The following is a 72089-nucleotide window of genomic DNA, read 5'->3' as shown; positions in this document are numbered from 1 at the left end:
TCATAAAAGATCCTGCATCCTTATGCAGATTACGGGCAGACTACAAACCCCCTGAGGTCTCAGTTGCTATTGAATACTAACGAACACATAGCCAGACAGCAGCCGCGTGCGTACAGGACCTGTGATGATGTTACCGGCATGTGATCAGGAGCAGAGCATGTAACTTCTTCACTGATGTGATCAGGGGTGAAGCATGTAAGTCACTTACAAAACCACTCACTCACGCACGGACAGACAGGAAATTGTTAGTAGATTGATGAAATATGGTCTGTACATTGGGAGAGAGTATATTTCTGCAGCTTTCAATGTATATAGCAGCAAAGCAGACAGACAAAATGAGCTTTGGTGTGGGGAATATTGCAATTCTTTATTTGTGACCTCAGACGTCTACAAAGTCGCCAGTCTGGTCACTATGAATTATTTGCAGGCCCCTCGTAACTAGCAGTGATTGTCTTCAAACTACAAAAGTTAGCTGATAAGTTACATAAAACTACACTAAAAAGTGGGGGGAAAAACACAACTAAATAAAAATGAAACACAAAGAAAGCAAGAGAAAGGAGACATGTTGGGGATAGTGATGGAGATGGCAGAGGATGGACCAAGTTGGCACTTCAAGTGGTTCCCACTGAAGCAACAGCTCCACATTCTGCAACGAGCCGAGCCCACTGCCATTCCTTAGAAGTGTTCCTGCCCATACATTATATCTAGAGATGAGCGAGCGTACTCGGAAAAGCACTACTCGCTCGAGTAATTTGCTTTATCCAAGTATTGCTGTGCTCGTCCCTGAAGATTCGGGTGCCGGCACGGAGCGGGGAGCTGCAGGGGAGAGCGGGGAGGAACGGAGGGGAGATCTTTCTCTCCCTCTCTCCCGCCCGCTCTGCCCCGCTCCCCGCTGCGACTCACCTGTGAGCCGCAGCGGCACCCGAATCTTCAGGGACGAGCACAGCGATACTCGGATAAAGCAAATTACTCGAGCGAGTAGTGCTTTTCCGAGTACGCTCGCTCATCTCTAATTATATCCACAGCATGCACACCCAGCATGCCTCAAGTACCACCACCTCCTCTTTCTCACAGTCACAGGCACACAACAGTCAGTCTGCACCAGTCACCCACAAGCATCCCCCCTCTACTTAATACCATGCCAAATCCCCTGCAACGTCTGAAGCAGTCCACATGGATCAGTCTGAGGAGCTGTTTTATCATTCAGTGTCATGGATGTAAACCGGGCAGTCCAAACAAAAAGACCAAGACATTGAATGTACTGATGCTCAACCATTTTTTTCCTCCAAAGCAGAAGATGATGGTGGGTCAGTGCATGTGGTCAGACCTCCACAGGCAATGTGTACTCATGGGGATGTGGAAAGAGGATGGTAGCTCCCAGTGCTTACTGTGACATAGAGTCTACTCAAGAGGAGAAGGAAGATGAAGAGGATGAGGAGGTGGAAGATGATGAGTTGCTTGACATAACATGGACAGACGGAGAGTCATGACTGCAGGAGAATAGGAAGAGGTGGACATTGTGGAGCAGCACCATGCTAAGACAAGCTATGACTGCTCTTTTGTAGTGACAGAATAGCAGTCATCTGTAAGATCTGCAGTAGGCGTTTAAAATGGGGCAAGACTGTGAACAATCTGAGCACAATGTGTATAAAACAGCCACATGAACTCCCTCCACCCGCTGCTTTTGACACTTTTCCCACCCTTTTTCCTCCATATTCATCTATATATTCTATTGTGGCTTTTATTCTAGTGCTTGTAAGATGTGTGACCAATTACATTTTACTACAAAAGCTGAATTCCAGAAAATGAGTAATAAGTGTTAAAAAGATGATTTTATTCTATATTTTGCTGCTGCTATCCAATTACACTTTTAGAAAAGATCAGGAATTTTCCTTTTTAAGCAGTGCCAACAAAAAGAGGTTTTCGGTTGACAATCCTCAATTCACAGAATTTCATTTTCCTGAAGACTGTTCCAATTTCTTGGAATTTTTTGTGTTTGCCTAAAAGCTCAAACATGTTCCTAGAATTTCTACTAACACTCCTATTTTCTTGGAAAGAACCTATTGGTGTAATTGTAAGAGTGCAGTCATACACTGAGTGTCTGTACTTGGAAATTCTTCGTATTACACTAGTCTCGCTCATCACGGCAAGCTTCTTGTCATTTTATTAACACGCAGTTCAAAAAGGAAAGGTTCTCATTCCCATTCTCATTCCATTTGTACTCTTTTACATTTGCTGTTCTAAAATGGTGATATTGGGATTTCAGTTTACCAGTCTATAATGTATTTTTTGATATTTTTTAAATTAGATAATTGTTTACCAGGGTTCACACTCTTTATTAATATACACCATTAACCCCCTGAGTGGCACGCCCGGAAATTTTCCGGGACGAGCTCCACTGCCCATAGCGATATAGCCCGGAAGATTTCCAGGCTATGTTACACTATGGGAGCTACAGAGCACACTGCCATAAGCTTTGCCAGTGTGCTCTGCCTGCACAGACCCACACAGAGCAGTGCCGATCTGCCGGCAATCTCCCACTTCTATTTTCAAAGTCCTGCGCTGCTTTGTTTACAGGTTGTCAGAAGCCAGCCGATGGTCTCTGTGGCAGGGAGAGCTGGTGCTTGGCTGTCAGAGGATAGCCAGGCACCAGCTCTTACAGCATAGATGGGAGAAAACCTTCGATCTCTGCTCTGTTAACCCTTTACATGCAGTGGTCTATATGACCACAGCACATAAAGGGCTGACAGAGGGAGGGGGCTCCCTCTGTCAGAGGATAGCCGGGCACCAGCTCTTACACAGCAGAGAATGGAGAAAACCTCCCATCTCTGCTGTGTTAACCCTTTAAATGCTGTGGTCTATGCGACTGCAGCATGTAAAGGCCTATCACCATCGGACCCCCGGAATGTGATCAGGGGGTCCTGATGGGTCTCTGTGGAAGTTTTCCTCCCCGTGTTTAAAAAAACATAACTCCTTTATTTATCCATCGACGTCGCTGGATGAGGGCTTGTTTTTTGCAGGACGAGTTGTATTTTTCAATGGTGCTATTTAAAGTACCATATAATGTACTGAAAAACCTTTATAAAATTCTAAGTGGAGTAAAATGAAAAACAAAATGACATTCCGCCATCTTTCAGTGCATTTTCTTTCTACAGTAAACAAACTGCAACAAAAATGACATGATAACTTTATTCTATGGGTCAGTACGATTGCTACGATACCAAACAATAGTTTTTTTTTTTGCTGTAGTACTTGTATTTTTTTTAAAGACATTTAATTTTTAAAAATTATTTTCTGCTGCATCTTCTGCGCGCAATAACTTTTTTTATTTTTCCATCGAAGTACTTGAGCAAGGGCTCATTTTTTGCAAGATGTCCTGTAGTTTACATTAGTGCTAATTCAGAATACATACAACTTTTTGATCGCTTTTTATTGCATTTTTTCTGGGAGACAGGGTCACTACATTCACCGTGCAGGGTAAATAATGCACTACTTTGATAGATCGGACTTTTACGGACGCAGCAATACCAAATATGTATTTTTCTTTTATGATTTAGATTTTTTTATTATAGATATGGCAAAAGGAGGGTGATTTTAACTTTTATAACTTTTTTTTTTTTTTTTTTTTTTAAACTGTGAAAAAGTTGCGAAAAGGAAAAAACTATTTCAATTTGGTATTGGCATAATCGTACCGGCCTGTAGAATTAATTTAATATATTATTTATCCTGCTAAGAGAATGCAGTGAAAAATAAAAATAAAAAACTTGCAAGAATTACAGATTTTGTTAATCTTGCCACTAGAAAAAATGGAATAAAAAGCGATCAAAATTTTACATGTTCAAAAAATTAGATAAATGAACACTAGAATTCATCCCGCAAAAAACAAGGCCTTCTAGACCTCTGGCAATGGGAAAAAATTAATACGGCTCTTGGAATGTGGCGACACAAAAGCAAACCTTTAAGAAAAAAAAAGTTTTAAATGTACAAAAATAGCAAAACATTAAAAAAGTATAAACTTGGTATCGCCAGAATCGTGCCGACTCAGAGAATAATGTTATCACATTATTTATTCTGCACACTGAATGTCGTAAAAATGAAATCAAAAAAACAAATGGCAGAATTTCTTTTTTTTTCCCCAATCTCTTTACAATTTTTTTTACAAAAGTTATGCAATACATTATATATACCCAAAAATGATGCCATCAAAAAGTACAACTTGTCCCACAAAAAACAAGCCCTCATATGGCCATGTCAATGGAAAAATAAAAAAGTTATGACTCTTGGAATGCGACTGCAAAATTAGTTGAAATTAAATGATTAGACCATTTAAAAAACCTGCCCTGGTAGGTCTGACAGGGTGGTAAGAAACCCGCCACTCAAGAGGTTAATCCATAAAAATAAAATATGTATTCAAAATTCTATAAATGTGCATAAATCTTTGTTAACATATAAAATCTCAAACCACTGAAGGGGTATTCCACAATTGACTTTTAACACCTATCCACAAGGGGAGTGAGGAGGAGCTTTATCCGCACGTAGTACATTTTCATTGACCCACTTACGCTAGCGATTTTTTATTAATACGCTCGTAAAAAAGAACACAGCATGTTCTATTTTACCGCGTGATAGAGCCCTATTGTTTTCTATGGCTATGTAATAAACACTGTATATACACAATTACACTGCGTATGGGTGACATTCATACGCAATGTCGCGAAGTTACAGAGTGGGAAATTAAAAGAGAAAAAAGAAATGAGTCAGATTGTGCATGACAGCGCGCGTGAGATACCCTGTCATGTGCAGTTCAAAATCTCTGCCCCACTAGCTCATACCGCGGTAAAATGCCGCATTATACACGTAGCATTTTACACATATGTTTACTGCGTATCACGTGCGATACGTTTTAATTCACAAGTATTAATTGCATTGCCTTATGCAATTCGGACCACATTAGTGCGTCGGTATTGCGTAATACGCAAGCGCAAACAAATAATGTGGCATGTTCTATTTCGCTGCGTATATACATTGTTCTCTATAGAAGCGTATATACATTGCGGATGAGCTGTGTGCATACCCACCATTAGAGATGAGTGAGCGTACTCGTTAAGGCACATTACTTGAGCGAGTATCACCATTTTCGAGTACATGCCTGCTCGTCCGAAAAGATTCGGGGCCGACGGGGGTGAGCGGTGAGTTGCAGGAGTGAGCAGGGGATAGCAGGGGGGAGAGAGAGAGATCTTCCCCTGTTCCTCCCCGCTCTCTCCCACCGGTCCCCGAATCTTTTCGAGCAAGCAGGCATGTACTCGAAAATGGCGATACTCGCTCGAGTAATTTGCCTTAGCAAGTACGCTCACTTATCTCTACCCGCCATCACTAAGTGACGGTGTGGGAAATATAAGCATACAACAATGAAAAAAACAGGTGTATGGTAGTATGCAGTCATGCGCAGTACAATTTCGCCTCCATACACGGCAGTACGCAAGGTCATGGCTGGCAAGCAGGACGCCGGCAGCATTTTACGTCTATGGCTGTGTGTGCCCTGCATTATAGTAATCATATTCCCAGAGAGCGGTCAGCAGCATATAATTCTTTATGTACTAACAAGAAGGGACTTTAACTATAAAGCAGGTTGCTCACCATACAAAAGAAGGTTTGGACCATAACCCACTATAATATACCTTCAAATAAAAGAGAAGTATGGCAGCAGGCAAGATGCATCAAAAATAAAACTTTATTCTTCCATAGTAAAAAAAAAAAGGGCAAGTGACGTTTCGACCAAGATTTGGTCTTCCTCAAGACCAAATCTTGGTCGAAACGTCGCTTACCCTTTTTTTTTTACTATGGAGGAATAAAGCTTTATTTCTCATGCATCTTGCCTGCTGCCATACTGCATTATAGTAATGCCAGACTATTTTTGAAGAAGTTTTGACTCTTTTTAGATGTTTCAGTTCCTCTTTTATACAAACATTCCAAAAGTAAATAAACCTCTTGTACATACATCCTGCAAATCAAGTTGAATGAAACATTAGATCAAATATTAAATTGCAGTTTAAATATTGGAATGCCTGTGAAATTAAAGCTAGAAGGTCATTGTAATGTTACTTCCTGCTGGCTGACATTTTTTGTAATGTCCTTAGTTTAGTCTCTTGGACGGAGGCCAGATATTCCGGGTCACAGTAGGGCTTTCCTGACTCTGTGTGTGACATGTCGTTATTTTGAGACTGAATTCTAGTAGAAATGAATAAAGCAGAAAGAGGGGGCACTCTGTGGCCAGAGATGAGAAGTAGAGCCGTGCCTTCTCTCCTCTGTGCCATTTTGACACAATTGACTTATCTCCCTGGCGCTGCTCTGTGTTTTGCCTGAAGCGTCACTTTTAAAGTTCCAAAGTAACAACCAAATATATTTCATATCCAAGTCTAACCGGACATTTGGAAGCACATTGTTTACACAATGTGACCAAAACACATATTCATCCATGTAAAGTGTAAAATGTAGTCAACTGCATGGTATGTTTTTTTTACAACTGAAAATCAATTGGTGATGCATGCAACTATATGGCATCCAATTGTCTATATGTGAGCTATATACTCAACGTATAAATCGGGAGATTTTCACATGTCTGGTGTGAACAGAGCCTTAAGGCTCTTTTACACAAGGCGATTATCGTTCTCCCAGGGGGTTTTAAGCAGCTTAAAATCCAAACGATACATTGTTCGGTGTAAACAGCAGCCGTTCAGTACTGAGCAATTGCTGCTTGCAGTGAATGGTGAGGGGCAGGGGGGAGAGAAGTCTCCTCCAGCCGCTGTGCCTCCCTGCTGGCTGCCCTGTCAGCGATCCAGCGATACTTGCTCCTGTGCAGAGCAAACATCACAGGGATAAGTGTCGGGCATGGTTTGCCTGACACTCAGTATGTGTAAAAGGACCCTTAAACTCGAAGGGACCTTTCACACAGGACAGAATATTTTACAACAGCATTGAGGAATATGCCACCCCTGAATTCCGTACTAAAATCTGTAAGGATACTTTCAAATCTGCATGTTAGCCGTGTGGATTTTAGTGCTGAATGTACCGCTGGAGGGCATATTCTGCACCGCTTTGGTGGAACATTCTGTTCTATGTGAAAGATCCCTATCACAGGACAGAGAAACCTATTGATGTTGTACCATTTTCATTCGGTGTGCATTGCATTGCTTAATATAGAGCATGCTGTTTAGAAAATGAATACTGATCCACCTCTTTGCAGTATTAGTAAATTCGTGTCATTGTGTTATTGTGTCATTCCATCATCTACATAGTAAAAGATATACAGTAGAGCCTTAAGGCCCTTTTAGACAGGACGAATGTCAGGCAAACGATGGCTGACACTCGTCCACGAACATGCTAGCTCCCGTGCAGTTGCACAGGAGCTAGTATCGTGGGTTCTCAGTGGGGAGCCTGCAGGAGATTTCTCTCCTCGCGGTCGCCCGCCCCTCTCCATTGACTTAAAGGGGTGGTCTCGCGAAAGCAAGTGGGTCTATACACTTCTGTATGGCCATATTAATGCACTTTGTAATATACATCGTGCATTAAATATGAGCCATACAGAAGTTATTCACTTACCTGCTCCGTTGCTAGCGTCCCCGTCGCCATGGTTCCGTCTAATTTCGGTGTCTTCTTGCCTTTTTAGACGCGCTTGCGCAGATCCGTCTTCTCCCTTCTCCCTTCGGCTCCGCTCGGCAGTATCGGCATTTTGGCTCCGCCCCCTTGTACGCATCATCGCGTAGCTCCGCCCCATGACGTGTGCCGGTTCCAGCCTCCTGATTGGCTGGAATCGGCACATGACGGGGGCGGAGCTACGCGATGACGCGAAAAAGGGGCGGAGCCAAAACGCCGATGCTTCCAAGACCAGCCGAAGGGAGAAGATGCATCTGCGCAAGCGCGTCTAAAAAAGCAAGAAGACACCGAAGTTAGACGGAACCATGGCAACGGGGACGCTAGCAACGGAGCAGGTAAGTGAATAACTTCTGTATGGCTCATATTTAATGCACGATGTATATTACAAAGTGCATTAATATGGCCATACAGAAGTGTATAGACCCACTTGCTTTCGCGAGACCACCCCTTTAACATAGCTATTACACTGAACCGTCCACAGTTTTATGCAGCACTAGCTTACCCGTCGCGCGTTGCTGCGAAGACAGACATACATACATACATTCGTTTTTATATATCTAGTGTAGTAATGCATAAAGGACAGACAGACAGACAGACATACATTCATTTTTATATATATAGATGACATCAGGAAGTGAGAGAATTAGATTCCGTACGTAAAATTTGGATGCTAATTCTTTGGCGCTTAGAATTGAATAATCAAGTTGGGACCCATTAACCTTTCCGATTTATGACATAATCAATGCTCGTGCTAAATTTCACGTTTCTGTGACATTGGGAAGTGAGAGAATTAGATTCCGTAGGTAAAATTTGGACGCTAATTCTTTGGTGCTTAGAACTGAATAATTGGGTTGGGACTCATTACCTTTTCCTATTTATGATATAATCAATGCTCGTGCTAAATTACATTGGGAAGTGAGAAAATTAGATTCCGTACGTAAAATTTGGACGCTAATTCTTTGGCGCTTAGAATTGAATAATCAAGTTGGGACCCATTATCTTTTCGTATTTATGACATAATCCATGCTTGTGCCAAATTTCAAGTTTCTATGACATTGGGAAGCGAGAAAATTAGATTCCGTACGTAAAATTGGGACGCTAATTCTTTTGCACTTAGAATTGAATAACCGAGTTGGGACCTATTAGCTTTTCCTATTTATGACATAATCAATGCTCGTGCCAAATGGAGAGGGGCAGGGGAGCAGGAAGAGAGAGAAATTTCCTATAGCCCATCAGCCCCCCTGCTGGGCGCTCTGTAACAACACTGCAAATGAGATAACTACTCATGTGAAAACAATTAAATCACAGAAAGGAAATATAAACAGCCAAAAAAAAAAAAAATCACAGAAAATGGCAATATACTTAGGGCTCTTTCACACTGGTAATTGCTATATCGCCGTGAAAAAAGTGCAGCAAAATCGCAACTTTTTTCCCGCAATTTTTGAGCATCAGCGCTGCTTGTTCTCACAAAAACTCCACTAGCACTTGCGATTTACTCGTGATTGTTTAACGCGAAAGTCAATAGGACAATGTTAAAAATGCATCGCACGAAAATCGCAAGTTTGTGCTTTGCGATAAAAAGGAGGCTCCATAGGGAAACATTGGAGATTTAAAAAAAAACCCGCTTAAAGGGGTTGTCTCGCAGCAGCAAGTGGGGTTATACACTTCCGTATGGCCATATTAATGCACTTTGTAATATACATCGTGCATTAAATATGAGCCATACAGAAGTTATTCACTTACCTGCTCCGTTGCTAGCGTCCCCGTCGCCATGGATCCGTCTAATTCTGATGTCTTCTTGCTTTTTTAGACGCCCTTGCGCTGTGCGGTCTTCTCCCCTTCTGCTCGGTCCAGGCACGAGCGACGTTCTGGCTCCCCCCCTTCTACGCGTCATCGCGTAGCTCCGCCCCATCACGTGTGCCGATTCCAGCCAATCAGGAGGCTGGAATCGGCAATGGAACGCACAGAGCCCATGGTGCACCATGGGAGAAGACCCGCGGTGCACCATGGGAGAAAACCGCAGTGCATCCCTGGGAAAGGACCAGCGGCCATCTTGGGAGAAGATTTTTTAAAGTCCTTATTTCGTCGGATCGGTAAGTAGCAAGCGGCTTAAAAACCGCTTTACTTTGCTATTTTATGCCAGGGGGGTGACAGGGGGAATGGGGTAAGGTAAAATTTTGAGGTTTGCCGCGAGACAACCCCCTTTAATGCAGAAAGATAGGGCATGCCGTGATTTTTTACTCTCGCAACATCACATGAGTGAAAACATTGCAAATATGAAGGAAACCATTGAAAATCATTGGCTTCATAATTCTGTGTCTTCACTCACTCTCGCATTGTGTGATTTTAGTGTGAAGACCCCCTTACTGATATGCGGATACAAGAGGGCAGGTATGGGCACCACTCAACATGCAGACAGCCAGACGGCTAAACGGAGGAGCAAGTTACACATGTGAAGGACACTGATGAGCAGCCACTCACAAACCCTTCTTATACCGAGGGGTGGGGTGGGGCTGCTTATTTCTGCACAATAGAGTATATACAGGATGCCTGGCCACATGGTACGTGTTGTGCACCATGCAGGCTTAAGTGCCATTTAGACACAACGATTATTGCTCAAAATTCGCTCAAAGGCAATCTTTTGAGCGATAATCATTGTGTCTAAGCACACAGCCATTGTTCAGTTTTCGTTAACGATTCACTCATCGTTGTCTTTCAGCTAGCACTAAGCAGTCGCTCCGTCCCGGTATAAGCAGGGTGTGAGTGGCTGTCCATCAGTATCCTCCACATGTGTTACTTGCTCCTCCATTTAGCAGTCTGTCTGTCTGCATGTTGAGGGGAAAGTGGTGTATATGCCTGCCCTCTTGTATTAGTAAGTATATGGTCACTTTCTGTGATTTTGTGAAAACAGTTACATTCATATGTGGTGTCATTCATTGCCAGGGAGCTTTGCATCAATGACATATCAATACAACCTACATAATTATAAAGATTCATGGCTTATGTGACCCTTTGTTAGGCCTCATGTCCACGGGGAAATTAAGAATTAAAATCCAGAGCGTTTTTCCCGCATGCGGATCCGTGCCCCATAGGGATGCATTAGACACCCGCAGGTAGTTAAATACCTGCGGATATCATTTTTCCCTGCAGGCGCGGGTCCCGCGTGCAGGAAAAAATCCGGACATGCTCCATTTAGGTGCGGGTCTCCCGCGGGGACGGCTCCCACAGGCTTCTATTGAAGCCTATGGAAGCCGTCCGGATCCGCGGGAGACCCGTACCAGAATTAAACTCAACTGCTCACTTCCCTTCTTTGCGGCCAGATCTTCTTTCTTCGGCCTGGCGGATGTGCCCAGCGCATGCGCGCGGCACGCAGCCAGCGTGCCAAGCACGCGGCGCGCGGCACGCAGCAGGTGAGTTTATTCTTATTTTCAGCCCTCATGTCCGCGGGGCAGGAGGGACCTGCTATGGATTCTACATGAAGAATCCATAGCGGGCCTAAATTTCCCCGTGGACATGAGGCCTTAGATTTCAGGGTAAGGTGGTTCTGATTTCCCACGTAGAACTGAAATAACGTTCAACTTTAAATAAAACAAACAGAAGCGTAAGAAGGTTTAAAGCTCATTTTTTTCTTTTTATTCGTGATAATTGCAAAAGAACGGAAGTAAAATCAATACTCCTGCTCAGTTCCAAGTATTAGAATCCAGTACAAAAGGTTCTATTTATGTTTTCCTTTAAAGATTTACGCAATATTGACCTTGCTAATTCCGTTCAACGTTCTAACGAGTCTAGTGCCAAACACGCATCTGTTAACTCTTTACCAGATACAATCTGATGATATGATGCAAGTGAAGGACACCTGCATAAATATATGAACAGGATACATAATGAACCAGTTAATTGGCCCAAAGCAATGATAGATTTGACTGTGATGTACTCATGTATTTACTGTTTGCAATGCTAAACATCTTTTTGACACTACTATTAGGGTATGTTCCCATGTAAGAGGTACCAGCAGGCGGATGAGTCTCTGCCCAGCTGTGGCTGCCAATAGCCGTACAATCTTGATGACCTTTTTGGCAAGATCGTGCTTTCATCGGCAACCTGGCTGAATGGAATCGAAGCCACAAACCGGTACCTGCTACATGAGAATGTACCCTCAGAAATAGGGAGCCTAGCCCAAATTTCTAGTGATATAATGGAGGATAAGCAATTTTCACACACCACATACTTCAGCACTCAGCGGCCCCAATCTGTGACTTTGCATGGTCTACTGCTTTATGGCTGTTTTTTAAATCGCGGACACTTCCACTTCACAATAAGGGCACTTACAAAGCAGAACTAGAAGATCAGTTTCACAGATTGACTTGGGTCAAGAGAGGAGGCGTCTCTTCTTAAGGAAAGCACCCAAAAAGTGTGTGAAGACACCTAGGGCACTGCCATGAAATGCTAATTTTGCAACATTAATGGCCCATTCACACTGTCATATTTTTAGGCCATGTGCTGTCCCTGCACTCCACGGACAGCACATAACCCAATAATAGCCTATGAGGTTATTCAGACACCAGTGGTCCATGTGGAAAAAAAATCACTGCATGTCCTATTCTCATCTGTTTTCACAGATCCGTGGGTAATACACAACAATTTTTGATTTGTTGCAGATTTCTATTTTCCCATTAAACTCGACTAGTCAACTGCATAAATAAACATGCCACACTTTTAAAACGCTATCTTTGCTCCTTAGGGAGAGCACCTTGACGGTGAGTGAGGAGACTCAAAAGGCCATGCACGCTCCTCTGGGTAATATGCAAATAAGGGAGATGGAATAATACCTTGACAGTGCCACCTATTGGAAGGCAGCATTCCTTCAAGCCAGAGTTAGACTCTTTATACAAGCCTTGTAACAATAACAATGAATTAAAAGCAAAGCCAGACTCCTCGGGGAATTTGCCCTTCATCAGTGAACAGTAGGAATCTGGCTTTGCTGGTGAGAGGCCTGGGATGGGGGTCTGGTTTTGCTTTTAATTCCCAGTAATTGTTACAAGGCTTGTATAAAGAGTTTAACTTTGGCTTGAAGGAATGCTGCCTTTCAATAGGTGGCAGTGTGCAGGTATTATTCCATCTCCTTTATTTGCATATTAGCCAGAGGAGCATGAATGGCCTTTTTAGTCTCCTCACTCACCTAATCTTGGGCGCAACTCGCACACACATGTGTTAATTAGCCCATAAAGTAATTGAGCTTTTCAGTATTACCTATACTACTACCAATGTTTGTCTATGCAGAGTGCATAGCTTTGTTCTTGATTTTATGCACCTGTTTGCAATGGGTGTGGCTGAAACACCTCAATAATTAGGCGGAATGTGTACATACTTTTGGCCAAATGTTGGCAGCCACACTCTTAGCAGCCAGAATTTAGAGGCACTTAAGAATTGCGACTTTAAAAATTAACTAAGGAAGGTGGCAAAAAAAAAAAAATCATATTTAAAGATGTGTCACATTTATCAATATTGTGTGGCATTTGATAAATTTGTTGCCTTTTTTTAGCCTGAAGAAGTTAAAAAGAACTCGGCAGAAATTGGCATAAAAAGTTCCCTTGATAATAAATTGTGTTTGAATCCTAGAATGGTAGAGTTGGAAGGGACCTCCGGGGTTGTCTGGTCCAACACCTTGCTCAATGCAAGATTCACTAAATCATCCCAGGCAGATGTTTGTCCAAGCCTTTGTTTGAAGACTTCCATTGAAGCATAACTCACCATCTCATGTGGCAACCTGTTCCACTGATTGATCATCCTCCCTGTAATATCTAATCTGCAATATGTACAGAGCCATCAGTTTCTGGCTCCATCCACACACAGCAGAGTGGATAACAGCTGAACTGCAGAGATCCTGAGTGGTGGCCCCACTATGGTACTACTGTTGGCCTACCTCAAGCCCAGCTCATCAACAGTAAAATCCTAGACAACCACTTTAAAAATGTTCACAAGTTTTTTGTTTTCTTTTTCGCCAGCCAGAAGTCTTGAACCTGCAAACTGCGTCTTCTGCTCATCTCTCCTACTGAGAATTTACTCCTATCTCATGCCAGACAGCTGCTCACATGCGCATCTGTAACACTAACTATGGCTTTCACCTAAACCCGGTAATAACCGAGAATAAAGCACCCGCCCAGCCCTCACCCACCACTTGTTTCCCGCAGATGAGCCTCCGTTCACAATACCACAGCAGACAAGGCATATTGGCATATTTCATGTTGCTAGTAGTGTGCTGTCACACCATGTATATGTTTGCTATTACACTATAAGGGATTAGGTTTCCTAACATGCTCTTTATGTATTTTTTGTTGCTGTATTATCTAGAAAAGAAGTTTTGAATACTGCAAATCACCGCTAAAGAGCTATGGAGATGGTACCGCTCACCTGAAGAGTCACGAAAAAATCCTGATCCTGAAAAAACATCCTTTGTGATTGATACCTTATATGCCGGGATATTGTACATTATGAAAAGCCAAATCCAGTGGTATTCGGCACATGTGCAGTGAAGCAAGTTGTACTTTCCTGGTGTTACGGGTTTCTCCTGGGACCTGTAGTTCTGCGGGTTACTAGGAGCACACTTCCACAGGTGTGAGATGATTGTGCTGGCTGGGTGTGTGGATTGCTCCAGCCAGCCAATTAACACCACAGAAAATAGGTAGCGGTGTCAGCATAGAAGGTGCAAATAAAACGTTCCTTTATTCCTCCATAGTCTACATGCAACGTTTCGACTCCAAAGGAGTCTTTTTCAAGCATGTAAACTATGGAGGAATAAAGGAACGTTTTATTTGCACCTTCTATGCTGTCACCGCTACCTATTTTCTGTGGATGAAGTGGACCTGGGATCGGATCCTTTGGTGACTGGGCATCATAAACCTGTCCTACAATATTATGGTGAGGAAGCTGTGCTACTGGTAAACCTCTGTTTATTAGCCAATCAACACCAGTCTGTGAATATAAGTTCCAGCCCCTGTTGCAAGAGGGTGCTGGAAATGTATCACTTTACATAATTCCCTCTCAGGACTTTGGTAGTTTGTGTTATGCATGCTGCTTGCTTGGTTTGTTTCCCCCACCTTCCCTGAAGATAGTCTGGACACTTAAGGCCCATTTAGACAAAACGATTATTGCTCAAAATTCGCTAAAAAGCCATCTTTTGAGCGACAATCGCTGTGTGTAAATGTGCCCATCTTTCAGATTTCTGCCGAATGATGGATTTCAGTTCAGCATGAAATCCTGCTGATAAGCAGGGCCGCGTGCTGTGTTCTGCCTGGGGAGAGCTGATAACAGCTGATTACATTGTCGCAGCTGTCAGCCCCGCTGGCAAAACAAAGAGAATTTATTCAAAGAACAATAGGTGGTGTTCTGCATAAATTCAGCTCCCGGCAGCTCACAGGCTACTAATTGGTACTAATAGGGATTAATCCAAGTAGTAGTTTTATGCAAAATGATCGCTCAAAAGCCATCTTTTGAGTGATCATCTGTGTGTCTAAATACACCTTTAATCTCCCTGCCTGCATGTTCTGCAGGACTCTTCTCCCTTCCACATTATCAGGTGCAGCCTCCAGAAATTGGATGTCCTTTGTTCTGTCAGATGGGTAATCTCTGACAAGATGTTCCCTGCTGCCGTTAGATGGGTGATGTCTGTCCCTCTTGTCCCTTTCTTGGTGTGTGAACAATTGAACTAGCTCCTGTTCTATTTATGTATGCATAAGTTTCTCAGTGGTGTTTCCTTCTGTCTGTTCAGTGTATGTCTGAAGGTGTGGACTGCACTCAGTGTGACCAAGGTCCTGTTCAGTGTATGCCTGAAGGTGCGGACCGCACTCATTGTGACCAAGCTCCTGTTCAGTGTATGTCTGAATGTGTGGGCTGTGCTCGGCATGACCAAGGTCCTGTTCAGTGTATGTCCGAAAGTACGGACTACATTCGGTGTGAACTATGACTTGTTCAGTGTGTTAGTAGGTATTCAGTATGATTTATGTTGCATTACCCTAGTGTGGTACTCCTGCTTATTACGATCTAGGTCGAGACAGTTGGCCCCTAAGTTTCAGCATGGGGCCATTCCTATTGGGACGATCACCCTGCTTGTAGGCAGGGTCCCCCTTTCCTATGTTGTAGTGGTCTTATTAGTGTAAGGACTCACAAGACAATGAGGACCCTTGATATTGGTTCGTGAGCTTACATGTTTTGGCCAAAATATGAACCAATACCTCGTACTATTTATAGATATTTCCATCTGCTCGGTTGTTTAGTACATTGATAAGTATGAGGCTGTTCAGTGTGTTGTTGCGTCCAATATCCTTGTCTGGTTTATGTTGGTTTGATGTTTGTGTCCGGTTACGTATGCTTGTCATTATTCTCTTTTCTTCCCTCTAGACATTAAATAGGTTGCGTTTGTATAGATAGTTATTCCCACAACCTGCATGGATGTAACACCTGGGCTTTGCCTGCGCTGCATGCAAATGGCGCAGACCTGTCATGATGTATCCAGAGGACCAGCCAGCATAATTCTTCAAACTAGCAGCACAACCTGTGCACACTGTGTTCAAACCTCACTACTAGTTAATGCAACAACAAAGAATACATATAGGCAGGAGCATAACTATAGAGGATGCAGGGGATGCGGTTGCACCCGAGCCCAGGAGCCTTAGGGGGCCCATAAGGCCTCTCTTCTCCATTTAGGGAGGCCAGTACTATGAATAAAGCATTATAGTTGGGGGCCCTGTTACAGGTAATGCACTGGGGTCCAGGAGCTTCAAGTTACGCCTCTGCATATAGGAACATAATCCTCCTCAATATGAGGCTGTGGTGGCAGTTGTTAAGGTTAGGGCTACATAGTTACTTTGGTCGCAACACACATTGCACGGTCAAAGATCAGTGTTTCTCTATTTTGCTTGGATGTAATGTAAGTGAATGCAGTTGCTGGACTTCTTGCGATTGTTGGATTGTGGCAATCTCCTAGTTGCAGTGCAGTCAAAGTTGCCATGCAGCCCTTACCTTAAGGCTGGGTTCCCACTGAGCGCAAATTCCCCTGGCAATTTTAATCTCGGGACTAAGCAGCAAAGTGGACAAGATTTGAAAAAATCTCATCCACACATTGTGGAGAGGCGATATCAGCCAAGCCGCGCTGAAACTGACATGCCGCGCAAAAATGAAAGCCGTGACATATCAATTTTACTGCCGTCTCTGCTGCAGCCCTCTCTCCTCTCTATGGGGTGAAGCCGCATATCTGCTGCGGCAATCTTGCAGGATTTTTCGTGGAAACCCAGCCTAAGGATGCCAAACAGCATTCACTTGAATGGAGAAAATCTACACTGGAAGATAGTCCTGTAATGAACTTCAAATCCACAGCATGCTCTATTTGTTCCGAAAGTTATGCAGATCTTCACCAAGAAATTCATTAATTTACTCTGCGATGCGTGACTATGCCCTTATATTGTAAATACTGTAAGAAAAATGTCTGTTTGCACCTGTGAACAATGTCATATATTCTTACATATTAGATTGTACTTAGTTATTTTTTTTCTCAGTAGAAGATGGGGATGTCTGTTCTTAATACAAAAACGAGAAAGTACATTCTAATTACAGTAGCTTAGACATTTTACATGGTATAGGAAAAACAGAATTGTTCAGCAAGGACCGCGCTTCCTTGTTGTCATTTTGCTATTTTGGCTTCTTGTTCATAGACGTCTGGTTCTATTTGGTGCCTCCTACTGAGATTCGTTCCTTCTAAATTTCTTCCCGGAACTGATTAATGCAGCATGGATTTCACAGAGTCCACTGTTCTGGGGCTGCTAATGATAGTGGCTTAACGAGGCCAAATACTTCAGTAAAAGAATACATTTGAGCCAATCTTTTCCTAGAAATATAAATGGCATAAGACTCCGTGGAAAAATGAGGTAGTACCAATCTATGCTGATGTATATGAACATCCTATATACACAACTAAACATTACATACAGTCAAAGAAATATGCACAGGAGAATGAAGAAAAGAAATTGTGTATACAATCACACAAGTCTCTGCCTTCAGAAACATAAGCTATACTGGTAATAAAAGGGCAGCATCTGGACAATCAAACAGGCCAACACTCGGACAAACTTTTATAGGAAGTCAACTAACTCATTAGCATGCTTTTGGTTGTGGCTGGAAACGAGATGAGGAATACAAGTGCAGAGAAAAAATACAAATATGTGTGTGTTATATATATATACACACACATATACATATAGATAAAATGTTGTACATACACATACCCACTCTACAGAGAAACAGGTTCCTGCTGCTTCCCTATGGTACATATTGTCAGGACAGTAGACAGTAAAGGGGTTTGTCCTTAACTGTTGTCATGTTTTGGCCCACACTCCAATATAAAGCAAAAGGTCAAATTATGAGAAACATAAGTTATAGAGCCTTTGTCTATACAATGTTTGGTATAGTTTCTATATGCAAACACTTTGCCTTTTGGCTTCCACTATGGAAGGTGTCGCAGCTTGTCGGCCCCCGACAGCATCGTGGCATGGTGGCCTTGATTATGCAGGACAAGGGTTAATGCTCCATGTGCAGAGACTGCTGGTGCTGTTTCTCTTTGCTGCATGATGCATGCTGGATTAGTCATGCCTGGGAAAAGGTTGGAGGTGTCCTTCTCTAATTGTTGTGCTAGTCCTCAGCTGTGGAGTAGCTTTATATTCTCACCCCTCCTTGTGCTCAGTGCTGCTTACTCAGCTTCACAGAGGAGTATTGGAGTTCCTCTGTGTTGGGTGTACTGCTGCGTCCAGATAAGTTGTTTCGGTTTACTTTTCAGTTGTATTTCTGTTTTCATTTCTGATTTGCTTTGCTGTTTGGTTAGTCTCTCCAGGAGTCTCTCTAGGGACAGTCAGGGCCCAGGAAGAAGACCGTGGGGCTGCCTCTATCAAGGCGATTACTCCGCTTCTCGGTCCTATTATGACAGTCATCCCTGTATGATACCGCATACTGAATAGCAACTAATACTAGTAGTAGCACTTACTAGACTGTTAAACCCAGGATAAGTAGAGTTATACTGAATCCTTTTGCACAAAGCTATGTATCATTCAGCACATCTCCTCTACAACATGCTGTCTCTACTACAAAAACAGCGTGACAGGTTCTCTTTCCAGCTACAATTTTCAAAAAGCCTGGATAACCCCTTTAATCCAGACAAGACCTATATTTAGACCCCAGACCAGACTACGTAAATTAATATCGAGACCAGATCCAAAATTTAGATCACTGAGGTCTGAGACAGATATTTGCTGAGATTGCCTTTACAAAAATAGGGACAGCCCTGGCAAATTCAGGGCTACTAACAACTAAGTACAATTTGGCAACTACCCCAACCCCATGGTTATCAATATATCCAGAACTGTTCTCAAGAAGGGTGATAAGTAGAGATGAGCGAGCACCAAAATGATCGGGTGCTCGTTACTCGGGACGAAATTTTCGCGATGCTCGAGGGTTCGTTTCGAGTAGCGACCCGAGCATTTTTGTATATCGCCGATGCTCGCTAAGGTTTCCATTTGTGAAAATCTGGGCAATTCAAGAAAGTGATGGGAACGACATAGCAACGGATAGGGCAGGCGAGGGGGCTACATGTTGGGCTGCATCTCAAGTTCCCAGGTTCCACTATTAAGCCACAATAGCGGCAAGAGTGGGCCCCCCCCTCCCAACAATTTTTACTTCTGAAAAGCCCTCATTAGCAATGCATACCTTAGCTAAGCACCACACTACCTCCAACAAAGCACAATCACCACCTGCATGACACTCCGCTGCCACTTCTCCTGGGTTACATGCTGCCCAACCCCCCCCCCCCCGCACGACCCAGTGTCCACAGCGCACACCAAAGTGTCCCTGCGCAGCCTTAAGCTGCCCTCATGCCACACCATCCTCATGTCTATTTATAAGTGCATCTGCCATGAGGAGGAACAGCAGGCACACACTGCAGAAGGTTGGCACGGCTAGGCAGCGACCCTCTTTAAAAGGGGCGGGGCGATAGCCCACAATGCTGTACAGAAGCAATGAGAAATATAATCCTGTGCCACCGCCATCAGGAGCTGCACACGTGGGCATAGCAATGGGGAACCTATGTGCCACACACTATTCATTCTGTCAAGGTGTCTGCATGCCCCAGTCAGACCGCGTTTTTTTATAAATAGTCACAGGCAGGTACAACTCCGCAATGGGAATTCCATGTGCACCCACAGCATGGGTGGCTCCCTGGAACCCAGCGGCTGTACATAAATGTATCCCATTGCAGTGCCATGGACAGCAGAGCTAACGTCAGATTAAATGCAGGTGGGCTTCGGCCCACACTGCATGCCCCAGTCAGACTGGGGTTCTTTAGAAGTGGACACATGCAGTTAGAACTCTGTGTGGACCCACAGCATGGGTGGGTGCCAGGAAGCCACCGGCGGTACATAAATATATCCCATTGCAGTGCCCAGCACAGCTGATGTAACGTCAGCTTTAATGCAGGTGGGCAAAAAATTAATTGGATTACACTGTAGGCGAGGGCCCCAAAAAATTGGTGTACCAACAGTACTAATGTACGTCAGAAAAATTGCCCATGCCCAACCAAGAGGGCAGGTGAAACCCATTAATCGCTTTGGTTAATGTGGCTTAATTTGTAACTAGGCCTGGAGGCAGCCCAGTTAAAATAAAAATTGGTTCAGGTGCAAGTTTCAACGCTTTAATGAGCATTGAAATGTATAAAAATTGTTTACAAAAATTATATGACTGAGCCTTGTGGGCCTAAGAAAAATTGCCCGTTTGGCGTGATTACGTGAGGTTTCAGGAGGAGGAGGAGGATGAATATTATACACAGATTGATGAAGCTAAAACGTCCACGTTTTTGATGGTGATAGAGAACAATGCTTCCATCCGCGGGTGCAGCCTACGTATTATTTAGGTATCGTTGCTGTCCGCTGGTGGAGAAGAGAAGTCTGGGGAAATCCAGGCTTTGTTCATCTTGATGAGTGTAAGCCTGTCGGCACTGTCGGTTGACAGGCGGGTACGCTTATCTGTGATGATTCCCCCAACCGCACTAAACACCCTGTCTGACAAGACGCTAGCCGCAGGACAAGCAAGCACCTCCAGGGCATACAGCGCGAGTTCAGGCCACGTGTCCAGCTTCGACACCCAGTAGTTGTAGGGGGCAGAGGCGTCACGGAGGACGGTCGTGCGATCGGCTACGTACTCCCTCACCATCCTTTTACAGTGCTCCCGCCGACTCAGCCTTGACTGGGAGCGGTGACACAGTCTTGGTGGGGAGCCAGAAAGCTGTCAAAGGCCTTAGAGAGTGTTCCCCTGCCTGTGCTGTACATGCTGCCTGATCTCTGCGCCTCCCCTGCTACCTGGCCCTCGGAACTGCGCCTTCGGCCACTAGCGCTATCGGATGGGAATTTTACCATCAGTTTGTCCGCCAGGGTCTTGTGGTATAGCATCACTCTCGAACCCCTTTCCTCTTCGGGTATGAGAGTGGAAAGGTTCTCCTTATACCGTGGGTCGAGCAGTGTGTACACCCAGTAATCCATAGTGGCTAGAATGCGTGTAACGCGAGAGTCACGAGAAAGGCATCCTAACATGAAGTCAGCCATGTGTGCCAGGGTACCTGTACGCAACACATGGCTGTCCTCACTAGGAAGATCACTTTCAGGATCCTCCTCCTCCTCCTCAGGCCATACACGCTGAAAGGATAACAGGCAAGCAGCATGGGTACCCTCAGCAGTGGGCCAAGCTGTCTCTTCCCCCTCCTCCTCATCCTCATCATGCTCCTCCTCCTCCTCAATGCGCAGAGATATAGACAGGAGGGTGCTCTGACTAGCCAGCTATATACTGTCTTCCCCCGCCTCTGTTTCCGAGCGCAAAGCGTCTGCCTTTATGCTTTGCAGGGAACTTCTCAAGAGGCATAGCAGAGGAATGGTGACGCTAATGATTGCAGCATCGCCGCTCACCATCTGGGTAGACTCCTCAAAGTTTCCAAGGACCTGGCAGATGTCTGCCAACCAGGCCCACTCTTCTGTAAAGAATTGAGGAGGCTGACTCCCACTGCGCCGCCCATGTTGGAGTTGGTATTCCACTATAGCTCTATGCTGCTCATAGAGCCTGGCCAACATGTGGAACGTAGAGTTCCACCGTGTGGGCACGTCGCACAGCAGTCGGTGCACTGGCAGATGAAACCGATGTTGCAGGGTGCGCAGGGTGGCAGCGTCCGTGTGGGACTTGCGGAAATGTGCGCAGAGCCGGCGCACCTTTCCGAGCAGGTCTGACAAGCATGGGTAGCTTTTCAGAAAGCGCTGAACCACCAAATTAAATACGTGGGCCAGGCATGGCACGTGCGTGAGGCTGCCGAGCTGCAGAGCCGCCACCAGGTTACGGCCGTTGTCACACACGACCGTGCCCGGTTGGAGGCTCAGCGGCGAAAGCCAGCAGTCGGTTTGCTCTGTCAGACCCTGCAGCAGTTCGTGGGCCGTGTACCTCTTCTCTCCTAAGCTGAGTAGTTTCAGCACGGCCTGCTGACGCTTGCCCACCGCTGTGCTGCCGTGCCGCGCGACACCGACTGCTGGCGACGTGCTGCTGCTGACACATCTTGATTGCGAGACAGAGGTTGCGTAGGAGGAGGAGGGTGGTTTAGTGGAGGAAGTATACACCGCCGCAGATACCACCACCGAGCTGGGGCCCGCAATTCTGGGGGTGGGTAGGACGTGAGCGGTCCCAGGCTCTGACTCTGTCCCAGCCTCCACTAAATTCACCCAATGTGCCGTCAGGGAGATATAGTGGCCCTGCCCGCCTGTGCTTGTCCACGTGTCCGTTGTTAAGTGGACCATGACAGTAACCGCGTTGGTGAGGGTGCGTACAATGTTGCGGGAGACGTGGTCGTGCAGGGCTGGGACGGCGCATCGGGAAAAGTAGTGGCGACTGGGAACTGAGTAGCGCGGGGCCGCCGCCGCCATCATACCTTTGAAAGCCTCCGTTTCCACAACCCTATACGGCAGCATTTCCAGGCTGATAAATTTGGCTATTTGCACGTTTAACGCTTGAGCGTGCGGGTGCGTGGCGGCGTACTTGCGCTTGCGCTCCAACACTTGCGCTAGCGACAGCTGGACGGTGCGCTGAGAGACATTGGTGGATGGGGCCGAGGTCAGCGGAGTTGAGGGTGTGGGTACAGGCCAGGAGACGGTAGTGCCTGTGTCCTGAAAGGGGGTTTGGATCTCAGTGGCAGGTTGGGGCACAGGGGGAGAGGCAGCGGTGCAAACCGGAGGCGGTGAACGGCCTTCGTCCCACCTTGTGGGGTGCTTGGCCATCATATGTCTGCGCATGCTGGTGGTGGTGGCTTCCCAGCTGATCTTGGCGCGACAAAGGTTGCACACCACTGTTCGTTGGTCATCTGCACTCTCAGTGACAAACTGCCAGACCTTTGAGCACCTCGGCCTCTACAGGGTGGCATGGCGCGAGGGGGCGCTTTGGGAAACAGTTGGTGGATTATTCGGTCTGGCCCTGCCTCTACCCCTGGCCACCGCACTGCCTCTTCCAACCTGCCCTGCTGCTGCACTTGCCTCCCCCTCTGAAGACCTGTCCTCAGTAGGCGTAGCAAACCAGGTGGGGTCAGTTACCTCATCGTCCTGCTGCTCTTCCTCCGAATCCTCTGTGCGCTCCTCCCTCGGACTTACTCCAATTACTACTACCTGAGTGATTGACAACTGTGTCTCATCGTCATCGTCCTCCTCACCCACTGAAAGCTCTTGAGACAGTTGCCGGAAGTCCCCAGCCTCATCCCCCGGACCCTGGGAACTTTCCAAAGGTTGGGCATCGGTCACGACAAACTCCTCCAGTGGGAGAGGATTCGGAACCATTGCTGCCCATTCTGGGCAGGGGCCCGAGAACAGTTCCTGGGAGTCTGCCTGCTCCTCAGAATGTGTCATTGTAATGGAGTGAGGAGGCTGGGAGGAAGGAGGAGCAGCAGCCAGAGGATTCAGAGTTGCAGCAGTGGACGGCGCAGAATTCTGGGTGGTCGATAGATTGCTGGATGCACTTTCTGCCATCCACGACAGGACCTGCTCACACTGTTCATTTTCTAATAAAGGTCTACCGCGTGGACCCATTAATTGTGAGATGAATGTGGGGACGCCAGAAACGTGCCTCTCTCCTAATCCTGCAGCAGTCGGCTGCGATACACCTGGATCAGGAGCTCGGCCTGTGCACACATCCTGACTTGGGCCTCCGCGTCCTCGCCCGCGTCCACGTCCTCTAGGCCTACCCCTACCCCTCAGCATGCTGTATTACCAGTAGTGCAGAAACAGAACGCTGCAATTAAATGTGCCGCTTATTGGCCTGTGGTTGGAGGCTGACTTCGCTTGCGGAACGCACAGCAGAGGCAGGAAAGAATTTTGCGCAAGCCTGCTGTAACACTTAGCTGGCTGCGTATGAATTAGGACAACTACCCCCAGCAGAGACGCAGTACAGTCAGGATGGTCACAGGCAGCCCAAATAGATTTTTCTTCCCAAATTTTTTTGGAAAAGCCCACTGCCTATATAGACTAGATATGTCTTTCACTGTCCCTGCCTCACCACCACTACTGGCCGTGGACTATGTAAAATTACTGCAGACTGTTTCACTCTGGACAGGTTGACAGCGGTGATGTAAGAGGCAGCGCAGAGGCAGGAAAGAATTTTGCGCAAGCCTGCTGTAACACTTAGCTGGCTGCGTATGAATTAGGACAACTACCCCCAGCAGAGACGCAGTACAGTCAGGACGGTCACAGGCAGTACAGTCAGGACGGTCACAGGCAGCCCAAATAGATTATTTTTCCCAAATTTTCTTGGAAAAGCCCACTGCCTATATAGACTGGATATGTCTTTCACTGTCCCTGCCTCACCACCACTACTGGCCGTGGACTATGTAAAATTACTGCAGACTGTTTCACTCTGGACAGGATGACAGCGGTGATGTAAGAGGCAACGCAGAGGCAGGAAAGAATTTTGCGCAAGCCTGCTGTAACACTTAGCTGGCTGCGTATGAATTAGGACAACTACCCCCAGCAGAGACGCAGTACAGTCAGGACGGTCACAGGCAGCCCAAATAGATTTTTTTTCCCAAATTTTTTGGGAAAAGCCCACTGCCTATATAGACTGGATATGTCTTTCACTGTCCCTGCCTCACCACCACTACTGGCCGTGGACTATGTAAAATTACTGCAGACTGTTTCACTCTGGACAGGATGACAGCGGTGATGTAAGAGGCAACGCAGAGGCAGCAATGCTCTGCACGGCCGATATACCAAAAAAAAATGTGCAACACTGCAAAAAGCAGCCTCAACAGTACTGCACAAGGTCAGATGTGGCCCTAAGAAGGACCGTTGGGGTTCTTGAAGCCTAAAATCAATCCTAACACTCTCCATATAGCAGCTTCGGCATCAGCAGCACTTTCCCTGATCTCTGTCAGAATGCATCTGTGGCGAGCTGCGGGAGGGGCCGATTTGTATACTCGGGTGACACCTGATCTCGCCAGCCACTCACTGCAGGGGGGTGGTATAGGGCTTGAACGTCGCAGGGGGAAGTTGTAATGCCTTCCCTGTCTTTCTATTGGCCAGAAAAGCGCGCTAACGTCTCAGAGATGAAAATGAAAGTAACTCGAACATCGCGTGGTGCTCGCCTCTAGTAACGAGCATCTCGAACACGCTAATACTCGAACGAGTATCAAGCTCGGACGAGTACGTTCGCTCATCTCTAGTGATAAGCATATACAGTAACAGCTGTCCCTGGAAAAGCCACTTCTGAGCAGGATCAGTAGCCTCCCCCTAATCCTTGAGGAAAGAAGAAAAGGGAAGATGGAAAATTTAAAAAAAAAAATCTTCAATTGTATCCTTTTAGTGCAAATTTAAAGAGACATACATTGTCAGAAAGCATAGTTATAGTCATCCAATGTTGACTGGTACTATATAGGATAGGGGAAGGCAATGGAGCATATGTAAGTGGTACAGAAAGTCTGATATATTTGGATTTATTTAAATTTACACATATAATCTAATGTTCACCTATAGATAAAGGACTATGAGCTGGCGTTGATTTCAGTTATAATTCAGGTTTCTGGTGTAAATTATAGTAAATTAGCTGATATACCCGGCTTCGCCCGAGTTAATTTGGTACTGGTGTTTATCTGGTGTTCACACGTAAAATCTTATGAAGTCGTCGTTACTTTAGAGATACCGAGGGAAAAAAATATGTTCACCATTTTGCATGGCTTTTTGCGTTACCCAGGAAACACCATGTGGAGGTAACCATGCGATGTTTCCTTTATATAAAATGACATCAGGAAGTGAGAGAATTAGATTACGTATGTAAAATTTTGACGCTAATTCTTTTGCGCTTAGAATTGAATAATTGAGTTGCAACCCATTAGCTTTTCTTATTTATGACATAATCAATGCTCGTGCCAAATTTCAAGTTTCTATGACATCGGGAAGTGAGAGAATTAGATTCCGTACGTAAAATTTGGACGCTAATTATTTTGCGCTTAGAATTGAATAATTGAGTTGGGACCCATTAACTTTTCTATTTATGACAATCAATGCCCGTGCGAAATTTCAAATTTCTATGACATCGGGAAGTGAGAGAATTAGATTACGTATGTAAAATTTGGACGCTAATTATTTTGCGCTTAGAATTGAATAATTGAGTTGGGACCCATTAACTTTTCTATGTATGACAATCAATGCCCGTGCGAAATTTCAAATTTCTATGACATCGGGAAGTGAGAGAATTAGATTACGTATGTAAAATTTGGACGCTAATTCTTTTGCTCTTAGAATTGAATAATCAAGCCTTATCCACTTTTAAAAAGGACCAGGACCTGCGCAAACTCGCAATTTTGGATATTTGTTCCAAAATAGTGACTTTTTGACACCACGTGTGGTGCAAGCCAGATGATACATGTGTCCCAGCAGCCTGATTATGCTGCTGCTTACTAGCAGAATATGCTTATTACCAACTCAGCTCATATATACCACCTGGATGATTTTGTAAAATGTTTATATAAAATAGCAGAAGATGAATTTTGTATTTCCTGCCTCATTATCCAACATGGAGAAAATGCCATAAGAAGACATAATATACAAGCTGCGTAAGTCTGCCAAATATACAGGCCTTTAGTGATTAAATGAAGCTGGCAATTATCCAGCCTCAGCATAGGAGTAGAAGTGTTTCCAGGAAATAGTCGTCTTCATATTTCTATAAAACTCCTAACAAGGCATATGCTACACTACATGTCATGTAAGCAAAGCATGCTAAAAAATGAGCTCTTCTTATCAAGCGAAAAATGTTTTCTTAATCTATTGTGTCTTAACAATAAGTGAAGCCATACGTTGAACTACACTGCGATCCCAGGAAATTCTGCAAAGGCTCTTCAGAGAAATTTTCAAGACTTTCACTGAAGTCAATCCATTTGTTTTGGTGATGTCAAGGGGTCTTGTCTTCTTTTACCCTAAAATGGATTTTTCAGTTGCTCTGCAGTGTTTCTCAACTTCAAAGGGTTCTCAAAGGATTGTAATCATGTTTAATCCTATTCTGGACACACAAACATTTTTGCAACAATATTAAATTCAATTTTGTGGTTGTTGCCAGGGTCTATGACCAGATGTGGGACAAACTCAACTGGCGCTTCAGGCAGGCATTTTTTGAAAGTGCCTCCCAACACATACATACTCCTCTGTTGCCTGAAAACTACACAGATTGTCTCTGGAAAGTGCTAATTTCTTATAGTGGGTTACCCATCCCGACCCACGTCACGGACCTCTCACTAGCCAAGCCAGGATCCTACTGCACACTGATGATGGGCAAACACCCTGAAACAGCTGTCTGTATCTGGATTCTGGCTTGGTTTTCAATTCCCAGTCATTGCGCTACAGCTCTGTGTAAAGGCTCAAGCATTGATTTAAAGGAATGCTACCATCCAAAAGGTGGCGCTGCAGAGGTATTGTTCCATCTTCCTTGTTTGCATATATTAAAGAGGAGCATGAATGGCCTTATAAGTCTCCTCACTCACCTTCTAAATGCTCTCCTTAAGTAGTGATGATACCCCTCATAAGGCATATTACGCGCGATAGAGCCCTATTGTTCTCTATGCGTGTGTACAAAACGCTGCACTTACGAAATGCCTAGTAATACCCATCATAAAAATCATTTCTTAAAGGAAGTTTCAGAGTGTCTTATGGTATGCATTAAGAATTGCAATAAACTCATCATTACTTATTAGTGCACTTGTAAGTAGCCATATGTTACAGCCAATTACCCAAGGTCTTCAAGACAATCAATTTTGTCCTTCAAAAGATAAGATCCTTAATGCTTTAAATTGCAAATTCTTTTGATTCCCCTCCACAACAGACATCATGCTGTTTAATATAAAGGCAATAGGTATTGTGGGTCTCAATAGTTGTTTAGATTTACAAAAAACATTCAGGCCTCTTTCACACCTGCGTTAGCGCTCAGGTCAGGGGTTTCTCTCTGCCCCATTTTTGAAGGACAGAAACAAATGCAACAAATAAAAAAACATTTGTTTTTTCCTCCATTGATTTAAAAAAAATGGAAAGCAAACAGAAAGGCTTCTGTCTGCTTTAGAGATGAGCGAGCATCGCTCTTCTCAAGTAACTGCATACTTGTCCGAGCAAATGCGGGGGGCGGCGGGGGTGAGAGGGGAGGGAGTGGGGGGGGAGAGAGAGAGAGATCTCTCTCACTCTCCCCCCGATCCCCTCTGCTCCCCCACCCCACCCCCCGGCATTTGCTCGGACGAGTATGCACTTACTCATGAAGAGTGATGCTCGCTCGAGTATCTGCCTTTACCGAGCGTGCTCGCTCATCTCTAGTCTGCTTCCATTAGGTTTATGTTTTTATACATGAATAGCGCAGTCTGCAGCGTTATTTCTCAAACCATTTTGTCAGGTTTCCTTTGTTTTGGAAAGCAGACAAAAGCCTTTCTGCTTGCTTTCCTTTTTTTTAGAAACCCAATTGAAATCAATGGGGGGAAAAAACAGATGCATTTTTTTCTGTTTCATTTCAGTTTCTCTCCTTCAAAAACGTAGCAGAAAGAAGGAAACCCTGAACTGAGCACTGACGCAGGTGTGACAGCAGCCTAAGGCTGTATGTTTACCGCGTGTTACACTTGTATAACACATTAACTCACAGGCAATCAATTACATTGCCGTACACAGCTCTGCTCACATCAGCGTTTCGGAATTGCGTAATCCATGAGCGCAAAATAGAACACAGCATGTTCTATTTTACCACGTATACACGTGAGATAGAACCCATTGCTCTCTATAGGTGCACATATATACGTGCGCCTATACGCAATTACAAGCGCCGGAAATATAAGCAAACAGAAAAAAAATGGTGTACTGCGCACAACAGCGTGCATGAATACACGGTCATGCACAGCACAGTTTCACTGCCAATGCAACAGTACGCAGGGTCACAGCCGGCTCCACAGTTGCGAAAACACTACAGGAACTCCTAAGGCCAGGATCACACGTCCGGGTCAGATTCCAAATACGGTAGGCCCGGCCAGTGACCCTGTGTGCTTTCTATAATTGTATTACTTTTTAGTAGCCTGTCAATGAAAAAATCTTTCGTGGAAATCAATAGAGAATAAATAAAAGAAATTAGGCACCAGAAGCAAATTTCAAGGTGCACGGAATACTTGGTTCTAGAATTTTCCATCTGCAACCTAGACTAACCTCCAGAGATCACTATTTTAATCAGTATAAGAGGCAACTACTGCAATAAATCGCTCCTTCAGAATTTGCAACCACTGTTATCAACTTCCTTCACATCCTTGCATTACATCAGAATTGCTGTGTGAAAGTTTTTAACATCTGGAACAAGCTGGACCTAAGCAGAAAGGAAAGAAGTCTACAATGGTATTATACTCATCCCAGTCTCATGCACCTGTCATGAAACTAAATTACTTGATTTCTATAGTATAAGTGCTTATGAACCTACAAGTTCAGAACTCAGTTGGCTTTCCCTGTGAAGTTGCCCTCTTTTCTATCTTCTCCCACCACTGCAGCCAGGGTGCCCGTCTCTTCACCATCACACTGGCATGATTCTGCATATAGTTCTACAATTTTTTACTAATAGGTTAGCAAAAAGAAGGTGAGAAACTATACAACCATAGGACCAGACTACAACACAGGGTTTGCTTGTAGCCTGCAACCAAGGTGTAGCAGCTGCATTAACCAGATCAACTTTACCTATGGTGGCCATATCTCAGTAATGCTTGCATGCTTTTCTTTGATTCTTGACTTAACCTCTGTTTAAAGGGGTTTTCCAAGATAAGTATTTTCTTTATTATCAAGTCCCCCATGTCTAACAAATAATAAACCAGCTCATACTTATCTCTTCCCACTCCCCGCCTGTCCCCTGCTGGCGGCTTCTGGGTATCTGCTTTGACATATTGCCTACAGAGTGCAGCAGCTAGTGGGGGCTGAGGGGAAATTGGGAGGAGGTGAGTATGTGCTCGTTTATTATTTTTCCACAAAGGAGACCGGATTTTAAAGAAAAAAATTGATCTTGGAAAACCCCTTTAACCCTTTCCAATCTACTGTCTGACGTCTAAAGACATTCTGATTGAAGGCTGTACAGCGGAAGACGTCCAGCAGGGTATTCTTCCTATAGATTACTGTCCGCTCTGTTGTTGGGGGCCTCTCCAGCATGTCCCATACCGCAGTACTTGCTCTAGCAAGCAGGTGGCACCATTGTATAATGGTAGAAAGAGAAAGCCCCCTAGGAAACCCTGAATCCAAAATTGTATTGCAAAGGGTTAATCACTAATCAAATAAAACTTCAAGAAGAAGCTGGTAAAAGCTCAGTATGTTATTTAGGTTGATGGAATCTCCTACTATAAAGATGATTCAGTAAATTCATTACCTAGATTTTTATTCTCAATGTCTGCCCGTTTGTTATTTAAATAAATTTCAATCTTATATTTATACTGTGGCAAGTATTGTTAGTACACCTGACTAAAACAAGAGACTCTTAATCAAACAGGACTATGAATGCGGATGTCATTGCTATGTAATGCATTCATCTGAGCATTCCAACAAGGGACGATCTGCTAATCTCTATCTTGGGCTTCCATAATGGAACAGAACAAGTTCAATCTAAGAACAAAACGTTCTACTGTACTGTTGAAAGTGCCCGCATACGTCATTACCGTTCAGTAAAACATATTATTGATAATCATACATAGCAAATATTTGGTCAGCTCTACACCATTACCCGGGCACGAGCAGGAAGACAGCAATTTTCCTCTAATTTTGAGTACCAAGCACAAATATATTGTTTTATATATAAAAATACTTTAGTATTACATGCAGTGCTCATGATAGTTGTCAACCTTACAGAAGATGGGTCAGCTCTCTTAACATTTCTGCTTTAATAAAATTTTGCATAATGTTGCCCATGAAATAACAATTCAAGAGCATCTTTTCTTAGAACCGTGCATTGTGTTATTCTCCCTTATTTCTCTTGCAAATGTATGTATAAAAAAATGGTGTTACCATAGGGTGAGTCCCTACACACTCTGATACCATCATCGACTGGACAGTGATAGACTGTGTAAGGACATGTCTCATTAACAAGGGAATTAGTAGCGCCCAGTTGTCAATTTATTTATACTAGACTGACCCGATGCCCGTTACGCAAACATAAAATGTTTGGAAAAATGGTTGCAAATGTTTTAAGAACTGTCGAGCTGAGGATTCGGCATGAACTGTTCGCCAACCACGGCTTGGTCTTCCACGTTTTGGGGACATGGCAACAGTCAAACTGGTAAGCACTTGATATGAACGGCGCTCAGCAACGTTTGACTCTCCCGAGCGGCGGTGTTGGAAAAGCATAACAGTGCAGCTAGACTTAACATAGGAACTTTGACCTGGCCTGACAAGTCACTCAATGTATCCAACGCAAATTTATGATTTTATGGCGGTGGTGAAGATGTAAGAAGTCTAATGACACCAAAATCATCCACCAAAGGTCACGCAAAGGGGTCCAAGTGTGGTGCAAGAAAAAGCCTGCAGGTTTTTTTTATATTAGACACTACATTTGCATGAGCTACTTGCTGTAGGGAAGTGTTGTATTACATGATGGTCATTCAGATAAATTGCCACCCTTTTGTATTACAAGTATTGGGAGGGAATCTATGGGTTAGACCTCCTCAACTATATCAGCCCAACTGCTTGGTGAAGGAGATCCACAGGGCTTTCCAAGAGGTAATATGGTGGCATCTCCAGTATAAAGAATCAACGAGCAAACGCTCAGTCACATGACTTACCCGGAGCAGCGCAGTGCTGGTTGGTAGCAGGATGAAAGGAAAACATCTCTGGGTCTATGCTTTAAATGGTAACCTTTAATAACTGCATCAGCGAACAACTCTGCGTAAGTCAGTTCTGGTCTTCCAAAGACTGCAGTTCAGGGAAAGGATGACCAGAGTAGCAGCAGCGGACTTTCCACTTTTCACTGGCTTTGACACATCTCTCGGGCTCACAGGCTGAGATAGCCCAAAATAAGGCCTCCTCCCTGTAAGTGCACAGAAACAGGGCGCACCCTTTTATTATACTCTCTACTGCAATCCTATACTCTTCCCTACAGTCTGAGGAGGCACGCAGTTAAATCAAAGAGCAGAATAAAGTTACAAATGAACAATATAGAAGTGAACACTCTACACCCCTCTACACAAGTCCATCAGAATGAGAGCCACTCTTGTAGAACAACTGTTCATTCGGGCTCACAGGTGGGGGGTCCCAAGTAGAGCACCCTGCTCTATGATATTCATATGCCAGGAAATGTATTCTCGCTACAGCCCCTTTAACTCAGAATTCCCTAACAGGGTATATGAAAATAGGCTTTCTAAACTAAACAACCCCTTTAAGAAGATGGAGCTGTATGGCAGCTCATATAAGTCATAAAATGTACAACAAATGTAAGATGTAAGGCAGCTGAAATGTTCAAGAGTGAAGAATATTCCATCAGACAATTATAAATGCACAAGATTTTGGAAGAGGCAGGCACTTTTTTAATAAACAAGGCACAATTCTAACCAACTATCCTTTCCAATTTCACTGGTATAAGATACCCCATTATATATAAAGTTGAACCACTGTGCATGGGAGGCTGATTGTGAATAAGGAAACCATCTTCCTTTCTTCCAAGCTATATTTATTACTAAAGAGTAGAGATGAGCGAGCACCAAAATGCTCGGGTGCTCGTTACTCGAGAAGAATTTTTCGCGATGCTCAAGGGTTCGTTTCGAGTAACGAACCCCATTGAAGTCAATGGGCGACTCGAGCACTTTTGTATATCGCCGATGCTCGCTAAGGTTTTCATTTGTGAAAATCGGGGCAATTCAAGAAAGTGATGGGAACGACACAGCAACGGATAGGGCAGGCGAGGGGCTACATGTTGGGCTGCATCTCAAGTTCCCAGGTCCCACTATTAAGCCACAATAGCAGCAAGAGTGCCCCCCCCCCCTCCCAACAACTTTTACATCTGAAAAGCCCTCATTAGCAATGCATACCTTAGCTAAGCACCACACTACCTCCAACAAAGCACAATCACTGCCTGCATGACACTCCGCTGCCACTTCTCCTGGGTTAAATGCAGCCACCCCCCCCCCCCCACGACCCAGTGTCCACAGCGCACACCAAACTGTCCCTGCCCAGCCTTCAGCTGCCCTCATGCCACGCCACCCTCATGTCTATTTATAAGTGCGTCTGCCACAGGAAAAGCAGGCATACACTGCAGAGGGTTGGCACGGCTAGGCAGCGACCCTCTTTAAAAGGGGCGGGGCGATAGCCCACAATGCTGTACAGAAGCAATGAGAAATCCAATCCTGTGCCACCTCCATCTGGAGCTGCACACGTGGGCATAGCAATGGGGAACCTATGTGCCACACACTATTCATTCTGTCAAGGTGTCTGCATGCCCCAGTCAGACCGCGTTTTTTTATATATAGTCACAGGCAGGTACAACTCCGCAATGGGAATTCCGTGTGCACAGCATGGGTGGCTCCCTGGAACCCACCGGCGGTACATAAATATATCCCATTGCAGTGCCCATCACAGCTGATGTAATGTCGTGCTTAATGCAGGTGGGCTTCGGCCCACACTGCATGCCCCAGTCAGACTGGGGTTCTTTAGAAGTGGAAACAGATGCATTTATAACTCCCTGTGGACCCACAGCATGGGTGGGTGCCAGGAAGCCACCGGCGGTACATAAATATATCCCATTGCATTGCCCAACACAGCTGAGGTAGTAATGTCATGTTTAATGCAGGTGGCCTCGGCCCACACTGCATACCCCAGTCAGACTGGGGTTCTTTAGAAGTGGAAACAGATGCATTTACAACTCCCTGTGGACCCACAGCATGGGTGGCTCCCTGGAACCCACCGGCGGTACATAAAAATATCCCATTGCATTGCCCATCACAGCTGAGGTAGTATTGTCATGTTTAATGCAGGTGGGCTTCGGCCCACACTGCATGCCCCAGTCAGACTGGGGTTTTTTAGAAGTGGAAACAGATGCATTTACAACTCCCTGTGGACCCACAGCATGGGTGGCTCCCTGGAACCCACCGGAGGTACATACATATATCCCATTGCATTGCCCATCACAGCTGATGTTATGTCAGCTGTAATGCAGGTGGGCCAAAAATTTATTGGATTACACTGTAGGCGAGGGCCCCCCAAAATTGGTGTACCAACAGTACTAATGTACCTGAGAAACATTGCCCATGCCCAACCGAGAGGGCAGGTGAAACCCATTAATGGCTTTGGTTAATGTAGCTTAATTGGTAACTAGGCCTGGAGGCAGCCCAGTTAAAATAAAAATTGGTTGAGGTGAAAGTTTCAACGCTTTAATGAGCATTGAAACGTATAAAAATTGTTTAGAAAAATTATATGACTGAGCCTTGTGGGCCTAAGAAAAATTGCACGTTCGGCGTAATTATGTGAGGTTTCAGGAGGAGGAACAGGAGGAGGAGGAGGAATATTATACACAGATTGATGAAGCAAAAAGGTCCCCGTTTTTGATGGTGATAGAGAACGATGCTTCCATCCGCGGGTGCAGCCTACGTATTGCTTAGGTATCGCTGCTGTCCGCTGGTGGAGAAGAGAAGTCTGGTGAAATCCAGGCTTTGTTCATCTTGATGAGTGTAAGCCTGTCGGCACTGTCGGTTGACAGGTGGGTACGCTTATCCGTGATGATTCCCCCAGCCACACTAAACACACTCTCTGACAAGACGCTAGCCGCAGGACAAGCAAGCACCTCCAGGGCATACAGCGCGAGTTCAGGCCACGTGTCCAGCTTCAACACCCAGTAGTTGTAGGGGGCAGAGGCGTCACCGAGGACGGTGCTGCAATCGGCTACGTACTCCCTCACCATCCTTTTACAGTGCTCCCGCCAACTCAGCCTTGACTGGGGACCGGTGACACAGTCTTGCTGGGGAGCCATAAAGCTGTCAAAGGCCTTAGAGAGTGTTCCCCTGCCTGCGCTGTACATGCTGCCTGATCTCTGCGCCTCCCCTGCTACCTGGGCCGCGGAACTGCGCCTTCGCCCACTAGCGCTGTCGGATGGGAAGTTTACCATCAGTTTGTCCACCAGCGCCCTGTGATATAGCATCATTCTCGAACCCCTTTCCTCTTCGGGAATGAGAGTGCAAAGGCTCTCCTTATAACGTGGATCAAGCAGTGTGTACACCCAGTAATCCGTAGTGGCCAGAATGCGTGTAACGCGAGGGTCACGAGAAAGGCATCCTAACATGAAGTCAGCCATGTGTGCCAGGGTACCTGTACGCAACACATGGCTGTCCTCACTCGGAAGATCACTTTCAGGATCCTCCTCCTCCTCCTCCTCTGGCCATACACGCTGAAAGGATGACAGGCAAGCTGCATCTGTACCCTCAGCAGTGAGCCAAGCTGTCTCTTCCCCCTCCTCCTCATGCTCCTCCCCCTCCTCCTCCTCCTCTGGCCATACACGCTGAAAGGATGACAGGCAAGCAGCATCTGTCCCCTCAGCAGTGGGCCAAGCTGTCTCTTCCCCCTCCTCCTCATGCTCCTCCCCCTCCTCCTCAACGCGCTGAGATATAGACATGAGGTTGCTCTAACTATCCAGCGACATACTGTCTTCCCCCGCCTCCATTTCTGATTCCAAAGCGTCTGCCTTTATGCTTTGCAGGGAACTTCTCGAGGCATACCAGAGGAATGGTGACGCTAATGATTGCAGCATCCCCGCTCACCATCTGGGTAGACTCCTCAAATTTTCCAAGGACCTGGCAGATGGCTGCCAACCAGGCCCACTCTTCTGTAAATAATTGAGGAGGCTGACTCCCACTGCGCCGCGCAAGTTGGAGTTGGTATTCCACTATAGCTCTACGCTGCTCATAGAGTCTGGCCAACATGTGGAGCGTAGAGTTCCACTGTGTGGGCACGTCGCACAGCTGTCGGTGCACTTGCAGATTAAACCGATGTTGCAGGGTCCGCAGGGTGGCAGCGTGCATGTGGGATTTGCGGAAATGTGCGCAGAGCTGGCGCACCTTTCCGAGCAGGTATGACAAGTGGGGGTAGCTTTTCAGAAAGCACTGAACCACCAAATTAAAGACATGGGCCAGGCATGGCACGTGCGTGAGGCTGCCGAGCTGCAGAGCCGCCACCAGGTTACGGCCGTTGTCACACACGACCATGCCCGGTTGGAGGCTCAGCGGCACAAGCCAGCTGTCGGTCTGCTCTGTCAGACCCTACAGCAGTTCGTGGGCCGTGTGGCTCTTCTCTCCTAAGCGGAGTAGTTTCAGCACGGCCTGCTGACGCTTGCCCACCGCTGTGCTGCCACGCCGCGTGACACCGACTGCTGGCGACGTGCTGCTGCTGCTGACACATCTTGATTGCGAGACAGAGGTTGCGTAGGAGGAGGAGGAGGGTGGTTTAGTGGAGGAAGCATACACCCCCGCAGATACCACCACCGAGCTGGGGCACGCAATTCGGGGGGTGGGTAGGACGTGAGCGGTCCCAGGCTCTGACTCTGTCCCAGCCTCCACTAAATTCACCCAATGTGCCGTCAGGGAGATATAGTGGCCCTGCCCGCCTGTGCTTGTCCACGTGTCTGTTGTTAAGTGGACCTTGGCAGTAACCGCGTTGGTGAGGGCGCGTACAATGTTGCGGGAGACGTGGTCGTGCAGGGCTGGGACGGCACATCGGGAAAAGTAGTGGTGACTGGGAACTGAGTAGCGCGGGGCCGCCGCCGCCATCATGCTTTTGAAAGCCTCCGTTTCCACAAGCCTATACGGCAGCATCTCTAGGCTGATCAATTTTGCAATGTGCACGTTTAACGCTTGAGCGTGCAGGTGCGTGGCGTCGTACTTTCGCTTGCGCTCAAACTGTGGCGCTAGCGACGTCTGGACGCTACGCTGAGAGACATTGCTGGATAGGGCCGAGGACAGCGGAGGTGAGGGTGTGGGTGCAGGCCAGGAGACGGTAGTGCCTGTGTCCTGAGAGGGGGGTTGGATCTCAGTGGCAGGTTGGGGCACAGGGGGAGAGGCAGTGGTGCAAACCGGAGGCGGTGAACGGGCATCGTCCCACCTTGTGGGGTGCTTGGCCATCATATGCCTGCGCATGCTGGTGGTGGTGCCTCCCCAGCTGATCTTGGCGCGACAAAGGTTGCACACCACTGTTCGTCGGTCATCAGGCGTCTCTGTGAAAAACTGCCACACCGTAGAGCATCTTGACCTCTGCAGAGTGGCATAGCGCGAGGGGGCGCTTTGGGAACCAGTTGGTGGATTATTCGGTCTGGCCCTGCCTCTACCCCTGGCCACCGCACTGGCTCGGCCTGTGCCCACACCCTGACTTGGGCCTCCGCGTCCTCGCCCGCGTCCACGTCCTATAGGCCTACCCCTACCCCTCAGCATGGTGTATTAGCAGTAGTGCAGAAACAGAACGCTGTAATTAAATGTGCCGCTTATTGGCCTGTGGTTGGAGGCTGACTTCATTTACGGAACCCCAGGAAATAATTTGGCGCAAGCCTGCTGTAACACTTAGCTGGCTGCGTATTTATTTGGAGAAATACTACCCCCAGCAGACACGGACCCAGAACACTGAGCACAGTGACAGGCAGGCCAAAGAGATTTTTTTTCAATATTTTTTTCAAAAGGACCACTGCGAATATTCAATCTATAATATATGTCTTCTGGCCCTGCCTACACAATTCTGTCCCTGATGTGTGTGTCACGGAACTGCAGTGTTGCAGTGTTATTAACTGCAACAGACCGGTGATTTCAGAGCCAGGAAATAATTTGGCGCAAGCCTGCTGTAACACTTAGCTGGCTGCGTATTTATTTGGAGAACTACTACCCCCTGCAGACACGGACCCAGAACACTGAGCACAGTGACAGGCAGGCCAAATAGATTTTTTTTCAATATTTTTTTCAAAAGGACCACTGCGTATATTCAATCTATAATATATGTCTTCTGGCCCTGCCTACACAATTCTATCCCTGGAGTATTACTGCAGGGCGCAATGCTCTGCACGGCCGATATACCAAAAAAAAAAAATGTGCAACACTGCTAAAAGCAGCCTCCACAGTACTGCACACGGTTAGATGTGGCCCTAAGAAGGACCGTTGGGGTTCTTGAAGCCTACAATAACTCCTAACGCTCTCCCTGCCTCCACACTTCTGTCCCTGGACTATTACTGCAGGGCGCAATGCTCTACACGGCCAATATACCAAAAAAAAAAAAAATGTGCAACACTGCAAAAAGCAGCCTCCACACTACTGCACACGGTTAGATGTGGCCCTAAGAAGGACCGTTGGGGTTCTTGAAGCCTAAAATACTCCTAACGCTCTCCCTACAGCAGCTCCAACACGATACCACTGTCCCTCAGCTATCTCACAAGGCATCTGTGGCGAGCCGCGGGAGGGGCCGATTTTTATACTCGGGTGACACCTGATCTCCCCAGCCACTCACTGCAGGGGGGTGGTATAGGGCTTGAACGTCGCAGGGGGAAGTTGTAATGCCTTCCCTGTCTTTCAATTGGCCAGAAAAGCGCGCTAACGTCTCAGAGATGAAAGTGAAAGTAACCCGAACATCGCGTGGTACTCGTTACGAGTAACGAGCATCTCGAACACGCTAATACTCGAACGAGTATCAAGCTCGGATGAGTACGTTCGCTCATCTCTACTAAAGAACCCTTTATATCACAAACAGTGCAAACAGCATGACTGTGCCCGTGCCCACAGACTATAAAATGACCAAAATTAAACCAGCATTCAACTCAATGACACCAGGAGAGACAGATACTATATTTATAAGCAGTAACTCAGTTTGACTCAGAGGTCAGACACAAAGCCAGCAACGCAGTAAAGGAAAGTAGGAAGGATCTGTGATGCACAAGACATAGATAAGAAGGAAGCGCAGGAGTCACCCAAGGAAACATTCGAAAATCTGCATTGCATTAAACCAATAAACAGGCTGACTACATAGTTCTCAGTCAGTCATTCCAGCAGGTCCATGGCAGGTCCACAGCATTTACAGTATTAGTAAAGTCTATGAGAAGTAAACAAATCTCATTCACACACTGGGGAAAATCTGCATGAACTCTACACAGAAACTGACTTGCGGTGCAGATTTTTCAATGCAAAGGATGAAATTGGTGTCAAATCCACAGCATTTCCACAAAATAAATTCACATAATTTTGTGCAGATTTTTGCAGATTTCCAGCAGATATGCTGTGTATTGTGTGGTCATACCCTCAAAGAAGACTTGTCACATCTTCTTTGAGGGAGAGCCTTAAAGGGGTTTTGTCATTAAAAAAAAATTATCTAAACTTACCTATTCCTTCGCTGTCTGTCTCCTTATCACATCTTCTCCTGGTTGAGCTTCTCCAGTGCCCCAGGTCAGCTCACTGCAGGCTGGGCCCAGCTTGTTATGAGGGCTGCTTATCACAAACTCCTTCCTGCTGGGTCAGTGAAGGTCACATTCCTGTGCTGTAGCTTCACTGCCTAGGAAGGAATTGTAATCTATTTCAGAGACAGCTCGCATGAGCAATCTCTGAAGAAGATAGGCAGTCCCCCTGCTGGCCTGTGAGCTGTGACGTAATGTACATTGGCAGACTGCCAACCTAATGTACATAACCTCACAAGAAGGAGAAGAATCAGGCAACTGGAGCTGAAGTGACCCCCTGGACTGCAGGAGACAGGAGAAGATAAGGGAGGTGAAGATCTGGTAAGTAGACTGATGGGGGAGGAATAGATAAGTATAGCATTTTTTTTTTTTAGTGACAGAACCCCTTTAAATCCTTTACAGCTGCGTCCCTGCTGACTTCACTTGCATTTTATTTTTCTTGGTGGGCCTCCCATTCAACCATAATGACTCCCTTTACATACACAGCCCTGTCAAGTAGGCGGTCTCCAGTGCTCTGCATCAAGAGGTGACATCATGCAGGATTGACATGAGGTGGTGGAGACCGCCCATTTGACAAGTAGTGTCAGATCTATATGTAAAGGGCACCACTGCAGTCAAATGGGGAGTCTAGAAGGGATAAAAAGTGGAGTCTGAGTCTTCTTTAATCCTTTGAGGACCAGCTATTTTTTGTTTTTTCATCTCAACATTTCAAGAGCCGTAGCTATTTTTTTTTTACAACAGACCTGGACAAGGGTTTTTTTTGTAAGAAAAGTTGTATTTTTTAATAGTAACATTTTATGTTTTGGAGAATTTATTTAAAATGTTTAAGTAGAGCAAAATGAAAAGAAAGGCAACACCACTGGAAACCAGGGCAAATGGCAGCATAAACACGCGGTTTTCCAGGTACGGTTTTGACCACACCTTAACTACACCGTGTGAATACTGTATCCATGCAGGGCCATATTCTTGCTATGGTCAAAACCACGCCAAAAACCATGCCAGGAAGACATACAGGTTTTCACAACGATCCATCCATGGTTTCCAATGTGGTCATGAGAAAAACCATGACTGATTTGAAAACCCAGGTTGAAATGTATGTGGTTTTCCCAGTGTGGATTTAGGCACAGTTCTGATCACACCTCAACCACACAGTGTTAATACAGCCTAAGGGCCCATTCAGATTAGCTTATTTGTGGTCCATGTGCCAAGGATTTTGCTGCAGATGCAAAATTCACCTTATGAATTGCAAAGGGTAAAATTCACTGTGAAAATTCGCAGCATTGAGATGTTGTGGATTTAAAATTCGGATTGCAGGTCAATTCTGCTCTGGATTCCACAAACTTTTTTATGCAGCATTAAAAAAACAATGAATATGTTGCGTGTGCTGCTGGGATCTGTAGTTCTAAACTTCCTAGCAGCACAGACCTCACAGGGTTAATTGATTGAGCTGGCTGGGTGTGGTACTTCCTGCTAGCCAATCTCCTGGGTCTGTGCTCATATATAAACCCAGCTCCTGGTCAGTCTTTGTATGGTGTTCAGGGTGAGCAATCACTTGTCTGTTGAAGTTTGCTGTGCGATCTGTGCCTTGTGGTTCATGTCCGTTTGTACGTTTAATTTGTGTCAGTTTGGTCTGCTGAGTTTGTTTGCTATGTCTGTGCTAGGTTGGCCCCTAGGGCCCTCTAGTAGATGTGTCTTGCTAGTGTAGGGACTGCAAGATACGAGGGGCCTTGCCGGGGCTTGCAGCTTAAACTCACTCGCCAATGTACGAACTAACACCTCGCATTTATATTCCGCTTATCATATGCTATTAGTGGTTGCATTTTGGCTGTTGTATGCTGTGTATTCTGGCTCTGTGTGTCCTGTTGTTCAGTCCCTGTCATGTGGCATGTGAATGCGTCCTGTTCTGGTGAGTGGCTCAGAGGATCAGCTAGGGCCCAGATCCGAAGACCGCTGGGCTGCCCTTATTGGGGCAACAGAACAGAGTCAGTTTGTATGAAACCCGTGTGCATACCCAGTCCTCTCTTGGTCACGATCGTGTGGACCCTGTGCCTAGTTTGCCCACACGATCGTAACAGAATATCTGTATAGCCCCATTAACTATTATGGGTCAGTGTGCTGTCTGCATGCAATCTGCTGTAAATACAGACTAGTATTTCTCATCGTGATTGGCCAGGTGATAAAACTGGGCCGATTTGTGCTAAACCTGATCAGATTAAGCCAGTGTGTTGGCTTGTAGTATTGGAGATCTGTGTTTGAATCTGAGCTTGATGGGGATTTGATCCATGGACCTCACCACTGCAGGGCAGCAGTGCTAACCACAGGGCCGCCACCTCCTCCTTCACTGAAGGGATTATTGAAGGGATCACTTATTGAAGGGATATCTTGGAGGCTAAATTAGAGAACCCAATTTTTACTCATGTTGATTTTAATGGAAGTCACAATCTGGAATCCCCGGTCACAATTATTATTTTTTTTAAATCGAGTCAGTCACTTCCAACCCAATTATTTCAATAGTCTGCAATTTTGCAACTTTTGTCTGTTGTTTTTAAATAAAGAGGTCTATCGGAATGGATTTTTTCCACAGATTCTGAAAATGACCTTCAAAATTTCGTATCATGTCAGTTTTTTTCACAAATCCCGAAAATGTGAAAATTAAAAAAACAAAAACGTAATTTTCTAATGACATTGATATATGACAACGTTTTTAACGTGTGAAAATATTCTCTGGAGGGATGGAATGAACGTGCAAAGAATAGATAAACATAAACACATAGCTGATTACGAAAATTAAATTGTTTTATCTGTATTGCGTCAAGATTGTCCGCACTCACAAAGGCTAAACATGAGAGAAAGCAATCTTGGCACGCCAGTATGACCCATATCTCACGCCACCTCTCCCTTCTTTCTTTATAGGGACAGTTCGGTGTTTCTTTGTAACGTGTTCAATGGCTTCACGTGGCTGTGTCAATCACCCAGACATATTTTGCTACATATGTGGCTGTTATACGACAGGAAAACAGAGGCAAAACATTACACCTTTCGTGAAAAATGCTTATTTTCAATACTTCGGGATTAAACTAGCAGATGAGAACAAAGCGTGGTCTCCTCACAAAGTGTGCGGTGCATGTGTGGAGGGGTTGCGGAACTGGAAAAGTGGGACAAGTGAATCAATGCCATCTGGTGTACACCTCTTCATTTCAAAACAACAAAACCTTGCGTATCTTATATATAATCACTCAATACTAAGGTCGACTACACATGAACGGATTTGCATTGCAGAATCCGCGGTGGACGGAAGATCAGTTGATGTTCCATCTACTTTCTTAGAGAAAACGGATACAAAATAGGAATTTAAAAGTTCGTCCTTCTCAACATCATTCTTAGCCAATTCACCATTTTCATCTTGTAAGCATCCAATAGCATCTTTGACTTTTCTTTTGCTTTTGACATACCCCCCAAAATCCTTTTTTTATTGCTTTTGACCTGTTGCAAGCCTCAATTCATTATCAGCTTTAGCTTTTCTGACACTTGCCCTACAGTTTTTCCAGACCGCAATATATTCTTCTTTAGATATTCCCCCCTCTTTCCATTCGATAAACATATTTTTCTTCCTTTTTAACATGTGTGCAAGTTCTGTGTTTATCCATCCTGGTCTCTTTAAATGCTTCCCATTCTTCCTTCTCTTAGTGATGAGCGAGCATACTCGCTAAGGGCAATTGCTCGAGTGAGCATTGCCCTTAGCGAGTACCTGCCCGCTCGAGAGAAAAGGTTCGGGTGCCGGCGGCGGGGGAGAGTGGGGAGGAACGGAGGGGAAATCTCTGTCTCCCTCTCTCCCGCTCCCCCTGCTCACTTCCGCAAAGTTCTCAAATGTATTAATTAGCTGTATATTTTTACCTGGCCTTTCACTTCCCTTCCCATATTGTTCAAGTTTAAAGCTCTCCTAACAAGTGAAGCAAGGCGCCCACCAAATATATGCTTAACTGTTTTTGTAAGGTGCAACCCATCTCTAGCAACCAGTCCATCATAAAGATAATTCCCTTCATGGTCTAGAAATCCAAATCTTTGCTGACAACACCATCGATGTAGCCAGTTGTTCACCTCTAGAATCTTGTTCCATCTTCTTATTCAATGGTCATCCACTGGGAGGATGGATGAGAAGACCACCTGTGCTCTTAGTTTCTTCACCTTTTTTTTTCCGAGGTCTTCAAAGTCTCTGCAGATAGTTGCAAGGTCCTCTTTTGCAGTGTCATTTGTCCCTACATGTATTAGTAGGAATGGGTGGTGTTCTGTAGGACTGAAGAGTCTTGACATCCTATCAGACACATCTTTGATTTGTGCACCTAGAAGACAGCGCATCTCTCATAAGGTGTCAGGTCTGCAGACAGCGGCCTCTGTTTCTTTCAATAGGGAATCCCCCACAACCACCACTCTCCTTTTCTTCTTCACAACAGCACTTCTTTTTCTCCATTCAAGAGGACTCTGTGTGCGTACTAAACACTTCTTTGTGGGTAAAGTCATTTCTTGCTGTACCTATTTCTCTTCTGCTCTGTTCTTTGTGGTTAGAGTCATTTCTTGCTGTACCTCTTTCTCCTCTGCTCTGTTCTTTGTGGGTAGAGTCATTTCTTGCAGTACCTCTTTCTGGGGAATACCAAGCTTCACTGCTGCGGAAATTGCGAGAGGCCATCAAAACCAAGAGATGTGGCATGCTTACCAAAGGTGTCGGCCTTCTGCAAGACAATGCCCCAGTTCACAACACACGTTGCCCAGATAGAAGCATGCTGCTGAAGGTATGAAATTCTACTGCATCCCCCTTATTCACCTGACCTCGCACCTTCGGTCTTCCACATCTTTCCAACAATGAAGTCATTTTTGAAGGGCAAGCATTTTCCAGATGATGAGACTGATTTCCAAAGTCACTACGTGCTTTTTGGAGCAACCTGTTGACTTCTACAAGCTGAGCGTTTACAGTTGCATAAATGTACAAGTACATCATAGGAAGGAAGAGGTTGTGGGAAGAGGTCATATATTTATGTAAAGAAGTGCAAAGGGTTTCGCAAAAAACAGAGCTCACCTCTCCTGCAGTGCTTCAATGTTCTGGCTGAAGAAGTAATGAGAGCCAAATCCTCACAGAGCTGTCGGCAAGCAGCTGACGTCCAATAAAGAGCAAAGAAAATAGTGGAGGATAGCTGCAACCAGAAAACTTCTCCTTTATTAGTAAAAGAGCATAGCACGTATGGATGTGAAATATGAGGACGTCCATACGTGCTATGCTCTTTTACCAATAAAGAAGTTTTATGGTTGCAGCTATCCTCCACTTTTTTCTTTGCCATATATTTATGTCATGTAGATGGTGCCACCACACCATCCGTAGAGGGGGCCAGCTGTAACTGACAGCAGGGATGCTGTTTCAATGGCTGGGATTGCTGAGAACAGCATGCTCTATTTTGCTTTGGGCTCCGCGCGGACGACCTCTATTGAAGTCAATGTAGGCTATCCGAACTGCAGCCTATATGCAACTAACATTGCGTATGAGCTGTGCGTACCTATGTCATCACTTAGCAACAGCACGGGAAATACAAATAGTGAAAAAAAATCTGTACTGCGCATGACCAGCACGGGTCACCAGCACGGACAGCAAACCGCTGCGGTCATCCGCAATTCAGAAATCACTGGTACGCAGGGTCGCCCCACATGCGGAATCCGACCTGGTCGTATGAAGTCGGCCTAATCATGAGATTGCAGGTTCAATTCTCTGACAGAGATATATAACCTGTAAAAAAAACAAAAACCTCTTTTACGCTCTTTTTCATATGCTAAAAATAAAGGACTTAAGAAAAAACATTTTTTGTATTGCCGCATCCGTAACAACCCAAAAAATACATTGAATATACTTTTAATCCCACACGCCAAAGCTGTAAAAAAAAGCAAAAAAAAAGTCAAAATGCTTTTCTTTTTATTCAACCTCTCAAAAGCTGCAAAAAAAGTTATCAAAAAAGCCATATACCCCAAAATGGTGCCAATAAAAACTACAGCTCGCCACGCAAAAAATTAGCTCTTACATAGATTCATGAATGGAAAAATTAAAAACTTATGGGTCTTTGAATACTACGATGCAATATATATATATATATATATATATATATATATATATATATATATATATAAATAAAACTGAAAAAAAAATCTAATTTTGGAATTGTAATTGTACTGACCATTAAAAAAGAAGTTGTCATGTCATTTACACTGCATAGTGAACACCAAAAAAAGGCAGAATCAATGTATTTTCCCAAAATGGTACCAATAAAAGCTACAGCTCTCCACACACAAAAATGTCCTCACATGGCCATGTTTATGGAAAAAGAAAAAAAAGTTAGAGCTTTTGAAATGTGAAGAAAATCCTAAAAAGTTGTTCCATGCTTAGGTCCAACATAGGCTGCGTCCTTAGGGCTCCCACACACTTGCGTTTTTTTTTAATGCGAATATCAATGGGACTTTCTAATGGTAAAAACCCATCGCAAGTTGGTGCTTTGCAATTTTTGTGCAAAGTGTTTTTAACATTAAAAACTCCCATTGACATTCGCGTTAAAAAAAAGCAAGTGTGTGGGAACCTTCAGGCTTATTTCACACGGGCGAGTGTGATATCGGGCCGTGAATCACGGCCTGATATCGTACTCGCCAACGTGCGATTTCCCCGTGGATGCAAAGCGTTTTTATATCAAAACCACCTCTCATCACTTCAGGGTAGTCACGACCCTCTGCTGTGGCTGACAGCTGTGGCGGAGAATCGCAGATTGTCTCCTATTAGAGTAAGTGAGTGGTGCGAGGGTACGCACAAAGATAGGGCATTTGTTTTCCTGTAATAAATCGCTTATGTGTATGACCGAATGGGGTTAATATATGTGTGGCGCGCAACGCACAAGTCTCGCACGATTTTCTTGACCATGTGAAAATGGCTTTAGGGTGCTTTTACACACAGCATATCTACTGCGTGCTTTCCAGTGGAAAACCTCCAGCAAATACACTGCAAATCCGCAGTGGTCAAACCAGCGCCTGAATGGTGCTGTGGATTTGCTGTAGGTTTTAAGGTCGCTCTCACACCGGACGCTTCTTACAGCGATTAGTAAAACGCAAAGCTAATCGCGGTACAACGCTCTCATTGATTTCAATGGGCCTCGCAGACCTGCACTTGAATGTAGCATTTTTTTTTTCAATACTTTTTATTGGGTTTTATAATAAACAAAGAACGACAGAAAGTTGACTTATTTGTTGCGTTAGAATCACAGAGGTGAGGGAAAAAACAAAGACATTATTCACAGAAAAAGCCAAAAATACAATACCTGTGTGGCCCACTTTAGAGATACAGGGCAACCCGCTGTCATATCAGCCAGGGTTGATGTCCATCTGTGGCTGGCATCTTTGGTATCGTTCACATGTGCAGGCTATTAGTATATGCAGTCGCTCCTCCCCAATCTGGGCTGGGTTGAGTGGGTGACTGCATATTAGCCTGCCAAGAACAAGCTGCTCCTCCACTTTATTGTCTGGCTGACTGCATATCTTCAGGGCTTACGGCCATTGCGCCTGCCCTACGGCGATTGTGCTGATGGCGATTGTGCCTGCCTTATGGCGATCATGCCTATGGCGACCGTGTCTGCTTTGCAGACCTTCAGGTATTGTATTTTTGGCTTTTTCTGTGAATAATGTATTTGTTGCGTTAGAATACAACTTCTGTACGGTGACATAAATATTTTACACATACAATGCAATGCTAAATAGGAATGAAACTAATGTTCCTTCTTACAATAGAAAAGAGAATAGTTGCCAGGTTAATGCAGTGCGTGACTTGGGTACTAGACATCAACTGTGAACTAGAAACTTGTGTACCACTTGTAGACTTTTACTTTATGGCAAAAGGGTCTATTAGGGAAAGGAGGAGGGTTTTAAAGCGATTTTCAAGCACTGCCTGTTCTATTTTTTTGCATTTCGCATTTTTTAACGCATCCCAGCAAACACCACAATGATTGGGTGTGTCAAAAACGCTGTCGAATGCAAAAACCTCCAGTCTACCATACAGGCCGGAGGCTCTATCTCTTGCTCCTTTCATCTCATTTTTTGTTTTACTCTTCATGCTTTATGTGTTCAACTGACGCTGATAGTATTTGGCTGATAGTTCTAAATCACTGATATTAGACCCTTTAAAATTTGAAGAAAAACATTTTTTTTATTTATTTATTTATTTTTGTGTTTTTTTGTTTCTCCTCTAGTAGTTGTTACCTCATTCAATCATTTTAAGAGTTCAGCTTGCATATAGTTCTTCTCACAAGCCATCAGAGACTATTTGCAATACTCACTCTGGTAGCCTCGCGGCTCATAATTATCTGAGCCAGGAAGCCTCCTGACACTGAGTGCTTATTAGCCCACTAGCTAATCAAGGCTAATTCGCAGCTTCTTTTTGAACTGTAGCCATTAAATATCCAGGATACAACGCAGTGGTATTATGCATCAACGCATTAATGCACATCTCTATGAATATCTTATTTAGTTGGCGATTTCACAATTAGGTTCCTGATGAAGTGCCCCAATGAGACACAGAAACGCGTCAAACCGATTGAATTGAATTAGAACCGATAAAATATCTAAAACTACAAATTCTATAAACCAACTATTATTCTTTGAGCTATTATAATTTAAACAATCAACAAGCTCTATCATATTCTTCTGTAGCAAGAAGTGAGAAAACCCCCTCTCCTATCGCTTTCTGTCATTCTGTCATATATTTATCTTATATATGTCTTCCGATCGTTTAGGCTAGAACTGCACATAAGGGCTTATGTGATCAATTATTGCTCACTTTGGCATATCATAGTAGTCTTCTTGGTGACTCCAATGAAGTACTGTCAAATTACCACCTCTCCCACAAGCCTTTAAATACTAGTCAGTTATGAGAGTGAAGAATTATACATACGTGTGTGTGTTTTTGTTGTTTTCTTGTTGTTATAGTCTGGTCTTGTCAGCCCTTGATTTTAAGAGGATCAATAAATTTTGGTTTTAAAGTGTCTATAACTGTGATGAAATGCAAAAAGCTGCGTTCAAAAACGCAGATCAAAATTATGGTAAAATGCCGCGATTTACCAATGCTGTGTGTGAAAGTGGCCTAACCCTGGTATTTCATGCATAAATTGGGCACGTTGCGGATTCGTTGCAGAAATTTTCCGCCCCACATAAGGATGATTGTTTAACCCCTTCCCCCACGTGCTTTGTACTGTAAATGCTGTAATTTTTTAGCATGAAAGTCAATAGGACTTTCTAATACTAAAAACGCATTGCACAGAAGTTTGTACTTTGCGATACGATAAAAAGGAAGCTCCATAGGGTAACATGGGAGATTTAAAAAAACACAAAAGGCAGAAAGATAGGGCATGCTGCGATTTTTTTATCGCAACATCACAGGAGTGAAAACATCGCAAATGGGAATGAAATCATTGGTTTCATAATTCTGTGTTTTCACTCACTCTCACATTACGCTATTTTAGCACCAGTGTGAAGGCACCCTTATGGCTTATCCAGATGAGCGTATTTTACATCAGTATTTTGTGAGTCAAAACCAGAAGTGGGTCCAAAATACAGAAGACATGCAAATCTTTCCATCATACTTTCTCTCCAGTCTTGGTTTTGGCTCACAAAGTACTGATGTAAAATACGTTCGTCTGAATAAGCCCTTAGGCTGCATTTACATGAATGAGAGAGATGTAGGTCAGAGAAAATCAGACCTATATCACACTTGCTTAAAATGTGACTTTCAGTCTATTTTATGTGCGGGAAAAGAAAAAAAAATCGCATGTAGTTCCAGCAGGTAAAATAGAAAAAAATATCACCTCTGTAAATACATCATTAAGGCCGGCTGTCCATGGGTGATGCGAAGTCCCGCGGCAGATCTCCGCTGCGGGAGCCGCCGCCGATTCTCCGCCAGTCAGCCCTATCTGATAGATAGGCTGGCCGAGGAGAATCGGGACAATTCGCAGCATTGCCGGAAAATCACATGATTTTGTCACCCATGTGGAACCAGCCTAAAGGGTTAAGTTCTGTAGATTTAATGCCAGTTTCTGTGATCTATTTGTAATACTAATTTAGGGACTACCCAGATGATGAAGACCCTTGACGTGGCTTCTGAGCTTGCAAAGTATCTACAAATCCCTCATGTTTAGCACATTTGCACGATGCAGTCTGGTTTTCGGATTTTGGGAGAGCGAAGGATGTATGCATGGTACATCTAACAATAACGCATTGTGTTCAGCGGGTGCATTTACATGCGCGATTCTTCTCTTGATGCTGTGCCAATGGGCGCTGCAAGAAGAAAATTGCAGCATCTCCTAATTTTTGGGTGATTCTGTTGAGGAATCGCCCATTCTTCCACATCTGAGCAGAAAAAAGTGTTTTGTGCTGTTTTTGCTCCTATAGGAAATAATGGGCATTTTTCAAGCACGTAAAATGCAATGCCATTTTCTTGCAAAATGCATCGATCACGCTTGAATAAAAATTGCGGGTTTGTAACTCTGATATCTGTACGAATTCCCCAGCCTGATATTGCACTCGCCCGTGTAAATGCACCTTTTACACTGACATGCCGCAGTTCTTGATGCGGTTTTTACCACGGCCACATTAAAAGCTGTGATACAGTCGTGTAGGGTGTGCGAGGGCTTCGGCATTCTGCACCTATACAATCTCCCCCATAGGATATTTTACCTTTTCTGCATGCTGCTGCGAACTGATGTCTCTGTCCATCCTTGTAGAAGTGGCATTTTTTTAAACCTCCAAAATGATGTAAAAAAAAAAAATTCTACAACTCATTCTGCAACAAAAAAAAGATGCAAAACTTCTGTTTCTCGGTGAATCGGAAATGCTACTGAAAGTAAACGCTGCTGCTGCTCCGGGGGTTGATGATGGTGGGTTTCCCTTATGTTAAATGTCCTCCAGCGCACACGACACCTACAGAGGGGATTCCAGCGTACGGCACATCCAGTACGGGAGAGAAGAGTGCACTGCTGTGAAACGCTCACAGGGGGCAGCAGAGAGCAGTGCTCGAAGACACGGGTCACGTGGGCCGATTCCTGGAAAGTTCCTGGAAAGCGGCCTTTACATTTACCAGATATGGGGAGGGAGAGAGAGAGAGCGGAGGAGATCACAGACGGGGAGGGAGGCTCCGCACGGCCGGCGGACTGGGGAGGTGCGCTCACCGCAAGCATACAAACAAAGCCACGTTATACTGCAGCGAGGAGCGGACGGATGAGCCATGGAGCCGGAGCGCTGACTGACAAGGTGGCCGCATGGGCTGTGTATATAGAGGGCTCTTGTGTGCTGCTGTCCCCGCAGCCGCACCTGTGCCGGGGCTGCAGAGAGGACGGCGGGGAGCTGTGCTGGGCGGCTGTTCCTAGACAGCGGGGTGCGCTGCTGCCGGGGGAGACCCGCTGTACACAGAGGCTCACTGGGGGGATGCGGCGGCGGTCGGCTGCAAACCGCACGATGTGGTTGTCCGATATCTGCATATAGTGTGCGGGCAGTCACGGGGAGGCCGTGTGTAATTAGTGGCCGCTGTAGGGTTATCGGTGGGGGACACTATGGCGGGGGCAGACGGGCAGGGTTATATATATTAATACATTATATACACACACTATGCTGGTGATGGCTCCACTGCTGGACTAACTGCTATGTATGTACCGGCGGCCCCTATAGGTGACAGCACTGTATGCTGTGGGACTGCGGTTAACAAACCCTTCTTCCAGGCAGGACGCCACTTCCCGGGTCTTCCAGCCGCTGTACGGGAGGACGGCCGGCCGCTGAGATGAGGTAACCCACCGGACAGCACTGTGACCCCGTCACCAGGAGGAACCAATGACCCTGAGATCGCCCGACGCCGCCGACAACTCCAGTGCCATAGGTAACGGAGGCCGGGAGACTCCGCCTGGAGGAGCCGCGCAGGAAGCCACGACGCCAGACCAGCGCATCGCCATGTCTATGGGAGAGCTCCGCAGGTCAGGTCAGTGGCCGCCTCGTGTACGGGGGACATGTCTAATATTACTATGGCTGCTCCGCGGGTCAGTGGCCGCCTCATGTACGGGGGATGTGTTTAGAACTATTATGGCGTCAGGTCAGTGGCCGCCTCATGTACGGGGGATGGTTTAGAACTATTATGGCGTCGGGTCAGTGGCCGCCTCATGTCCGGGGGATGGTGAAGGACGTGTCTAGCTGTACTATGGCGTCAGGTCTGTGGTCACCTCATGTATGGGGGACGGGTCTAGTACTAGTATGACTGCTCCGCGAGTCAGTGGCCGACCTTATGTGCGGGGGACAGTGGAGGACGTGTCTAGTTGTGCTATGGCCGCCTCATGTATGGCGGACGGTTCTAGTACTACAATGACTGCTCCGCCGGTCAGTTGCCCCCTCGTTTACGGGGGGGACGGTGGAGGACGTCTCTAGTTCTACTATGGCTGCTCCGCAGGTCAGTGGCTGCCTCATGTACGTGGGACGCTGAAGGACGTGTAGTTCTACTATGGCTGCTTTGCGGGTCAGTGGCCGCCTCGTGTGGGGGACGTATGTAGTAGTACTATGGCTGCTTTGCGGGTCAGTGGCCGCCTCGTGTGGGGGACGTATGTAGTAGTACTATGGCTGCTCTGCGGGTCAGTGGCCACCTCTTGTGGGAGACGTATCTAGTAGTACTATGGCTGCTCCGCGGGTCAGTGGCCGCCTCGTGTGGGGGACGTATCTAGTAGTACTATGGCTGCTCTGCGGGTCTGTGGCCGCCTCGTGTGGGGGGCGTATGTAGTAGTACTCTGGCTGCTCTGCGGGTCAGTGGCCGCCTCGTGTGGGGGACGTATGTAGTAGTACTATGGCTGCAGCGCGGGTCAGTGGCCGCCTCGTGTGGGGGACGTATGTAGTAGTACTATGGCTGCAGCGCGGGTCAGTGGCCGCCTCGTGTGGGGGACGTATGTAGTAGTACTAATGGCTGCACAGCGGGTCAGTGACCTCCTCGTGTGGGGGGCGTATGTAGTAGTACTATGGCTGCTTTGCGGGTCAGTTGCCGCCTCGTGTGGGGGGCGTATGTAGTAGTACTATGGCTGCTTTGCGGGTCAGTTGCCGCCTCGTGTGGTGGACGTATGTAGTAGTACTATGGCTGCTCCGCGGGTCTGTGGCTGCCTCGTGTGGGGGACGTATGTAGTAGTACTATGGCTGCTCCGCGGGTCTGTGGCCGCCTCGTGTGGGGGACGTATGTAGTAGTACTATGGCTGCTCCGCGGGTCTGTGGCCGCCTCGTGTGGGGGACGTATGTAGTAGTACTATGGCTGCTCCGCGGGTCTGTGGCCGCCTCGTGTGGGGGGCGTATGTAGTAGTACTATGGCTGCACCGCGGTTCAGTGGCCGCCTCGTGTGGGGGGGCGTATGTAGTAGTACTATGGCTGCTCCGCGGGTCAGTGGCCGCCTCGTGTGGGGGGCGTATGTAGTAGTACTATGGCTGCTCCACGGGTCAGTGGCTGCCTCGTGTGGGGGACGTATCTACTAGTACTATGGCTGCTCCGCGGGTCAGTGGCCGCCTCGTGTGGGGGACGTATCTACTAGTACTATGGCTGCTCCGCGGGTCAGTGGCCGCCTCGTGTGGGGGACGTATCTACTAGTACTATGGCTGCTCCGCGGGTCAGTGGCCGCCTCGTGTGGGGGACGTATCTACTAGTACTATGGCTGTTCCGCGGGTCAGTGGCCGCCTTGTGTGGGGGACGTATCTACTAGTACTATGGCTGCTCCGCGGGTCAGTGGCCGCCTCGTGCGGGGGCCGTATATGGCTGCTCTACCGCGCAGGTAGCTGTGGCTTCTCGCACTGCGCATGTGCGGGCGAAGCTCCTCAGGACGCTCTTGTCACTGACTGTGCCAAGTTTGTGGCACTCACTGGGTCCTGTCCGAGCTGACACTTGTGCAGCTTATTTAGAAGTAGGTGGCACAGCTGCCTCAACATAAAGTGCTCACCCCTCTCTCATCCCGCACAGATCTGCTGCAGTTACTAATGTGTTGGGGCAAATCTTCTGCCACCCGCTTGTGTGGTATGTACGGGTGTATACGCTATTTAATAGCCGTAATGCCCCAGGTGTGGGAGGGATGCTGGCTGTGAGTGGGGAAGCACTCTGGCGGCGGCTGTGAGTGGGGAAGCACTCTGGCGGCGGCTGTGAGTGGGGAAGCACTCTGGCGGCGGCTGTGAGTGGGGAAGCACCATGTATTGTTTGTATGAACGTTGTGATAAGTCGCACCTCTTGGCCTATTACAACTTGCTTATTCCATATTGGTCCTTTCTTCAGTGTTTTGGGGTTTTGTGACCGGTTTACTGAATCTAGTCTCGGACTGTGCTCCCCTCTCCTTCTGGAGCCTCCGCTGCAAAATCTTGTACAAAATGGTCCAAAATAAGGCGCTATTTTTGTCCAGTAAGATGCTGGGTCACATGATGGAAGCTTTGTGGACGACAGGAGTTAATTGGGTCCATCGAGGGCCGTTGTGTGCATAATATGCCGAATATGTAACACTTGCCTGATTTCTTTTTTTTTTTTGCTTGCGATGGAGCCGTGTGGAAATTGGCGCAGCTGAGAATTGAACCAAAATTGTTTTGTTTTTATATTACAGAAGGTGTGTGATTGGTTTTATTTTTGGGGCTTATAGGTTACACCACATTACTAGTAGTGCGCAGATGTAACTTTTTAAGTAGATGTGCACAAAAAAAACAATTACATTAAATTTGGCTGACAAAAATCATAAAGTGGCGCAAATAATTGAGGAGCACATTATATTCCGTTATCAAAAAGAGCGAAGACCAATGAGGACTTTCTAACGTTAAAATCCCTTTGCGACGCAAGTTTGATGCGATAAGGAGGCTCCATAGGGGGATAAAAAATTGTACATCGCAGAAAGATAGAGCATGCCGCGTTTTATTTATTTGTTCGTTCTCAAAATATTGCAGATGGGAAGAAAATCATTGGTTTCATAATCTGCCTTTTTTACTGACTCTCAGATCAGGCAAAAATCAAACGATTTCCACGCCCCTGTGAAACCACCCTAAGGGGTGTGTGTGTATGTATATGTGTATGTATGTGTGTGTGTGTGTGTGTGTGTGTGTGTATGTGTATATAATATATATATATATATAAAAAATGAGCCACCTAATTTGGTAAGATTGATGGAAATGACGCACTACAATAACACATGGTGAAACGTGCCATGTACTACTTGCCTGCAGCACACTAGTAGTTTGGCACAAGTCATCGATCTGTAGGACATGGACAAGTCGCTGCACCCTTTTGGTGGAAGTTGGGGTTTTTTTTGGTTTTTTTGTAAGCTGCCAGAAAGCCACAGGCTATTAGAAATGTCACAAGTCTTAAAAAAGAAAATAGAACCTGCTATGTTTATTTTTTTTGTCACTTTTCTATCGTTAGTAAATATAAATATGAGCTGCAGTTTGCAACATAATATACCTGGAATCCACTTCTTGTATCTTTGTATCCTACAAGCTGCTACACAGATCCCTCATTCCACAATACTTGTGTGCAGCATGCAGAGATCCCTACCTTCATCCCTCAATGCTGAGCTTGTTAGACGTACCCTCAGCCCACAATAATCAGGTTCCCGGTTCTCCCCACATATGCAGCAGGAGCACGGACCTACGTTTATCCAATAATGCATAGGGCGAATCCCATTTTTTTGTAAGGAGTATAAGCAGAGCGGCCAGCTGCACAGAATAAATGTCTCTACACTGGAGTCTCGCGGAAATCGCTCCAACTTCTGTAAACTGAACTTCTGCATTACTGTATAGAAAATCCTAAGCACCAGATGGTAGAAAAAACCTTTGGCTGTCATTTTTAGACTTTTGTGTCCTTATTTTTTTTAACCTCACTTCTAATGGTTTAATTAAAGCCTGAAGATTTTATTGCACTCTCTCATGTGTTGGATTTTCTATACAGTATCACAATTACATTTTTTTTATTCGTCGGTCATGCTGGAGGCAACATTATCGTTACTTTGTCACAAATCTATCAAAAGATGCACCATACAGGGTAAAGTTGTTGTAATTATCATCCGTTTAGGCTGCTGGGTGAAGTGGAGTCATTTTACACCCACCTTTCCCTGGAGTGAAACTGCACCAATCTGTCTAAAAACTTGACACTACAAAGAATAAAGTACAAAACTTTTTTGATACCGGAAAACAGCCACATAACCCTTAGTAAATCCCCCCCTAGTTTGTTAGGAGCGCTGTCCTGCTTCATCCCATAATACTACACTTGTTAGCAGTAGCTTCCTGCAGTCGGCTCGTAGTACTCAGCTAACTGTGACTTTGTACTTAACTGTAACATTACACCTTTTTATATTGTGCTGGCTCTCGCTTCTATTAGTTTGTCAACAGCATCTATACTTTTGGGCTCCTTACGTGAACGACTGGTTGGGTCATGGGTGACCAGCTCTGAAAGAATGTAGAATTGTTTGCATTGCTGTGCTAGTAGAATGGTAGGCAAATGGAACTCCTGGGAACGTAGTTTGTACTTTAGTATCGGCTGTGATTGGTAGCATTTGTAGCTTGCAAGTTACAATTACTTTACAATCTTGTAAGTTTCAATTTAAAATAAAGAGGCTTAAGAATTTGTGATATCTGGAAAGACAGAATTAGATTAGTCAAATGAAGAAAATGATTTATAATGCTATTGGCAGAATATAAATCCAAATGTAAAAAAAATGCTATTTCTTGCTATTGAACAAAAGTTTTAACTGTTTTTGTTTTCATACAATTAGGTTTATTATGAGGATTCCAGCTCAGTCCTATTAGAAGCTTCTTGAAAATTCAGATATAACCCTTAACAAGGATGAAGTAGGATCTGGCTTTTTTTTAAATTAAATTTGCAGCATAAAAAATGCATCCCACGGAATATGAAAAAAAAATTATATAATATTATATATATTTACTTATTTTATTTATATTTGTGTGAAAGTGCTACTTTTATATATTGATTCTGATATAGCAGAGGGATGGGTTAAAGAATAAAAAAACATTTCAGTGCAGATGAAGATACAAACTTGTTTCTTTAAAAAAAAACAAAAAACTTTTTATGCTGACAGCAGAACAGAAGAAAAAAAAATATACTACAAAGTGTCCCCTCTCTTCCCCCCCCCCCCCCCCAAATTTCACGACTAAACAGCTGTAGTTATAAAATGAGTTTAATTCCACATCTGTGTGCAGTGTTAATTACAAGACTGAACCAACAGCGTATCTTTGCTGGGGCAGTCGAACAGATGTAAATGTTAAAAAAAAAAAAAACCCTTTTGAGTAAACGGTGATCTTCTTGATCAGCAGAAGTAAGAATATGCTACTTACTGTCTATGTGCAAACATTATTTAATTTCTCTTTATGATTTAATTAGTTTTGCCCCACATAACATTTATCACCTATCCAGTGGATAATTACTAAATGCATTATTGCTCTAACCGCTACAACGGGGGGGTCCAAAGTACTCCATTCCCCCTTGCCACACTACCCTGACATGAAGATGAAAACAATGTAGCGGTGCTCGAGCCTTCAACTTATTTTCAGCCCCTTTGCAATTTGTTCTTTACCCACAGACTGCTCACTGTCCTATTACTAATACAACCCATGCTTGCTTTGTGTCCCTCCTCTTACGGAGCAGAGAGAATGTTGGTGTTATGGGGTTAAGCAAGATGCAATGGGGGGGGTGTAATTCCACGTGGATTTTTCTGCACGTTTTTATATATGTAGCATACTGTGGATTTCACTGTATCTTGTTTAGATCTGCATGTTAGTGCTGTGTGAACATAGACCCTATATCGTTGCTTCCTAGAAGTACTACTGGAAGTTCTGTATTTACAATTGTGAGTTTCGTGTTTTCAGTGACTGAAATCCAAATTTCTCATCCCAATAAAAAATCAAGCTTTCATTTTTTCAACCACAGGAAACTATATAATTAGTTACTGTAATAACAGCTGGCAGGGCACAGCAATAGCAAATGGGTAACAGACGAGAGCCTCCTCACAGTAGGGCTGTCATTGTAACTGCTGATGACGTGGCACACAAATCACTTGAGTTTCATAGATCCTCTGGTATCAATGCCCTTCTAAATCAATGATGCTTTACATGCCTGCTGATCATGAGACGTGTGCCTGACATGTATAATTGTAAACACTTCAAAGTATCTCGGCACACATTCCTCTGAGGTGCCGTAATAAAGCTTCCTCGGTCTCGTAGTACACTAAATTACCTGTGATACAATATAGGGACTGGGTTTAGTTTTTATCGTTTAAGATATTTTCATTTATAAAATCATCAATTTCCAAAAAACTAAAATTGGTAGTCATGGGCAAGGAGGAAGGGGGCGGGGGGCTGTTGAAGGCAATAATCAGGGGGTGAATGCTAAATTTGACCATTGCTTTTGAACAAGGGGGGCAATTGTAACAATTTATGGGTTTATAGGGCTTAAACTTTTGCAGAGTTCTTTTTTTTAGTTCAGAAGAAAAAAATGTATTTTACCTACAAGGTCTTGTTTTCCTGGTAAGTTCCTCTTTAATAACGGTTATTTGTATAATATTTCACCGTTTGTATTTTTTAAATGTGTTCTGATTTGTTATCCCAAAAAAAATACTGTTAAAATTACAATGGTATTATAATTATTGTAATTTTAACAGTTTGCTTTTTTTTGGCGGGGGGATAGCAAATTAGAATGCATTAAAAAAAACACCAAATATTATACAAATAACAGTTATTAAAAGGAACTTACCAGGAAAACAAAACCTTGTAGGCAAAATACTTTTTTATTTCTTCTGAACTATAAAAAAGAACTTTGCAAAAGTTTGCTTTTAAACAAGGGGCCAATTGTAATAATTTATGGGTTTATAGGGCTTAAACTTTTGCAGAGTTTTTCATTGTTTGTATTTTTTTTTCTTTTAGGCATTCTGATTTGTTATCCAAAAAAATACTGTTAATTACAATTTATAATGCCATATTTGGGGTTTTGTCTTTCTATTAGTATTTTAGCAGCATGAAAATGCAGGGTTCTTGGTGCAAAATATGATCAAACTCGTGTGAGCACATCCGCCACATCTAGGCGCACTTTTTTTTCCTTTTTGTATAAGCATTATATGTAATTTTTAGGCAACAATTTTTTCCCTATTCCGGAGACATCTTATATCTTAAAATATAATGATTATGGTGACTTGTGCAAAAAAAAAAGTAAATGTGTGTTTTTCTGTCAGTCTCATCTTAATTACTGCTAATAAATTTTTAAAAAAGTACACAATAAACCCCTACCAAATCATACATGAAGGCTGCATCCGGCTTTAACCCTTTACAGTGTCCATAATAAAAGGACATGTGAGTTCAGCTTTCACTGTTGCATTCCAATATGTTGAAGTTCTGTTTTTGCAGTGACTTTTTTTCTATTAGCAGTAATTAGTCACTGCAAAAACAGAACTTCAACATATTGGAATGCAACAGTGAAGGCTAAACTCACATGTCTTTATCTTTTTACTATGGACACTAAAGGGTTAAAGCCTGATGTAGCCTTCATGTATGTTTTGGTGCGGGTTCAGTTAGGGAGTTCTTCTTTTTTTTTTTTTTCTTTTTTTATAAACCTTATCCTCCGTTGGAGCATTTAGATAGAGAGATAGAGAGATTGAGAGATAGATATGAGAGATAGATAGATAGATAGATATGAGAGATTTCTCATTATATTCCCTTTGAAATGGCTTCTTTTTCTCAACATACCCGATACTTCCTTCCACCATCAACATCTGAAAAAAGAACTTCTAATACACCTTAGATGATCTTTCCAATCTCTTATCAAAACAGGTGGGTTTGACCAACCTTAGTTTAATACTTATGGCCACCTTTAGGCTGGGCTCACACAATTGGTTAACTCAGCGCTGTATCAGCCAATAAAAGCTGGCGCTGGGTTAACCAATTACAGCCATTCAATGATATAATTGAATGGCTGTGATTTGGTTAACCCTGAATGGCTGTGATTGGTTAACCCAGCGGCGGCTTTCATTATCTGACGCCGCGCTGAGTTAACCAATCAGAGCATTAGCCTGCTGGAGGCGGGGCATTCAAGCCCCGCATCCAAAAAGCAATGCTCTCTCGGCATGGAGGGAGCGACAGCCTGCAGCAGCGCCGCAGATCATCAGGGAACGCCGGCGGTAGGCAAATATTGTTTTTTTTTGTTTTTTTTTTAAACTTGTTAGTTTCCCCATTGGAACGCATTAATGGCGTTTCAATGCATTTCAATGGGGAAAAGTGCTTTGACATACGAGTTTTTCGGCTTAGAGTTTCATTTCGGAACGGATTAAACTCGTATGCTAAGGCACTACTGTGCTTGAAAGTAAAATGTCAAAATCCCAGCAAGTGGGGTGTGTATAACTGGTGACGGGATGACCACAGGCGTGAGTGTTAAACAAGCAGTAAAACCTACTTTACTACAATGCATGCTGTGGATACAAATGATTCAAAGTGGACACACAAAAAAAACATGCATAATAGGGAAATTACATTTTCAGTTAAATTGTGATGAAATCAAACTCTTCTCTGTAGATTAGTGTTCCCGGTTGGGCCGCACATGTAGCTCTTCATGTAAACTGGAAGCAGACCACCGCTGACTGTTTCATAATCTAGTTGACATAATTGTGAAGTATTCATCCTGGGTGTGGTGCATAGTATAGAGCACAGTAATTGCTGTCAGCCTGAATGTACTATATGAGCGGCCGAAGCACTGTTTGCCCTGAGGAGAATTAAGTGCCTGGAATTAGCTTGAAATACTTGGAAAACAGAAGAGAGAGACCTTAGGTAAAATGTTCTCTCAGTACCAAGTATTGCTTTTATGTTAGAACCATAGACCGGTTTCCTGGAAGTCTAGCATGTCTCTGAATGATTCTTGTCTTGTGCTTATAGGCAGTGCCGGGCTGTGGATGCTGCTGCACAGCAGAGGTGCAGCTTTGTGGCGCACGTCTCGGTTATATCAGCTAAATCGCTCTACGCTTTGCTGTGCTTGTTTGTGCAGTAGCTGTTTTGGGTTTTTTTTCTTTCTCTTTTATTTTTATTTATTTTTTTTATTTCTCATCTCAATTTCAATGTTTGCATGGTTTTCGGCCTCTCTCCAGGAAGTGTTTTAAACTAAAGATGGACGTATACATGTTTTGTCTGGGCTATGCTGCCGTACTTGGAAGTAGAGCTGATGCACATTCATGGGACATGTAGATCATAGAATCACAGAATGGTAGAGTTGGAAGGGACCTCCCGGGTCATCGGGTCCAACCCCCTGCTCAGTGCAGGATTTGCTTAATCATCCCAGACAGATATTTGTCCAGCCTTTGTTTGAACACTTCCATTGAAGGAGAACTCGCCACCTCCCGTGGTAACCTGTTCCACTCATTGATCACCCTCACCGTTAGACTTTTTTTTTCTAACTTTCTAGATGTTTTGTTAAACATGTTGTGTTTTGTGTTACTACGGTACTTACTGTAGCTATTTCTATACATGCTCACAGGCTTACCACGGCACTCGAGACGCTGCGGTAAAAAGCTCTGTGTGTGACACTGGTCTAAAGCAGGTTCTGAAAAGTCAGGTATTTCAAGTTAAAGGAGTTCATTCTTGTGTTTTTCACCACACACACACACACACACACACACACACACACACACGATCCTGGAGTTGTTCTCTTCAGGTCATCTCACAGACCACCTGACTTATTTGGTGTTGTGTTCTCTCAAGTCACTTTTTTTTTTTTTCAGTGGGCATAACCTTCTGTATGATATTACATGGCGTGTGCGACACGGGGCAAGAACAGAAACTACTATCAAGTAATGATTAGGGGCTCCTGTTACAGTTAAAAATGAAGCAAACAGTTCATACGCCCAGACTGAATGTATACTTTTGTCTTTAGCTTATTTAGGTGAATATAGGAGGTAGTAGTAATTGATGTCCTCCCAGCAACCAGAGATGGTACTAGCTCTAGCTGATCATGTGATGCTGTGCTGATGCATCATGGGATTGCTGGCACAGTATGGAGAAAGCAGGGAGAAATCAAGATACTAACTTTACATATAGGGCTCTTTCACACAGGTGTCGTTTTCACGCAGAATAGGCGCGTGAAAAAAAGTGTTTATTAGAACCAATGGTTTCCTATAGAAACCTTCAGATGAAGAAATTTTAGACGCGCAAAAAAACTTGCACCTTTAAAAGATAGGATATGCGTGACTGCAATACACGCATCTAAGGTCTGTGCTGTGTGAAAAGATAGGACCTGACCTATCTCTGGTTGTGATGCGCAGGAGTCTCCATAAACTCCTATGGAAGCAGGAGTTTAGCTGTGTCCAATGCTCTCAAAAGATCATAAGTCATTAGAAGGATATCTGCCAACTGAGGAAATTCCAAACTGCACATTTTAAATGTCCTGCTGTAAAATCCTGTTAGTCCCTGTGGGGGGATGAGAGGAATCCTCGAGGGTTCCGTTCATCTTCCCGGGGGTTCCCTTAATCCCCACGGGGATGAACAGGAGTTTACTGTGGGACATGTAAAATGGTGCTTCTGGGCAGCAAGTTTTAAATGTTCCACTGTAAGCAGCTGGGGAATTGCCAAGCAGCAGGTTCCCCAAGGGATTTTTCTATAGCGGGGGGAGGGCTAGAGGGCTTCTCTAGAGAGGGGATTGGGCTAGAGGGATCCACCCTCTAGCTCTTACCCTCTAGCCCCACCTTCCCTCTAGCACCCCCCCCCCCCCCCCCCTCTGAGCTATGGGGCTATCCCTCACGAGATCCCTTGTAGCCCTGCCCTCCCCCCTCCTCTCTCTGCACTATGGGGATATACCCTGTAGCCCCGCCCTCACTCTTCCTGCTATGGGGAAATTCTGAAGCCCTGCGGGGCTTCATCTCTCTCCTTCTGGAGCAGCTGTGCCTTTTTTCTCTTTTCTCCTTTTTAAACCATAAACTATTTTGGTGCGTAATACTCGCCAGGATAGAATATGCTGTGATCTTTATTGCACGCATATTTGGTGCAATATGTGTAAGTGGCAACATGGGAGCCTGTGGCAGACTGGTACAGCGTATTACACATGCATAACCTGCACGTGTAATACGCTGTAATCATACATACATTAGTGTAAAGGAGTCTGAAATCTGTTGCTAGATATGGGCATCACTCAAGAGGCAGTAAACAGCAAATTGCATGGAGAAGGGAGACCCCTAGTGGCCAGCACTTTAAACTGCTTTTTAAACAGAAACAAATGTTGTTGAATGAAGTGATTTACACTTTTGCTAGTTGTCACATTGGCTATTGTAAAAGTTGGTTGAAAAGTCAGGGACCTTTAAATAAACAGTATTAACTCACAACATAAGAACAAATTCACTACAGATTCTTAGCATGGTGCAGATGGTAAAATCCACAGCATAATTTATCTGTTGTAGAACTGCCTCAGATTTCAGTAATTGCGGTTTTGTCTTTTTATTTCATAAGGTTTTGGTCTGCTACTGACATTTTTATTCAATAAGGCCCTCGGCTACTATGGCATTTGAACGGCACCCGGCAACCTCATCGTGAGGGTGGGGCATTTGGGGGCCAAGAACAACGATCAGGGGCCCACTGGTCACATGATTGAGACACGAAAGGTCTTTCAGACTAGCATATTTTATCACTGCTAAGCTTCAAGACCCATACCTGGTGGGATGTGGGCTGTCAGACTCCCACCCAGTGCTGATCACACAGATCGGAGAGAAAGGTGTTCAGCTGCACAGTTCTCTAAGGCTGGGTTCACACGGGGTGGACGCTCCACACGGAAATCCTGCATGTATTTTTAAACTGGAGACTAAGCAACAAAGTGGAAAAGATTTGCAAAAATCTCGGTCACACGCTGCCGACAAGCAGTGCAGAATTTAAATCCACGGCATGTCAATTGTATCATAGTTTCCGCTGCGGACTTCCTTCTCTCTATGGGGAGAGATTTCCGCAGCAGAATACAGGTGGAAAAGCTGCTTCAAACCCGTGCCAGGTGAACTATTGATGATCTATCCTGAAGATCAATAGTGTCTGCTCAGAAAAGCCCTGTAAGTTTGCAATCAAGGAGGTCTAGCTTTGCCCGGAGCCCCCTGACTTTAGACTATAAGACAGGCCCTTTTTTTTTTTTTTTTTTTTTTTTTTTTTATAGCAAGATCTGCTCTTGCTACAAATTCTTATTGCCTGAAAAATATGATTTTGATTTTGTTTTTTTGGGGTTTTTTTTCACCGCTGCTTTTGTGGGGGATGTTATGACAGGTGAAGTAGCTTCCAGTTTTCAGCAGTTTTCAGATTACTCCCTTTGTAATCCAATCTTGGATTCAGGGTTTCCTAGTGGTTTTTCTCTTTCTACCATTATACAGTGGTGCCATCTGCTGGTTAAAGCCAGTACTGCAGTATGTGACATGCTGGAGAGGCCCCCGACAACAGAGCGGCCAGTAATTTTCAGTAAGAATACCCTGCTAGATGTCTTCCGACATCAGAGCTGCACAAGATTCAATCAGAATATAGGAAGACGTCAGACAGTGGATTGGAAAGGGTTAAAAAGCAAAGCTAAGGATCCTCGTACAGGGACTGATAAATGGTTTGCGCAAGCGAATGAAAGTTTGCTCATTCAGCCTGTTTATACAGGCAGATATATCCATTTGTTTGCATTCTGTACCAGTGAATGTAAACGACTAAACAATCTCTGTTCGCACGTAACGCTGTGCGAACAATGATTTATATCCCTGTGTAAAATGAACGAGACGTGAACAAGTTCTCGCTCGTTCCGCAATTGTTGGCAGTGTTGACACTGAGATTATTGTCGCCTCCCCCCCCCCCCCCCCCAAAAAAAATCATGCAAATTTGAATGCTAATCGGTCCATGTAAAAGAGCCCTAAGTGACAAGTGGAAGGTTTGAGATAACTGCTAATTACAATTGTTAGGCCGGTATCACACGGCTGGATTTCAGTTGTGGAATCTGCAATCGTCACCCGCGCAAACGATACGCGGTGATCTGTGACTACTGAAAAGATAGAAGCTTCACATGTCCCTTCAGATGGGCTGACGGTAATTGCGATTTCCGTGAGTGGATTTAAAATTGCAGCATGTTCTATTCTTGTGCGGACGGCCTCCGTTGAAGTTAATGGAAGCTGTCCAGACTGCAGTCCATCCGCAATTGACATTACGGATAGGCTGCGGGTACCCGTGTCATCCCCTAGCGACACTGCGGGGAGAAAAAAAAAACACCTGTACCGCACATGACCACCAGCGAGTGTCCATGGTCATCTGCACTACAGAAATGACAGGTACGCAGCGTCACCAGTCGCGGTCAGAGGTGGATTCTGCTGCGGGTTCCCACATGCAGAATTTGACTCGTTCTTGTGCAGCCAACCTCCTCCTCCTCTAGGGCTCCTGACCACGGGCGAATGTTCGCTGCGTTCCCTGTGGCAATGATCCGGCCGCGGGGAACGTTGTGAACGCTCTCCATAGCATTGCTATGGAAAGCACAGCCCCCCCCCCCCCCCCCCCCCCCACGGGCAGAGAATCATAGCGATTCTCCACTCGCGGCCGGCAATTCACAGCATGAATTGTTGTGGTTCTCTGCGGAGAGCCTATCTGTCAGATAGGCTGACAACGTAGATCCGTCTGGAGGCTCCTTCTCCCGGGCGGCGGATTTCGCATCGCCTGTGGTCAGGCAGCCTTAAGGATGCAGTTTGCTGTTAGTACGTTTTGAAACAAGGGTTGGCATGGAAGCCTCCATGTCTTAAAAGAACAGGAAAATCCTTCTGAAGACCTTTCCACTGGTGTTGCTTGTTGTGTCTGGCGTTTGTACACATTTGCTCTGTTTGGACAGACCGTACATCATCATGTTTTATGTCCAACCCTCCTCTGAACTTGGTTTAATAACAAACTTGCATCTTGTGAACTTTTAACTTTCAGAACAAGGTCTGAGATGTAATTAAGTGTTCATTAGTCATGATAATCTAAGTCTTGGCATTATTGTGCCACACAGCTGGCCTGGTGCCACCGCACTCCCGAGAGCATCAAAGAGCGCTCAGGTTGTCATGATACCCAGTTTTGTAAAGGGGAAAACAAGGAGTGCATTCAGTAGCTGCCTTAAAAGTGGTTTGAATTTGGAGTAAGGGGGTTGTTGCTGTGGGGTCGTTATAAGGCAGTAGCTGCTAGGACACCAAAATGTTTAAGGTGTTGAGATATTATTTATATATATTTATATTATGATTTTTGTTCAGGAACTAAAAGGTGAATGTATTTTTCTTTGACAGGCTGGTACTGGGGCCAAATGACCGTCAACGAGGCCAAGGAAAAACTGCAGGATGCTCCTGAAGGCACCTTTCTTGTTAGAGACAGCTCTCATACAGATTACCTCTTAACGATCTCTGTGAAAACCTCTGCTGGACCCACCAACCTGCGCATTGAGTATAAGGAGGGCAAGTTCAGGTTGGACTCTGTTGTATGCGTCCGCTCCAGGCTGAAACAATTTGATAGCGTCGTTCATCTTATTGAGTATTATGTTCTTCTGTCCAAGAACAAGAGAATCGAGACTGAGCCTCTTCCCAACAGGACCGTGCACCTTTGGCTAGTTAAGCCACTTTACACTTCTACCCCATCCTTGCAGCACTTCTGTAGAATGGCTGTCAACAAATGCACAAACAAGATCCATGAACTCCCACTGCCCATGAGGTTAAAGGAATACATAACAGAATACCCTTATCATGTATAGACACTTTTTGAATTCATGCTTGCAGCATGGGAATAGAACTTCCAAATCCAGACAAGTGAGTCAAAATAGGTTGTCAGTTCCAAGGAATTTATATTGTCATTTCATTTCAAGGTGTTCTAGGACTATTCAGGGCTTAAAGTGGATCATTTTTGGTACAGTATCTATTCTCTCCAAACTTTTACCCAAATGATGTTGTGGAACAAGAGTTTGGTTCCTTATACTGTAGAATGTATTTCCCAAATGTAACTTTTTTTTTTATTTTTTCACCAAATTTCCACCAAAATTTCTTTACAAAAATCTGATTAATAAGCAGTGAACAGTGGAGAAAGGGGTGACTTAAGGTCCTGTCAAGCTGCCTTGAAAAGGCTGATGCATTCCATTTTAAAGACCAAGTTACTCTGGGGCAGACGTCTTGCAAGGGATACAATGGTAGACAATCCAATTGAAACAACTGGCTCTTAAGGCCCATTTACAAACAAAGATAATCGTTCAAAAGGTTTTGAGCGATTGTTTTGCATAAACTGCTAATAGACACTAATGTCTATTAGCAGCTTATCGCCTTCATGTGCATGTAAATGAGCCTCCAGAACCTGTAGGCAGAGAACAGCAGGTGGTCTGTTCGGTGCATTCAAATTCTTTGTTCAACTGTGGGGTTGCAAGCTGAATACAGTATAATCGGTGCTGCCATGGAGAATACAGCACCATGGACAGCAAACACAGTATGCCGCGGAATGATGGATTTTATGCTCGCCTAAAAATCCTCATTCAGCCGAAGAGTGAAAGATGGGAGCATTTACAAATTACGATTATCGCTCAAACGATGGCTATCGAGAGATTGTGTGTGTACAGGACTGTAATACGTGGGGAGGGGGGACCAAATTGGTAGTGGTCATACCTTGCTCCACCTCGTACTGCAGCATTAATCTAACTTTTGTAAAGACATAGACAGTACATCTTGAACATTTAGTTGCCTAGGAAAGAAATTCGAAATGACTTCTGCCTTGCAGACAATTTTCATTGGGATGTGTCCTAACATACTCTGGCTTACAGATAATCAGGTCAGCTATGAAAATCTCCAGTGTAGCCCCAGCCTTTAAATGGACAGGCAAATTCTGTTTGACCAGTGGAGTCAGAGTGAAAGTTGTGCTGTTTATTACCACATGGTATAATACTATCAGATTTGTTAAAATCAGCACTTAGGGCTCATTCACATCGGCATTTTTAGAACAGTCATTGCTGAATCAGTTTAAAAATGCTATGAAATAGTGCAGCATGCGGTGCTATCTCATCCTGTAAAAAGTCAAAGGCCCGGCTGAAAACCGAACAGACTTTATTCTAGTCAATGGGATCCACTCAGCAGGGGGTGCCATTTTTCCAGTACCCCAAATCGAACAGGACAGCGGAACCCCCTGAGTGCTGATGTGAACGAGCCCTCATGCTGGCAGCAAGTGTTTGGTACTCTTGAATCTGAAAAATATTGGGTTGGTTCTTCTAAACTTTCCCTGTATTAGAAATGCACACAATCATGGGTATGAAGTAAGGGGCATATACCTTATTTGCTGCAATGTGACTATTTGGTGGTTTGCAGACTAGGAGATTGAGATTAGTTCCCTTGCCCATAACTATGCTGGAACACTGACTGCATTCCCAGCACTTTGTATAGGAAATGTAACAACCTTGGTTCAAGTCATGACATCTATATATTTAGTGCACTGTTATACAGTCTTACACAGGGATTCAATGGGAGCATCTCAATCTTGGCATGGGAGTCTTAATGGCAGACAAGGAAACTATTGCCAGTAAATTATGGGAAGGATTTGCTTTTGTTAATGATTTAACTGAGGTCTATGGTAATGCTCCCCAGTATGTGTGGTGCAGTTTTACTCATGGATGAGACCCGTCATTACAAAGCACGGGTTGGAAATTACAGTTTGACGTGTTCTAGTAACTAGTTTCCATGTCTGCCATACAGACATCCTACTGCATCAATATATACCATGTGGAAAAAACAGTGAATAGCAAATGTTTCAAATCTTCAAATCCTGGTTTATATTATTTTGTGTGCATTTTGCCATGGCCAAAGGCAATGCACCAAAGATTGTAGAACGCCATCCTGGAGAAATTGTATTGTTTATGGGATCAAATTGTAATTTAGGGATCAAGAATAATGCCATCCTTTTAGGGATCTGTTATGCTTGAGAAGAGCCTGGAGAAGGACAATGTGACTAGTAGAAGACAAATCCAAACTTCTGATGCATCTACTAAGAGATCCTGTAAATACGCAATATACAAGATCCAGTTGTAGAATATGGTTACTGATGTGGAGGCGCTCTATATAGCACTTTCCAACATCACACTGGGCTCATCATATCCAGTCCTAACAGATGCACTTAATGACGCTGGATAGAATGGCGCCCCCGTTGTGGCATTAGTGGAGTCACAGCTTCAGTTAGATGCACAGGAAAGTGTACTACATTACCATACTTCTGAATACCGCTTTCTGCGGGTGACTGTAGCCAGACTTCATTATCAATGGCCACAGGCTCATTAAAATAAGCAGAACTAATATCCTACTTTTTTTTTTTTAACCATTTCCCTTGAACTTGACTAGAAGTGTTGTTCCATGCACTGATCTCAGATGGGTATTTGTAAGCATGTTACACAAATGTTAAGGCAGACCCCCTATTTGTGTCATAAATGTGAGGTGTGGACACCGGTGCACGTCTGCTATGCACTACGTGGAGGAGAGGCTGTGGTTTCCTTACAAGACATGGGATAAGGAAATGCCAGAAATGGTACCAAAACAGTCATGGCTTGTGTTCCCTGTCTCCCAACTCTGGTCTTGCTGGTATTAAAGGTGTTGTCTGATGTCTTTTTTTTTTTTTTTCTTCTCAAAACTATGTTCCCCCTGCAAGAACATAACAAAATGCCATATACTTGCCTCTCCCTGCACCTCTGCTTGGTCCTCCGTGCCTGTGACCTCCTGTAAATGGGCTGGTTGTAACCTGCAAGCATGACGTTGCTGGGGAGACCTGGAGCGGCGGCGCTGGATACAGCGGGTTGTCAGCAGAAGTGTGTTTTTTTTTTTTTTTATATGACCGTTTATGTTGTTGCAAGGGAAACCTAGTTTTGAGCGGGGGGGAAAAAAAACAACTGACAACCCCCTTTAAGTATTCCCCGTTGTTCCTGGGCATGGGGCTGAAGTTGTTACTGTATATGGTCTATAGAAGTAAGCTGCACACTCCTTGTTTCCAATGTTGGTTCCACTGATTTCTGCTAATCTTGTAACTGTATTCCCAGATTTGTACAGCATGTACTCCTCCTCGTTATAGTCTTGCACACTTGCTACATTTGAAGTCCCGTAAAGGGTATGGAGTTCCAGAATATAAAGTGCAGAAATTCTGTGTATTAAATGGTGACCGATACTCTGCAACAAAACCTGCTCTGACAGTCGGTGTCATCTACCAGTTTATGCAAAATAGATTTTTGAGCATTAGTAAGTGTTTTGCTAACTAAGGTGCTGTAAAGTATCATAGTGGATTGGCAGTGGCACTTTAAATGCACAATGTTAGAACTGAGGGTGCAAAGCCAGCAGCACTTCTCCAATTGGCAGTGCTGGGCGTTCTTGTGGCACCGCGGACTAGTCTTCTCTCAAGCACTGCCCTCATTGTCCAATTTACAGGGTTATACCCGCTATTCTAACTGCTAACTGAGAATCTTTAGATCATGCGAGGGTCTCATGATGGTCGTTCTTTAAACTGCTTCTCTTGTCAAAGGAAGATGCCTTTTAAAGTAACAACTTTATCTGTAACTTATAATTCACCAGGGCGGTAAACTCCTAAAGAATGTTAGCAGGGTCTCCAACACACAGCGGGTATCCTCTAGACTCTGCCACAGGAGAAGTGCCATTATTACCTAGATGACAACACCTGCCCAGGTAGGGCCACACAGCAATCCACGAAGTGAGAGGAAGTGGCCAACTATAGGATCAGCAGTATGGCTGAATGAAGTATAAGGCTGGTTCTCACCTGCATGGTGCAGTTACTGTCACAAAGTTTGCCGTTCTAAAGCCAGATGAGGGCAGTGGCTCCATCTGTAGTCTAAATCCTGTTTTCATGTACTCCAAATTGTTTCAAAATCCCTACAACTGCTCTTCCCCCGTCAGGGTGTTTTTTTTCCCCTCCCGGTTTATGGTCTCCTATTACAGACTGACTTAAATTTGGATATGAATGCAGAGAGAAGTGGCTGAAGGAGACTTGAAATTCCGCTGCATGGGGACCAGTGTTTCTAGGTAATTTCTTCTGTGCGAAAGATGCCTGGAATTGAAGTATTTTTCCAAAGCTGTCTCATTAGGCATATCTGACATTGCACGATCTGTATGTTTTTGGGAATGCCCAAGGTTGTATAGCAGGTGTTAGAAATAAATAAGGCTGCCTTTCCACGGACGTTGCAGTATCCCACAGCGGATCTCCACTACGGGAGCCGCAGCCCAGCAGCCGGCAGACGGATCACCGCTGTCAGCCTATCTAACAGATAGGCTGACCGCGGAGAATCGTGGCAATTCGCAGCATGCTGTGAATTGCCGACTGTGAGTGGAGAATTGCTATGATTCTCTGCTCGTGGACAGGGGGGGGCTGCGCTTTCCATAGCAACACTATGGAAAGCGTGCATTGCGTTCCCTGCGGCCGGATTATCGCCGCGGGGAACGCAATGCAAAAACGCCCATGGACAGGCAGCCTAAATCTCTAAGTCTGCTCTCATGTAGGCATCTGGAAAAATGCCGCGGTTTCAAACTGAAACAACAACGTCTTTTAAAGGCACCCCATAATTGTAACTTGTTACTGTTGTCTCTGCAAAAATATCATTTTTTTTTCTTACAGTTTTGAGGCAAAGAATCCAGATTTTTGCTACAGGTCTCTAGTAAACTCCCTACAAACATTTCTTTTTCCTTAAAATTTTGCATATTTTCAGATTCATGGCATGTGTTTTATTTTTTTTTTTGTGTGTGTGTGTTGGAACGGGGGTAGAGAAGACTTCCTGAAGGAAGCCTTAGTCTTAGCTCACACACTCAAATGTTCGCATGCAGCCATTGGCCACAGTAGCTGGGCGTGACAACATGTCAACCCATACTGTGGTCTTACCCGTTCAACGGGTCCGTCATACAGGTGTGAACGGAGCCTTACTCTCCGTTAATAGTGTAACAGAACTGGAGACCCTAATGTGCACCTTTATCAATCCATTTACTGGCTCATTTATCTTGGTGGATGTGAAGGATGTGTTTGACTGCATCTGCAAATTTTCAATGTTCTATTGACATCTGCTGGGAATGACAGCAGCGGCTCTTACTGTCTACAATGTAGAACTTTTTATATATAAACCAGATTATTTAACAAATGTGTGTACTATCTAATGTAATAAAAAACTTTCAATAAAAAAATGTATGCAGAAACAATGTGTGGATTTGGATTTGTTAGTTTTGGAGCCAATTTACAAATACTATGAAAATGAAAGGGGTTTCCAGTTGTAAACTATCAATGGCCTATCCTCCGAATAAGTTATCACTAGTAGGCTGAGTTCACACGGGATGGAATTGCCGTTCAGCAATTCCGCCCTGTGGCTCCTAATCCTGGGATTAGCCAGCCATGTGGACGAGATTTTGCAAAAATCTTCTCCGT

General features: G+C 44.7%; 1 protein-coding gene across 2 annotated transcripts; it reads left to right on the top strand.

The window, feature by feature from the left end:
- Positions 1-50789: 50789 nt before the first annotated feature.
- Positions 50790-71866, top strand: SOCS2 (suppressor of cytokine signaling 2). 2 transcript variants are annotated; one of them, XM_066591525.1, is made up of 3 exons: positions 50790-50943; positions 51412-51661; positions 65957-71866. In XM_066591525.1, the coding sequence occupies exons 2-3, from the start codon at positions 51517-51519 to the stop codon at positions 66412-66414; spliced, it is 603 nt and encodes a 200-aa protein (XP_066447622.1). In that variant the 5' UTR covers positions 50790-50943; positions 51412-51516; the 3' UTR covers positions 66415-71866. The 2 variants fall into 2 exon arrangements, with proteins under 2 accessions (XP_066447622.1, XP_066447620.1); XM_066591523.1 differs by having other exon boundaries at positions 51408-51661.
- The last annotated feature ends 223 nt before the right edge of the window (positions 71867-72089 follow it).

This window comes from Eleutherodactylus coqui, chromosome 2, assembly GCF_035609145.1.
Source record: "Eleutherodactylus coqui strain aEleCoq1 chromosome 2, aEleCoq1.hap1, whole genome shotgun sequence".
Classification (NCBI taxonomy): Eukaryota; Metazoa; Chordata; class Amphibia; order Anura; family Eleutherodactylidae; genus Eleutherodactylus; species Eleutherodactylus coqui.
Note: the sequence above shows the minus strand (reverse complement) of the source record. Positions and strands in the feature narration are given on the sequence as shown.

What these genes read in the sequence shown, in the direction of transcription:
- SOCS2 (XM_066591525.1), top strand. Translation starts at nt 51,517, where the DNA reads ATGACCCTGAGATCGCCCGACGCCGCCGACAACTCCAGTGCCATAGGT. An exon ending in GGGAGAGCTCCGCAGGTCAG is followed by an intron (nt 51,662 to 65,956) that starts GTCAGTGGCCGC and finishes TTTCTTTGACAG; the next exon opens with GCTGGTACTGGGGCCAAATG.